The 72089-nt window shown below is 37.9% G+C and overlaps 1 protein-coding gene across 1 annotated transcript; it reads left to right on the forward strand.

Annotated features, from left to right (window-relative positions):
* Nucleotides 1-27577: 27577 nt before the first annotated feature.
* On the forward strand, nucleotides 27578-43398 carry LOC149266082 (disease resistance protein RML1B-like). Its single transcript, XM_089429973.1, has 4 exons — nucleotides 27578-28354; nucleotides 39849-40947; nucleotides 41057-41407; nucleotides 41515-43398. Exons 1-4 carry the CDS (start codon nucleotides 27804-27806, stop codon nucleotides 43228-43230), a joined length of 3717 nt encoding a protein of 1238 aa, XP_089286099.1. The 5' UTR covers nucleotides 27578-27803; the 3' UTR covers nucleotides 43231-43398.
* Nucleotides 43399-72089: the final 28691 nt, after the last annotated feature.

Genomic DNA, 72089 nt, shown 5'->3' on the forward strand with positions numbered 1-72089 from the left:
TAATAAAATACACTATTTAGACAATTATTAGCTATTGCATCTAGCATGCAGTATGCACAAGGGCTTCACTCAATGAAGCTCTGACATATCACATGTGTTCGTGGCATATTAAACAATACCCTTAATTTGACTACATATTGGAAAATACCTCTAAAAATCACATTATTTAACCCCCTACCAAGACGAACCCAATACACCTTCTCAATTTAAAAACCCCTACTTTCAATAGATATTGTAGGTATCCATTTTTTCATTAATATTTTTTACACCCCTTTATATTTTTTCATTAATTTTAAGCTACATTTGTTGTACCTGCTAATATAAAAACTCTTTACCACTTAATATATGCTCAATATATTATGTCATTTTTTGCTCAATATATATCCTCCAATGTGAATGCACGTGGTATGGTATTTCTCCCACAGTGAAGCCTCTGTGGAAGTATGGACCGCCTATTTTTAGTGTAAATACCCAAAGCTAAGTGTAATGTTTCCTTTGAGTCATAATGTATAGTTATTTGCAAAATCAAACTAAGACAAAAAAATGGAAGTCCAAAAGCTATAACCACCAATGCAAAGTAAATAAACAATTGTAACTCTTAGAAAACAATTTCAACTCATTAGTGATATATGTCCAAGAGTACCTGATTGAAGGAGTCTTTCTTATTGTAATTTGGAGGAACTATTTCCGAAAAATTAGTTGAGAAGAAACCCTTATGACCATTTTAGATGAGGATTAATTGGTGTTGTGTGATTTTCTTGGCATGGGTTGCTTCTAGTATTTCTATTATCACCTTCACAACAATAAGGTTGTATTATTCATGTCTTGACAATTCTTCTATGATTTTATGGTTTTGTAATTTTAATTGCTCATTCGTTAGTGTTACTTTAAGTTGGTAAATGGAGACTAATGAATGACATTTTGTTTTAAGCTAATTTGTTCACCTATGACATTAATCATTTATGAGTTTCCAATTTTATTTAATTGTTTTTGAATTTTTCTAATTTAACTTATATTAGAAACTCTTTGTGAACAACCTTGAAATCAATCCACTAATCTTAGCTAGGTTTTCTACACCACCTTACTCTTGAATTCACATGTCTCTCTCGTGGGGAGGTGGGGGAAACCCCTCCTTCAGTAATATTTTGGTGAGGAGAGCCCCTAGGAACATATCTCGTAGACTCAAACATCTCAGCTCAGTAACGAACAATCAGTGCTTCTCAACAACATCGAAATACCAAGCAGAACTAGGAAAGAACGAATTAGGGCAAGGGACCCCACAAACGAAAGGCTAAGGGAATACAAGCACTTGTCTCCCACTAACAACAAAAACTATGTTGTATGAAATCAAATAATAAAAAAAGATAACATATCAAGGACCATACACTAATTTGCAAATTTGTGGGAATTTTGCCCTTATATAAATTACTCGCAAGGTGGATTAGGAAATACCAATAGAAAAAGGAATTTATAAAATTTAAACTAGGCTCAAGCTCAAAAGATTTCTTCACAATCATCTTCAACAGCATAGAGGATAGGGACAAAATATTTCAGGGTGGGCCCTACATTCTAAAATCTACTAGAGTATACATGAAACCCTTGATTGAGATATTCAACTCAAATACAAAATATTTCAATTCAACCTCAATCTAAATTCTTCATGGAGCACCAAGATTCAAAATTCAAATTTGAAATGTGGGACTATGTTTTGGCGACTATGGAAGCGTATTGTTTCAATGTTTGATGTTAGTATGTGACACATGTATTGTGACAGTAAGATGGAGGAGAGTCATTTGAAGGGTGTAGGGGTTCAGAGGTCGAGGAACTGTCAGAAACTGAAAAATAAAAAAATTACTTTCACCAGATTCCCAATTCATAGAACAGATACACTCTCCTAAATAAATATATCTATTTCCCTAATTATAATTACATCTATAAACAAAAAAATTTAGAAATAAAAATATTGATTTCCTTATATATAATTACATGTATAACGCTGACTTTATAAGTATATTAAGTAACATAGGCAATATAGGTGACCAAGCATGTAGTTTAATTTTTTATGTGCTTATTTATTTTTGGCATTTAAATATAAATTTACATGTATAACGCTGACTTTATAAGTATATTAAGTAACATAGGCAATATAGGTGACCAAGCATGTAGTTTAATTTTTTATGTGCTTATTTATTTTTGGCATTTAAATATAAATTTGAAGAGATTGTAATTTTGAATTATTTAAATTATGTTTTTTAATAAAAAATAGATTTTAAAATTTTAAATATGCTTTAAATTATACAAATCAAATTTATAATTCTCATAATCTTATTATTCCAATGAATATCTATACAATTTCCCATAAAATTAATCAAAAAATATTAGAAAAATAAAATATGCAAAAAATTAGACTTTGTTCATTACAAATTAGAAATATCCACTTTAAATCCCACGAGGCATAAAATAGACAGTGGTGGGTGTACTATTAAAGTACTCGGTAATGTGAAAGCCATTGGTTCAAAACTTTGCGAGAAAAAATCCAACCATGTTAACCGCTGATGTGATCTAGGTTTGGTATGATCTTTGTATAATTTTGACGACTTAGATGCCCTTAAATTGCGGTTTCTCAAGAAAATTCCACTTTAAAAGGAAATCACAATATTTGTTTATAAATTTTCTATAAATATTATTGAAATATACAATTTGTGATCATTAAATATCTCACCCAATATTTAAATTTAATATTAGATTAATTCAGGATCCCTTAACAATCCTATCCCTTTCATTTTGAGAGCATGATAATTTTTTCCAAAATGATTTAATATATTATAATTTTGGATATAAATATAAAATTGATACGCGAATGTTTTTTGTTGAGGTGATAAGTGATTTTCCCACGTAAGAATCATACTTTTAAAATTTACAAAAATATATATTATATCCCTAAGGTCATTTAATTTGTTTTTTAAATATGAAATTATCAATAGTTTGAATTTAAATTAGTTATCTGTGTTTGTGTGTCATCGAGAATTTATATTAGTGTGAAAAAAAAAAAAATATTTACAATATTGATAGTTTTTGTTGGCTTTTTGCTAGGGAAACCAAACCAATAGCATAGACTCAAAATTTTAAGATTGTCTCTATTGTTTGTGATCTACTAAGCTGATAAAATAAAACAAGCAAAGAAAAAATGTCTACACAAAGAACACTACATAAACTGAAAGACGTTGCCAAATGGTTGGAAAATAAACTATGAGCTTCAGCATGAACCATATATTGTCTCACTCCACTGAATTGTGTGCCTAATCTAGTAGCCAAGGATCACTATTAGTATCTTATGTTGAGGGGTTTGTGCCTGTGATTCGCTTAGTCAAAATTTTCACCTTCATGTTAACGCATAGTCTAACGAGGCGGAGGAGTTGCCTGGAAAGTTATGGAAATTCCGGTCATATTTAGAGAAAATCCTGCAAGGATTTTTGTAAATCCAAGTTATAGTTGTTAAATTTCAAAATTTTAGGTGTCTTAGACATTTTTGATGGTGCTGAATCTATTTCCACCATCAAAAACACGATTCAAACACTGCATCTACAAGATTTTTTGAAATTTTTTTCCCGGATTCCGACCACTTTTAGCCGTCCGGGCAATTCCTCTGCCTCGTTAGACAACTCCTCATGTTAATGTTGTTTGTTTTTTCTATGAGCTCGACCATACAACGATACTTTCTTGTTGGGTGTCAACCCTGTTTCTAAGAACTCTTCCCATAAGAGTTTTTGTGTACCAATACAGGTTGATAGTCTGCATGTAAATAAATGCTATGGCTCTAATGGAATTTCCTACATCAAAGATCCAATTTCCGGTCTCTCGTTCCATGTGTGTGCTTAGCATGAACTTGTGATCTTGTCTGACTTGCTCCTCTACGTCAATATTACTCTCTGGACAACCTTAGGGATGATATCCTTGTACCTTTCCATGGATTCCTTTGCAAAGGATTGTGCATCAGTGCCTCACAAGGTTGGGGGACTAGAGACAAAAGAGGGGGGAGCCCCAAGTCTACCTCTTCAACCATGTCGGGAGGGTCTAACTAGATGATGCCTCACCATGTTAGTGAATGGAGGTGTGGCAAGAGAAATCGAGGTGGGAGGGACGAACCAAAATAGAAGGGAGACGTAATGATCCTTAATAGGAATACAAGTGATAACAAGCAAATAATACATGTAGCAAATTACAAAAATGAAATATTCAGCGAACACCCATATAAAAGCTGCAAATGGAGAACTTCTGAGCCATTTTATTAATTTTCTGAAGGCCAAATACAATGGATGACAAGGTGGTGCCCCTGGGCTTGTCTCAAGGACAAGCTGTACTAAACCCGAGTGATGGAATAGCTGAGATGATGGTCGTTCAGTTGCTGCACCACTTTGCACTGCATTGTCCCAACAAACTGCTGATCTACAATTTCGACCTGCTGGAATGTGTCAAAAAACTACCCAGAAATTTATATCCTTTTAGTATTAGACTCCTTGGACAAAACCCAGAAATGGGTTGGCTTGATTTTGACTTCCCAAAATCGACCGCCAAAGGCACTACTCAATTCCCAACAATTCTACATTCCCTGCTACAAAGATACAACTTAAAACCCCATCTCTGGTGCTCAGAAAATTATGAAACTTTAGAGTTGGGATCCTTGTCAAAAACCCAGGTAAACCTAGAAGGGAGTTTCTCTAGTTTTGACTTTGGATTTTGGGCCTCTTTGGAGCCTCTCCCGAGCTGCTACAGCCAAATTTGACTTGCAGGAAATAGCTTGTCAAGCCCTCTGAAAATAACCCTAGAACGTTGCGTCTTGTACTGACTAACTCCTTGCTTCCCAGATGACCCTTGGTCCGAATGACTACTCTCCCAGCACTACGAGTTTGTTGCTACAGTGGCCTCTGCGCTGGTCTAGCTGGTTGCTACTCCAACAAAGTTTCCCTTTCTACGCTGTCTCCTCAACTCTCGATTCTCCCAGCACGCTGTGAATCCCTTTGTTGGTCTATTCCCAACTCTCCCAGTAAGCTGTGAATCCCCCTCGCTGGTTTCTAACCCTTCCTGCGTGTTCTCTCGCTGCCCGGGAATACACAGTTCCTCCCTACACTGATGACTAAAGTGTGTGAATGTACCAGACTCCCTGGAAACCCCTGTGTAATAGCCTCCCTAGGGCGGAGATGGATGGTACCCCGAAGAAGTGGTTGAATCTTCCCTGTAGAAGACTTGTGGCTAAACAACCGGTAGACTCGCTGAACAGCAGAGCGTACAAAATGAGTTTGTTTGTCAAAATAATCAGAATGCTCGAAAATGAGAGCTCCATCCCCTTTTATCACCTTGGGCTCCCTTAGCCTCTTGTGGGCCCCTCCTTCCACTAACTCGAATTCCCTCCAACGTCCTCCTTGGCCAAATTCAAATTATGCATGGGTGGCCTCCACATTCCACTAGTTGCCAAAAATAATTCGAACTGCCTATAGTTCCTAAGTTTCTGCATGTGGGGTTCTCCTCTTAAACCAAAATCGCTGCCAAAATTGTGTAGCAGCACCCTGTTACAAATGTGTTTGAGAAGGGACATGACAGGAGCGAGCAGTGATAAATAATGGAGGACTGATTGAGGGATGAAGACCTAAGATCAGGGGATGAAAATAATAAGCGCTGGACCAAAACAAGAGGGGGAGCTAGAAATAGGACCAATTAATAATAGGGAAGAAACAATAGATAGGTAGGGAAACCATAGAGATACAAGTGAGAAGTAACCTCCTAGATACATAGGGTCGAGGAAAGGGATGGAGGTCTAGAAACCAAAAGAGCTCACAAAGGATGGAGAAGTAGACATAAAATGTTGTAGATTCGAAATAGAATTGCAGGGTAAGAGCAAGAAAAAGTTGAACCTGAGAGAGAAGGTCCCATGGAGAGGAGTGATGCACATGAGTGAGAAGAACTGGAACTATCGTGATGGATAGTGATAATTAGATCCTTTGCCTACATGCTCTCCTTGAAATGGTGTTAATAATCTAGAGTTGCAAACCCTGATTGTATCCTTCCATGGCTGGTGGATTATAAATATATTTAAACGCTTCCTCTTCACTGTGTTTTGGCCTTGTCCCCATTCCTCTATATAATGATCATGCTTTGACCTATATTCTTCCATAAAGGAAACATTGTGTCCTTGAAAGTGTAAACCATAACATTAGTGTCTCAGCTCAACTCTTTGCATGCTTCTTCACTATGTTGGTGCAACATACACTAACTTACCATCTTTTTTCGTCCTTTGCAGTAGCGGGATGGCCATGCAGGTTTCCATGTGGAGGTAGCCTACTCTCCCTTATAACTTTGTGTTATCATCATTTACTCTCTTTTTTTCAAGTTTATTGTAACTATTTTTTGTTATATATATATATATATATATATATATATATATATATATATATAATGTTAGTGTAGAAATATCATATATTCAAGCATTCATTTAAGTGTATAATTTAGATCTCCTATGTTAAACTATGACTTGAAAAGTAATTTCTATTGAATATTTTAGCTTTGCACATATTCAGTGTATTTCTTCACTATTTGCCACCTTTTTCTCCACCCAACCTCATTGCTTTAAAATTCTAACATAGTTTGGAATGTTGGCATTTTTTTGGATTGTGATGTGAGCAAGAGAAAGAGATAAAGTTTTGTTATGCTGGGCAAACATAAATTCTTGGTTTCCTCTGCAAGTGTTATATTATAAGTAATGAATCTTTACCTCATAAAAATATGGGAAGTGGTAGAATTTCTATCTTCACTCTTAATATGGTAGCTTTTCACTTTTTTCTCAAGTTTTGTTATGCTAAGAGAGTGACTTAGGATGTATGTTAGGTGACAATTGGTACTAGTAACACGAGGGATATACTCAAGAGGATGGTAAAGAATGAAGAGAGTGACTTAGGATGTATGTTAGGTGATAGTTTCTATTAGTAACACTAAGAGAGATACTTAAGAGGTTGGTAAAGAATGAGTAAAGACATTGATACACCATGAGGCTTTAGTGCTAGTCATTATTGAGTATATAATGTCTTTCACTATATTATTTTACATGGATAATTCACTTTGACATGCAATATAATTAACATGTCTTGGCCATAATCCTTTGTATGCTTATGTATGCCTATTGATCAACCTTAAGGTTTGTTCTATCTCTTGTAGGAGTACATGTTGAGTAGAGTAAGGAGACAAGGGAAATTATCTCTACATTTTGGAAACTTTTTGTGAGTTGATAATATTTTAATATACCTTCTGTTGTTGTCCTCTCTAGCCCATTGTTTGGAAAACAAACTACACAATAAGAGTTCACGGTTGCAAGCAAAAATCTATATGTTGGATAGAGAATAAAAATGATAAGGCTAGAAAATGTTATGGCTACCTTGTGTGTGGCTCTCTCACTAGTGGGATTGTTACATCAGTATAGCTTATTTGTGACTTGTTCTACTCCTCCTTCCTATGTCTTTATGTCTTCTCTTATATGGCTTTTGATTATGTTCCTATACCATGTTTCTCTCCCTAATTGTAATGCATTCTCTCTAATGACAAAGCATTAGTAAGAAATTTCTATGAACTACCCTCATTTTTGGAATAAAACTCAACTTGAAACTTATTCTAGTCACAAGCACGAAATGATCTCATATTCATTACAATGCTATATCTTGCATGTAGGATAAGTTAAAATGCTCTCTTAACCCCTTATTTGATCTATTTTCTCTCTTAATATTCTATTGATCCTAATCCACCATGGTCTTATTGTTATGACGACTACAAAAATAATAAATAGAAGTAACCATAACCCTAAAGAGGACCACCTATCACAAAACAAACAAAAAAAATAAGATTTAAAAAACTGAACATTCATTAATGGCATTTCTTTGTAATATTAGATTAAAATATCAAATAAAATTGAATAAATTATGTGAAAAAAAATATCCAACAATAAAAACCACGTATTATAAAACAAAAAATAATAACATTAAAAAAAAAAAAAAAACATACTACACCTATCATAAAACAAAAATAAATAAGATTACAAATAATTAACATCTATTAATAGCATTTTTTTGTGATTTCTTATAACTCTAGCAATTGCTTTTTATGCTATTGACTATATATTAAGAAATCAAGGATTATTGAGTATATGGTGAAAGATGAAATAAAATTCAAGCAATTGCTTTTCAGACTATTGATTATATGGTGAAAGATGAAATAAAATTCAATTTACAATTTATTAAGTGAAGGAAAATCACACAGCCATATAACCATATGCACAACTAATTAACACAGAGAACATTAACTGACAAAAAAGGCAGAGAGCCATAATGTGGTCTCTCATGCTCATGTAATTCTCTCTTATTCAAATAATTTAATAATACATTTAAATACATGAGCAAGTGGTCTTAAGATAGTGCATTTATCTTAGACTCACTTGGTTGAGACAATTTCTCAACTTAAACACTAATTTAGGAGAACTAGTTGGAGAGAATCTCTCATCCAAACTAGAATCCTTGGTTTGAAAAATTCTCGTGATTTTATTTATTTAATTTAATATTTGGATTTATTATTGATTTTTAAGAGAGTGAGGCTAACATTCCCCCCCTCAATGATAAATCTAAAACGAACAAGGAACCATCTTCCAAGTTTTCAAGTTGATCCTCAAAAAACATTTGCCTGAAAAAACCGCCAAAGCTAGATGTTGAAAAAACTCAAATCTGAAAAGAACATGAATCAATTGCATGTTTGATTCATCTCTGAATGTTGCTTGACAACTCCATCGTGCCACGCTGCAAAAGGATCCAACTGTCCACAACATCGGTGTCCCCTGACACAATTTGATGATGTGACGCTTTGTGCTTATGAACTTAATTGATGGCGATTGTACTTTGAAATGCTTGAGTGCGTAGCGTCCTTAACTTGATGACGTGATTTAGCTGTTGTGAAATATTGTAGTAGCATTTATCAAGTCGATGATGTGACGCTTTGTGCTTATGAACTTAATTGATTATGGGAGCTTTAATTTCAAGAACTTGATCGATGATTTGTATATGTAAACTTTTCTTATGTGCATGTAGTTGTTTTTTTGAAGCATAAGAAAAAGAGCATTTTACAAATTCGACACAAGTCATGCAAACACATCCACGACACAGAGTGTTCCTATGATCCCCTTATTCAATTTGGGGGGATCTAAGACACGATCACCACAAAAAGAGATGTTTTTATTAACCTTCAATATACATCATCATGACAATGTCTTCAGTGATGCGTCTCAAGCACAGACTAAGAACTGCTTGACGTCAAAATGTCTTCAAAATACTAAATGTGCACTCAATTGCTCTTAAAATCTCTCTCAAAACAAAATATTACTTTTGATAACTTTCTCCAAAAAAATCACTTATCACTTCAAATACAAAAAATATTTTCACCTTATTACTCCACAAAATCACACTTGATACCCTTATTACTCCATTACATAGAAAATAACATTTATCACTTTTCCCCATATATCTTAAATTTTTTTCATTAAATCTTCTATCACTCCAAACATAAAATTTATACTTATCACAATTTTATGTTTGGAGTGATGGAAGATTTAATGAAATTATTTAAATCTTCCATCAACTTAGTTTCTCCAAAAGTAACTACATAAAACAATAACTCAATGTTAATCACAATTAACTAAAATACTAAGAAATGCAAGACCATGTGCTCTGATCTTGATTAATTCACAAGTGGGGTCACTCTTGAATTAATCAAATGCAAGACCATGTGCTCAGATCCGGTCCACAATTTAAAAAACAGTGTTTTATTCCCTATACGCGACATTTCCCTGAGCTAAACGCATGTATACGCGGGTCTGTGTATACCCAACCCGCATATATGTCTTAAAACACTTAAAAAAAAATTAAATCTCCTTGGTCAATTAAATCTCCTTCCATCTGCCTGTAGTGACTCCTTTATCACTACAATTTTATGTTTGGAGTGATGGAAGATTTAATGAAATTATTTAAATCTTCCATCAACTTAGTTTCTCTGTGTATCGGATTGCTAGTTGAGCATCCAAAAATTGTACTCAGATTTACTACTACATAATAATAAAACCCTCAGATCTGTTGCACACAGAGAAACTAAGTTGATGGAAGATTTAAATAATTTCATTAAATCTTCCATCACTCCAAACATAAAATTTATGCACATTATGTCTCAAAAAACAAATATTTTGGTGTTCAATGCCTTTTAGACTCCCATTAAAACTTTTAGTGATGTTCCTTTTAAAAGGTGAATGAGTAACTTTTTCAAGTGAACATTTAAAAGTCAAAACACTTTAAAAAGTCAAAAGAGACTTTAAATTTTTCCTAAGGTATACATTTTCGTTGGAGAAAAAGTTGACTATGGCTGAAATTGAATTTTAAACCCATTTGTTTTTGAGAAAAGTTGGCTCTCTTCCACGCTAGCTCTCCTTTGTCTTCACATCTCAAATTTCTTCTTGATATTCACATTGCTGTGTTGAAGGAATTTCCGCCACGTAGAGTGTATTTTGGAGCTGAAATCTCACGCTAGGAATATTAGCACCAGAATGAATATTCAACATTACAGATATTACCATCAATCTGTGATAATGGCGTGGCATCTGGATTGAGGTAGCGAGTGAGGTTTTACAGACATGACAGAAGAGGTGGGGATGTACTCTGGGTGGGCAACGCCGTCGCCTGAGCACAAAGAGGAATTTGTTAAATTGATGAATGAGCTCAAGAGCGAATTCGGAGGGCCTTCATTTGAACCCCATGTGACTGTAGTAGGCGTCCAGAGGCTGACAAAATCCCAGGCCTGTGCAAATCTGGAAGTCGCATGCAGGGCCGTGGCACCTCACACTTGCCGCCTTAATCAAGTGGCCCGCGGCACCCACTTCTACCAGTGCGTTTATATTCTTGTCCAGCCAACACCGGAGGTTATGCAGGCGAATGTGCTGGCCAGATGCTGTAAAGATCGCTTCATTCAAGAAGATTTAGTGCATAGGTGTTTGACTCATGACAGTAATTCATCTACAAACAATAATTAAATAATCAAGGTTGTGTCCTTGCAACACACAAATACTCAGTCAGATCTCTGCTATGTATATATTCTGAAAATCCGCCGGATCGCATTCCTCAACTCTGCCAACGATCTAGCGATCATATATGCATCGTATTCATTCAAAATCTCTGACACCCACAGGTATATATGAACGCACAACCTTACAATCGGATGTGTCTTGGTGCAACCCCGTCCTATCTAACGCAGGGTGCATTTAACGTGTTCCCCGCGTGGATTATATCAACCAGCGAAAAGGAAAATCCGTCCCCTTCCAACAATGAATTCTGCTCAGGCACTCAATCAACCGGAACTGCCAGCGCAAATAATACAATGATGCAGGAGCATCTAGCTCTGTCTCGAAAAGAAAACAAGAACAAGTCGAAGACTACATGCATAGCTGGACAGGTTATTAGACTTGTCGTTTTTGGTTTTTTTTATTATTATTTGTTTCATTTTCCAAAAGGCCGTTAGAGACCGTAGGATTACAGTTGTGAATTGTTTTAGTTTAGGAAATAATTAGCAGTTAGTTATCATTTTTGTAAAAAGAAACTGGCTAACAGTTGGACAAATTTTGGTTGAACAGTTCAACCGAAAACAGAAGCAGTTATGCTTTCCAAGTATTAAAAACAAAGTGAAAATAGTTAGAGAGAGAGAACCTCCGGTACGAAGAAACAAATAGTGAAACAGTCCTCTGTAATAAAAAAAACAAATCATTTACCTTGCCAACTAATAATCCATTGTTAATTATTTCATACGTATTTCATATTTCCTTCTGTTGTGATTAAAATGCATTTGAAGCAATAAGACAACAAGCTGTAACAGGAGTCGAGAAGGGAAAAGTGTTGCTACAGGAAACCATTTCCAGCAAAGAAAGGAGAACCATTCAACAGTCACCGACGAACGACCAGGTAACAAAAATACAACGCCTTCATTCCATTTACAAGATAATACAAGTATAGAAAGCAAATGAGAAAAACAGTTTGACTTAATTAACCAGTTAACCACCGTCCATTACAAGCAAGAGCACACCACAAGATTTTCTGAGCAGATAACACTCGCCAAAAAGAAACTCTCTTACAAACGAAGCCTCTTAAGCTAAATACAACAGAACAGGGCTATACGAGCCACGAAGGACAGGGAGGAGCACAATCCATCTACAACTCAGGTGACTGCAACTATAACGGAACAAGAACCAAGAACATCAGAACCCTTCATAACTTAACAACCGAATCATGGTCGGAAAGACCCTACCCGTTATGTGAGACTGGGCGGGTTTCTAACTGCTACCCGGAGATTGCAAAGTGAGCAAACCCTCGGCGGCCAACCACCTTAACAACCTGCAAGCAGAGGTGGATGAGGGTTAGTGCAGAACCGGAACGAAAGACGAGCTAAACCAACAGACTAAACAAGCCATGAAACCCATCGATTCTTACCTGTAGTTGATAAGGCGACATTGCAAAACTGAACCCGACAACCAGAGCCTGAGACAAGGAGCGAGATTGTAAGAGTCTGAAACAGGCGTGAAGGCAGAGTAAAGCATAGAACAATTGCATACCTTGGAGGCAGGGACGAACGAATCGAGCCAGAAGCGCGGAACTGGAGGGTACCCTGTCACAGTTACAAACCAACAAGTTATCAGAGCCGAGAATCAACCCATGTGACAGAAATTGTCCAGAGGAACAGCAAACCTACCATTGGACAGGGCAGGGAATCGACGGGGTTGTCGCCTTCATAGAAGTTCAACGCACAGAACAGAGAAAGCCCGGGGGCACCACGAAGCTCAACGCACAGAACGGAGGAAGCTGGAGGCACCAACATACCTCGGCAGTATAGAGTTCAACGCGCAGAACAGGGGAGGCTTGCAGGCACCAGCAAACCACAACGGGGCAGAGCTCAGAGTCGAGCACAGAGAACAAACAAAAGTGACAATAAACGAGAATAGGGTTTGTCAAAAGGCGGGAGCGGCCAGACCGAGAAGACCGACAGGTGGCATCCCTTAACCGGTGAGGAGGGACAGCAATCAATACAAACAGATTGCAAACGAGTTAAAATCCACGGAGGAATAATGTCATCGCATATTAACATGACAGCTAACCTAACCATAGGTTAATCACTGAAGGGTCGAGAGGGGCCTGTAACTTTGACACTGTTACCAACTACTACACATTAAATTCCACACGATTGTAAACGTTGGGGGGCTGGGCCATCAAAAGTGGTATCAGAGCAGGTTTCCGAATAGGAGCAAATGGAGGTTGGCAGAAGAGGAAGAGGAAGAGGAAGAGCGGTCCGGAGGATAGCAGAAGAGGGACTCCGTGAGGAGATTCGCGTTTTGCGTGAAATATTGGCAGTAGTAGAAGCTGGGGGAAGGAGAGACCCAGCAGATGATAGTGATGAAGATGTGGCAGAACCAGAAGACGAGTTTGAAGGGGTGACACCGGAATTCTGGTTAGAAAGTCAGTTTTGCTGTCCAGTCATAAGCCAAAGCACGAGCTACCCACTTATGACGGAAGTTTGTTTGTAGATGTGTTACTGGATTGGTCGAGTGAAGTAAATAAATATTTTGAGTTTGAGGAAACCAGTGAGGACAAGCAAGTGAAGTTCGTCGCCACAAAGCTGAAAGGACATGCGTCCTTGTGGTGGGACAGCGTTCAGGCGGAAAGGAAAAGGCTACACAAACAGCCTATAAAGAAGTGGACCAGGATGGAAGCAAAACTGAAGGAGAAGTTTCTGCCGAAAGACTATCAGATCATGTTGTATAGGCAGGTGCAGAACTTGAAGCAAAGAGGGATCACTGTTAAGGAATTTACAGAAGAGTTCTATAAGTTGAATCTGCGAGCAGGGTATGTGGAGGATACCCTAGAAAAAACAGCGAGATTTGTGAATGGGTTGAGGGGGAAAATACTGGATGAAATCGGTATCCTCTCACCCAGAACTTTGGATGAAGCATACCAGTTTGCACTAAAGGCGGAGGAGAAAATTAACAGGAAACAGAATGCCAGGAGAGGAGGCGGAACTGGCAGGGGGAAAGGTAAGGTTTTTGGCAGAGGCAGAGGTGCAGGTTCAAGTGAAGAAGGCAGCAGTTCTAAGTCTGCAGGCACAGCAGAGAAGGACAATAGCACTAGAGGAGGACGACCGGCTCAGCGAGGGCGAGGAAATGGTCGGGGCAGGGGAACTGTCCAGTGCTATCGTTGCCACAAGTGGGGACACAAGTCGTATGACTGTCCTGAAGGTGAACCGGTAGGCGGAAGAGGAGCTTATGTTGCTCAGCCAGAGGATGCTGAGGCAACACCTCAGGAAGTGGAGAACGCACCAGAGACGGGTGAAGCTTTGGTGTTGAATAAGGTGCTGTTGAAACCAGCAAAAGAAATTGCAGAACCTGACCAGCGAAAGGCTTTATTCCGAACAGTTTACAAGTCAGAGGGTAAGTGCTGCAAGCTGATCATCGACAGTGGAAGTACCGACAATTTAGTGGCTGTAGAGATGGTGGAGAAACTGGGATTGAAAAAGTTGAAGCACCCCACTCCCTACAAAGTGTCATGGCTGCAGAAAGGACATCAACTGTTAGTTGATGAACAGTGTGAGGTGGAGTTTCAGATAGGCAGGTATAAGGATAAAATCATCTGCGATGTTATGCCAATGGATGTCTGTCATATACTGCTAGGACGACCCTGGCAGTTTGACAGAAGCGCAGTTCATGACGGGAAAACAAACTGTTATAAGTTTGTCAAAGATGGGATCAAGCACACGCTTGTACCCATCAAAGAGGAAAGTGCAGCTGAAACCAGTGGGGTAAAAGCATTGTTGATGGGCGGAAAAGAATTTATAAAACAAATTGAGGATAGTGATGTAAATTTCGATGTCATAAGAAGGCCAAAGGCAGTGATACTGCATAAACAGATTTCAGATTTGCCCGAGTAAATCCAAAATATGTTGCAGGAATTTGGAGACATCGTGGTGGATGACCTTCCGGATGAACTACCCCCCAGGAGAGGTATTAGTCACTGTATTGACTTTATACTAGGGCAAGTCTGCCAAATAAAGCAGCTTATTGTATGAGCCCTAAGGACCATGAAGAAATTAGAAAGTAGGTTCAGGAGTTGTTAGACAAAGGATTGATTAGGGAAAGCATGAGCCCCTGTGCAGTACCGACCGTTTTGGCTCCAAAGAAAGGAGGAGAGTGGCGAATGTGCACGGATTCTAGAGCCATTAACAAAATTACTGTTAGGTATAGGTTTCCCTTGCCAAGAATGGACGATATGATGGACTGTTTGAGTGGGGCGGCTTATTTCTCGAAGATTGACTTGAAGAGTGGATATCACCAGATCCGAATTCGGGAAGGAGATGAGTGGAAGACAGCTTTCAAGACGAATGAAGGCCTGTATGAGTGGCTGGTGATGCCATTTGGGTTGAGCAATGCTCCCAGTACGTTCATGCGCCTGATGAATGAGGTGTTGAAGGAATTTATTGGAAAGTTCGTAATAGTTTACCTGGATGACATTCTGATTTTTAGTAAAACTAAGGAAGAACATTTCAGGCATGTTCGAAGTGTGTTGAGGAAGCTGCAACAGAACAAGTTGCTGATCACTTTGAAAAAGTGTACTTTTTTCAGCAGGAGTTAGTGTACCTGGGTTTTGTAATTGCGGAAAATGAACTGAAGATGGACCCAGAAAAGGTGGCAGCTATAGTTAGCTGGCCTTCTCCAAGAAGTTTATTTGAAGTCCGAAGTTTTCACGGACTAGCAAGTTTTTACAAGAATTTCAGTGGGATTTGTGCACCTATGATAGATATGATCAAGAAGGCAAATCAGCCTTTTCACTGGACCGAAGCAGCGGAAAATGGTTTTCAGATTTTGAAAAGGAAGATTACCGAAAAGCCGATATTGAGGCTGCCTGACTTCAACAAACTCTTTCAAGTTCGTTGTGATGCCAGTGGTACAACCATTGGGGCAGTACTTACTCAGGAGGATAGGCCAGTCGCGTATTTCAGTGAAAAGCTGAACGAGAGTAGACAAAAATACTCAACCTATGACAAGGAGTTTTACACAATCATACAAGCGTTAAAGCATTGGAGACATTACCTGTTAGGTAATGAGTTTGTTTTATTTACGGATTACTCTGCATTACAGTACATCATGCAGCAACATAAATTGAACCATAAGCATGCAGCATGGGTTGAGTATCTACAGAATTTCACGTTTGTACTGAAACATATTAGTGGGCAAGCGAACAAGCTGGCAAATGCGCTGAGTAGGAGGGCCCTACTCTTACAGGAAAGTACAATGCAGGTTTTAGGCTTTGAGAACCTGAGGGAACTATATCAAACAGATGCAGATTTTAAGGAGGCCTATGAGGCCTGCCAAAACCCTCTGTTGAGAAATAGTAGCCTGTGGTTGGACTACAATTTACAGAAAGGGTTGCGGTTTAAGGGAGGACAGTTATGTATTCCCAACTGCTCTATGTGAGAGAAAATTATTCAGGAAAAACACAGTGGGGGTCTGGCTGGACACTTTGGTATAGACAAGACAATTTCACAGGTACGACATTTCTATTTTTGGCCAAAGTTGCAACGGGATGTACAAAGGTACGTAAGTAGGTGCAAGGTTTGTCAACTGGCAAAGGGTCACAGTCAGAATACAGGTCTTTACTTACCATTACCCATTCCGAGCAGACCGTGGGACTCCGTCAGCTTGGATTTTGTTCTGGGCTTGCCTAAGACAGAGCGGGGTTTCAATTCAGTAATGGTAGTGGTAGATCGATTTTCAAAGATGGCGCACTTTGTACCTTGCAAGAAAACCAGTGATGCTACTTATGTAGCACATTTTTTTTTTACTGAGATCGTTCGACTACATGGTCTCCCAAGGTCCATCATCTCCGACAGGGACGTAAAGTTCACCGGAAATTTTTGGAGAACCTTGTGGAAAAAGTTGAACACCCAGTTACAGTTCAGCTCTGCTTACCACCCGCAGACCGATGGACAAACTGAAGTGGTAAACAGGAGTCTGGGGAATTTGCTACGGAGCTTAATAGGTGAAAATTCACGGACGTGGGACCGTGTACTTGCTCAGGCGGAATTCGCATATAACGATTCACCTAATCGCAGCACCGGTTATAGTCCCTTCCAGATTTTATACGGCATGCATCCACGCGGAGTGCATGAATTACGAGATTTGGGAAAGCTCGAAAAACGAAGTGCTGATGGGGAAGATTTCGCCCAAGCAATGAGCAACTTACATGAGCAGGTAAAGCTGAAATTACAGGACAACAGTCAAAAGTATAAGCAGCGAGCTGATTCAAAGCGTCGGGAAGTTCAATTCAACGTTGGAGATGAAGTCCTTGCATATTTACGTAAGAAACGGTTTCCAAAACCGGAGTACAACAAGTTAAAGTATAAAAAGATCGGTCCCTGCAAAATCATTCGCAGGTTTTCTGCAAATGCCTATGAGCTACAGCTACCACCAGGGATCGGTATTTCTCCCATTTTTAACGTGGCAGATCTGTTCCCCTATGTCGCTGATTCGGAAGACAGTGCAGCAGCAAAGCCACCGCGGGACACCAGTTGTGAGGAAAGTTCATGGATGAGGCAGATGCCAATGGCACAACCCCTTGAGATCGAGAGGATCCTTGACACACAGGTAGCTAAGCGCACACGCAGGAAAGAATATCTGCGGTACTTGGTCAAGTGGAAGGACCGTCCGATAGAGGACAGTTCGTGGCTCAACGCAACGCAGATATAAAAAACAGGCTATTCTGTCGACGACCTCATGGAACGGAGCCATGACTTTTTGCCACCCCGGGAGCCTGATGCAGGAGCATCCAGCTCCGAGGAGACAGAAGGTGGTTGACTGTCTCGAAAAGAAAACAAGAACAAGTCGAAGACTACATGCATAGCTGGACAGGTTATTAGACTTGTCGTTTGTGGTTTTCTTTATTATTATTTGTTTCATTTTCCAAAAGGCCGTTAGAGACCGTAGGATTACAGTTGTGAATTGTTTTAGTTTAGGAAATAATTAACAGTTAGTTATCATTTTTGTAAAAAGAAACTGGCTAGCAGTTGGACAAATTCTGGTTGAACAGTTCAACTGAAAATAGAAGCAGTTATGCTTTCCAAGTATTAAAAACAAAGGGAAAATAGTTAGAGAGAGAGAACCTCCGGTACGAAGAAGCAAACAGTGAAACAGTCCTCTGTAATAAAAACAAACAAATCATTTACCTTGCCAACTAATAGTCCATTGTTAATTATTTCATACGTATTTCATATTTCCTTCTGTTGTGATTAAAATGCATTTGAAGCAATAAGACAACAAGCTGTAACAGGAGTCGAGAAGGGAAAAGTGTTGCTACAGGAAACCATTTCCAGCAAAGAAAGGAGAACCATTCAACAGTCATTGACGAACGACCAGGTAACAAAAATACAATTCCTTCATTCCATTTGCAAGATAATACAAGTATAGAAAGCAAATGAGAAAAACAGTTTGACTTAATTAACCAGTTAACCACCGTCCATTACAAGCAAGAGCACACCACAAGATTTTCTGAGCAGATAGCACTCGCCAAAAACAAACTCTCTTACAAACGAAGCCTCTTAAGCTAAATACAACAGAACAGGGCTATACGAGCCACGAAGGACAGGGAGGAGCACAATCCATCTACAACTCAGGTGACTGCAACTATAACGGAACAAGAACCAAGAACATCAGAACCCTTCATAACTTAACAACCGAATCATGGTCGGAAAGACCCTACCCGTTATGTGAGACTGGGCGGGTTTCGAACTGCTACCCAGAGATTGCAAAGTGAGCAAACCCTCGGCGGCCAGCCACCTTAACAACCTGCAAGCAGAGGTGGATGAGGGTTAGTGCAGAATCGGAACGAAAGACGAGCTAAACCAACAGACGAAACAAGCCATGAAACCCATCGGTTCTTACCTGTAGTTAATAAGGCGACATTGCAAAACCGAACCCGACAACCAGAGCCTGAGACAAGGAGTGAGACTGTAAGACTCTGAAACAGGCGTGAAGGCAGAGTAAAGCATAGAACAATTGCATACCTTGGAGGCAGGGACGAACGAATCGAGCCAGAAGCGCGGAACTGGAGGGTACCCTGTCACAGTTACAAACCAACAAGTTATCAGAGCCGAGAATCAACCCATGTGACAGAAATTGTCCAGAGGAACAGCAAACCTACCATTGGACAGGGCGGGGAATCGATGGGGTTGTCGCCTTCACAGAAGTTCAACGCACAGAACAGAGAAAGCCCGGGGGTACCACGAATCTCAACGCACAGAACGGAGGAAGCTGGAGGCACCAACATACCTCGGCAGTATGGAGTTCAACGCACAGAACAGGGGAGGCTCGCAGGCACCAGCAAACCACAACGGGGAAGAGCTCAGTGTCGAGCACAGAGAACAAACAAAAGTGACAATAAACGAGAATAGGGTTTGTCAAAAGGCGGGTGCGGCCAGACCGAGAAGACCGACAGGTGGCGTCCCTTAACCGGTGAGGAGGGACAGCAATCAATACAAACAGATTGCAAACGAGTTAAAATCCACGAAGGAATAATGTCATCGCATATTAACATGACAGCTAACCTAACCATAGGTTAATCACCGAAGGGTCGAGAGGGGCCTGTAACTTTGACACGGTTACCAACTACTACACATTAAATTCCACACGATTGTAAACGTTGGGGGGCTGGGCCATCAAAAGTGGTATCAGAGCAGGTTGCCGAATAGAAGCAAATGGAGGTTGGCAGAAGAGGAAGAGGAAGAGTAAGAGCGGTCCGGAGGATAGCAGAAGAGGGACTCCGTGAGGAGATTCGCGTTTTGCATGAAAGATTGGCAGTAGTAGAAGCTGGGGGAAGGAGAGACCCAGCAGATGATAGTGATGAAGATGTGGCAGAACCAGAAGACGAGTTTGAAGGGGTGACACCGTAATTCCGGTTATTAAAGTCAGTTTTGCTGTCCAGTCATAAGCCAAAGCACGAGCTACCCACTTATGACGGAAGTTTGTCTGCAGATGTGTTACTGGATTGGTTGAGTGAAGTAAATAAATATTTTGAGTTTGAGGAAACCAGTGAGGACAAGCAGGTGAAGTTCGCCGCCACAAAGCTGAAAGGACATGCGTCCTTGTGGTGGGACAGCGTTCAGGCGGAAAGGAAAAGGCTACACAAACAGCCTATAAAGAAGTGGACCAGGATGGAAGCAAAACTGAAGGAGAAGTTTCTGCCGAAAGACTATCAGATCATGTTGTATAGGCAGGTGCAGAACTTGAAGCAAAGAGGGATGACTGTTAAGGAATTTACAGAAGAGTTATATAAGTTGAATCTGCGAGCAGGGTATGTGGAAGATACCCCAGAAAAAACAGCGAGATTTGTGAATGGGTTGAGGGGGGAAATACTGGATGAAATCGGTATCCTCTCACCCAGAACTTTGGATGAAGCATACCAGTTTGCACTAAAGGTGGAGGAGAAAATTAACAGGAAACAGAATGCCAGGAGAGGAGGCGGAACTGGCAGGGGGAAAAGTAAGGTTTTTGGCAGAGGCAGAGGTGCAGGTTCAAGTGAAGAAGGCAACAGTTCTAAGTCTGCAGGCACAGTAGAGAAGGACAATAGCACTAGAGGAGGACGACCGGCTCAGCGAGGGCGAGGAAATGGTCGGGGCAGGGGAACTGTCCAGTGCTATCGTTGCCACAAGTGGGGACACAAGTCGTATGACTGTCCTGAAGGTGAACCGGTAGGCGTAAGAGGAGCTACAAAGTGTCATGGCTGCAGAAAGGACATCAACTGTTAGTTGATGAACAGTGTGAGGTGGAGTTTCAGATAGGCAGGTATAAGGATAAAATCATCTGCGATGTTATGCCAATGGATGTCTGTCATATACTGCTAGGACGACCCTGGCAGTTTGACAGAAGCGCAGTTCATGACGGGAAAACAAACTGTTATAAGTTTGTCAAAGATGGGATCAAGCACACGCTTGTACCCATCAAAGAGGAAAGTGCAGCTGAAACCAGTGGGGTAAAATCATTGTTGATGGGCGGAAAAGAATTTATAAAACAGATTGAGGATAGTGATGTAAATTTTGCTGTCATAAGAAGGCCAAAGGCAGTGATACTGCATACACAGATTTCAGATTTGCCCGAGGAAATCCAAAATATGTTGCAGGAATTTGGAGACATCGTGGTGGATGACCTTCCGGATGAACTACCCCCTAGGAGAGGTATTAGTCACTGTATTGACTTTATACGAGGGCAAGTCTGCCAAATAAAGCAGCTTATCGTATGAGCCCTAAGGACCATGAAGAAATTAGAAAGCAGGTTCAGGAGTTGTTAGACAAAGGATTGATTAGGGAAAGCATGAGCCCCTGTGCAGTACCGACCCTTTTGGCTCCAAGAAAGGAGGAGAGTGGTGAATGTGCACGGATTCTAGAGCCATTAACAAAATTACTGTTAGGTATAGGTTTCCCTTGCCAAGAATGGACGATATGATGGACTGTTTGAGTGGGGCGGCTTATTTCTCGAAGATTGACTTGAAGAGTGGATATCACCAGATCCGAATTCGGGAAGGAGACGAGTGGAAGACAGCTTTCAAGACGAATGAAGGCCTGTATGAGTGGCTGGTGATGCCATTTGGGTTGAGCAATGCTCCCAGTACGTTCATGCGCCTGATGAATGAGGTGCTGAAGGAATTTATTGGAAAGTTCGTAATAGTTTACCTGGATGACATTCTGATTTTTAGTAAAACTAAGGAAGAACATTTCAGGCATGTTCGAAGCGTGTTGAGGAAGCCGCAGCAGAACAAGTTGCTGATCAATCTGAAAAAGTGTACTTTTTTTCAGCGGGAGTTAGTGTACCTGGGTTTTGTAATTGCGGAAAATGAATTGAAGATGGACCCAGAAAAGGTGGCAGCTATAGTTAGCTGGCCTTCTCCAAGAAGTTTATTTGAAGTCCGAAGTTTTCACGGACTAGCAAGTTTTTACAGGAATTTCAGTGGGATCTGTGCACCTATGCTGGATACGATCAAGAAGGCAAATCAGCCTTTTCACTGGACCGAAGCAGCAGAAAATGGTTTTCAGATTTTGAAAAGGAAGATTACCGAAAAGCCGATATTGAGGCTGCCTGACTTCAACAAACTCTTTCAAGTTCGTTGTGATGCCAGTGGTACAACCATTGGGGCAGTACTTACTCAGGAGGATAGGCCAGTCGCGTATTTCAGTGAAAAGCTGAACGAGAGTAGACAGAAATACTCAACCTATGACAAGGAGTTTTACGCAATCATACAAGCGTTAAAGCATTGGAGACATTACTTGTTAGGTAATGAGTTTGTTTTATTTACGGATAACTCTGCATTACAGTACATCATGCAGCAACATAAATTGAACCATAAGCATGCAGCATGGGTTGAGTATCTACAGAATTTCACGTTTGTACTGAAACATATTAGTGGGCAAGTGAACAAGGTGGCAGATGCGCTGAGTAGGAGGACACTACTCTTACAGGAAAGTACAATGCAGGTTTTAGGCTTTGAGCACCTGAGGGAACTGTATCAAACAGATGCAGATTTTAAGGAGGCCTATGAGGCCTGTCAAAACCCTCTGTTGAGAAACAGTAGCCTGTGGTTGGACTACAATTTACAGGAAGGGTTGCTGTTTAAGGGAGGACAGTTATGTATTCCCAACTGCTCTATGCGAGAGAACATTATTCAGGAAAAACACAGTGGGGGTCTGGCTGGACACTTTGGTATAGACAAGACAATTTCACAGGTACGACATTTCTATTTTTGGCCAAAGTTGCAACGGGATGTACAAAGGTACGTAAGTAGGTGCAAGGTTTGTCAACTGGCAAAGGGTCACAGTCAAAATACAGGTCTTTACTTACCATTACCCATTCCGAGCAGACCGTGGGACTCCATCAGCTTGGATTTTGTTCTGGGCTTGCCTAAGACACAACGGGGTTTCGATTCAGTAATGGTAGTGGTAGATCGATTTTCAAAGATGGCGCACTTTGTACCTTGCAAGAAAACCAGTGATGCTACTTATGTAGCACATTTGTTTTTTACTGAGATCGTTCGACTACATGGTCTCCCAAGGTCCATCATCTCCGACAGGGACGTAAAGTTCACCGGACATTTTTGGCGAACCCTATGGAAAAAGTTGAACACCCAGTTACAGTTCACCTCCGCTTACCACCCGCATACCGATGGACAAACTGAAGTGGTAAACAGGAGTCTGGGGAATTTGCTACGGAGCTTAATAGGCGAAAATTCACGGACGTGGGACCGTGTACTTGCTCAGGCGGAATTCACATATAATGATTCACCTAATCGCAGCACCGGTTATAGTCCCTTCCAGATTTTATACGGCATGCATCCACGCGGAGTGCATGAATTACGAGATTTGGGAAAGCTCGAAAAACGAAGTGCTGATGGGGAAGATTTCGCCCAAGCAATGAGCAACTTACATGAGCAGGTAAAGCTGAAATTACAGGACAGCAGTCAAAAGTATAAGCAGCGAGCTGATTCAAAGCGTCGGGAAGTTCAATTCAACGTTGGAGATGAAGTCCTTGCGTATTTACGTAAGGAACGGTTTCCAAAACGGGAGTACAACAAGTTAAAGTATAAAAAGATCGGTCCCTGCAAAATCATTCGCAAGTTTTCTGCAAATGCCTATGAGCTACAGCTGCCACCAGGGATCGGTATTTCTCCCATTTTTAACGTGGCAGATCTGTTCCCCTATGTCGCTGATTCGGAAGACAGTGCAGCAGCAAAGCCACCGCGGGACACCAGTTGTGAGGAAAGTTCATGGATGAGGCAGATGCCAATGGCACAACCCCTTGAGATCGAGAGGATCCTTGACACACAGGTAGCTAGGCGCACACGCAGGAAAGAATATCTGCGGTACTTGGTCAAGTGGAAGGACCGTCCGATAGAGGACAGTTCGTGGCTCAACGCAACGCAGATATAGAAAACAGGCTATTCTGTCGACGACCTCATGGAACGGAGCCATGACTTTTTGCCACCCTGGGAGCCTGATGCAGGAGCATCCAGCTCCGAGGAGACAGAAGGTGGTTGACTGTCTCGAAAAGAAAACAAGAACAAGTCGAAGACTACATGCATAGTTGGACAGGTTATTAGACTTGTCGTTTTTGGTTTTCTTTATTATTATTTGTTTCATTTTCCAAAAGGCCGTTAGAGACCGTAGGATTACAGTTGTGAATTGTTTTAGTTTAGGAAATAATTAACAGTTAGTTATCATTTTTGTAAAAAGAAACTGGCTAGCAGTTCGACAAATTCTGGTTGAACAGTTCAACCGAAAATAGAAGCAGTTATGCTTTCCAAGTATTAAAAACAAAGGGAAAATAGTTAGAGAGAGAGAACCTCCGGTACGAAGAAGCAAACAGTGAAACAGTCCTCTGTAATAAAAACAAACAAGTCATTTACCTTGCCAACTAATAGTCCATTGTTAATTATTTCATACGTATTCCACATTTCCGTCTGTTGTGATTAAAATGCATTTGAAGCAATAAGACAGCAAGCTGTAACAGGAGTCGAGAAGGGAAAAGTGTTGCTACAGGAAACCATTTCCAGCAAAGAAAGGAGAACCATTCAACAGTCACCGACGAACGACCAGGTAACAAAAATACAACGCCTTCATTCCATTTACAAGATAATACAAGTATAGAAAGCAAATGAGAAAAACAGTTTGACTTAATTAACCAGTTAACCACCGTCCATTACAAGCAAGAGCACACCACAAGATTTTCTGAGCAGATAGCACTCGCCAAAAACAAACTCTCTTACAAACGAAGCCTCTTAAGCTAAATACAACAGAACAGGGCTATACGAGCCACGAAGGATAGGGAGGAGCACAATCCATCTACAACTCAGGTGACTGCAACTATAACGGAACAAGAACCAAGAACATCAGAACCCTTCATAACTTAACAACCGAATCATGGTCGGAAAGACCCTACCCGTTATGTGAGACTGGGCGGGTTTCAAACTGCTACCCAGAGATTGCAGAGTGAGCAAACCCTCGGCGGCCAGCCACCTTAACAACCTGCAAGCAGAGGTGGATGAGGGTTAGTGCAGAACCGGAACGAAAGACGAGCTAAACCAATAGACGAAACAAGCCATGAAACCCATCGGTTCTTACCTGTAGTTGATAAGGCGACATTGCAAAACCAAACCCGACAACCAGAGCCTGAGACAAGGAGCAAGACTGTAAGAGTCTGAAACAGGCGTGAAGGCAGAGTAAAGCATAGAACAATTGCATACCTTGGAGGCAAGGACGAATGAATCGAGCCAGAAGCGCGGAACTGGAGGGTACCCTGTCACAGTTACGAGCCAACAAGTTATCAGAGCCGAGAAACAACCCATGTGACAGAAATTGTCCAGAGAAACAGCAAACCTACCATTGCACAGGGCAGGGAATCGACGGGGTTGTCGCCTTCATAGAAGTTCAACGCACAGAACAGAGAAAGCCCGGAGGCACCAACGAAGCTCAACGCACAGAACGGAGGAAGCCGGAGGCACCAACATACCTCGGCAGTATAGAGTTCAACGCACAGAACAGGGGAGGCCCGCAGGCACCAACAAACCACAACGGAGCAGAGCTCAGAGTCGAGCACAGTGAACAAACAAAAGTGACAATAAACGAGAATAGGGTTTGTCAAAAGGCGGGAGCGGCCAGACCGAGAAGATCGACAGGTGGTGTCCCTTAACCGGTGAGGAGGGACAGCAATCAATACAAACAGATTGCAAACGAGTTAAAATCCACGGAGGAATAATGTCATCGCATATTAACATGACAGCTAACCTAACCATAGGTTAATCACCGAAGGGTCGAGAGGGGCCTGTAACTTTGACACGGTTACCAACTACTACACATTAAATTCCACACGATTGTAAATGTTGGGGGTTGGGCCATCATACAATCAGCCGAATGTTGCTGCTATCACTCCAAATGGCCCGAGCTAGTTAGAAGTAGACCAACAATTTGACTCGGCCATCTACAACACACCAATCAAATTCATCATACTCAGCGCAGAAAAACAACTGAACTGGTGAATGTGTATGGTATCTTGGTTGATTTCTTTGATCAAATCCTTGTAACGACCACAACAACTTGGCTTGGTCTCCATGTGAACGAACCCAATCTTGCTGTGGGCACTTAGACTACTCGTGGACTCTTTCAATCGCTCTACACGTGATCTTTTAATATGAAATCTCATTATGGCTCGTCCCAAATCTGGTGGTGCCCAGAACCACATGCAACATTTTCCTGGCACCATTACTCGGGTTGGTCAACAATCAATGCAAATGTATATCATGACAAATGCTCTTTCATGAGAAGTGGCGCCGATACCACATGAAGGAAAATCACCATATGCACAGCAAACTAACACACACAACATTAACCCGCGGAAAACGCAGTGAGCGATCATGTCTTGTTCAAATAATTTAATAATACATTTAAATACATGAGTAATTGGTTTTAAGATAGTGCGTCTATTTTAGACTCACTTGGTTGAGACAATTTTTCAACTTACACACTAATTTAAGAGAGCTAGTTGGAGAGAATCTCTCATCAAAACTAGATTCCCTTGTTTGAGAAATTCTCATGATTTTATTTATTTAATCAATATTTGGATTTGGATACTCGGTTTGAAGAATTCTCACGATTTTATTTATTTAATTTAATATTTAGATTTATTATTGATTTTTAAGAGAGTAAAACTAAAACTAAGTAAATAAACTAATAAAAAATAATAACAGATAAATCAACCACAAACCGTAGTAACAATGGAACCGTAGTAACAATGTTCCATTATGAACCAAGAAAAATCAACAATAAATAAATTTGTTTATAATAAAACCTCTAACACGTATCCACATTTTGTTTATAATAAAACAAAAATCAACCATAAACCGTAGTAACAATGGAACCGTAGTAACAATGTTCCGTTATGAACCAAGAAAAATCAACAATAAATTTGTTTATAATAAAACCTCTAACACGTATCCACATTTTGTTTATAATAAAACATCTAACACGTATCCACATTCTGTCGTTTCCCCTTCCATTATGAACCAAGAAAAGTCAACAATAAATTTGTTTATAATAATACCTCTAACACGTATCCACATTCTGTCGTTTCCCGTTCCATTATGATCCAAAGAAAAATCTAACAATAAATTTGTTTATAATAATACCTCTAACATGTATCCACATTTCGTCGTTTCCCTGACAAAAGTGAAAGGTAGATTTCGATAAAGAGTTGTCATGATGAACTTTTAATTATTTGGAATATTTCAAACAAGAAACCTCCAGGGATGTTCCAACCAAGAAACTTCTGGTTACATGTTTTGATTACGAGTGCTAATATCCACTCTACTAGTTTTTTTGGGGGTTATAAAATAACATTATAATACTGGTTGAGATACAGCACATCCTTCTCCCCACATTACAATACTGGTTGAGATACAGCACATCCTTTCCACCCATAGTGCGCTACGCGTTTGGCTGCAGCTTCTTGCAGTTTTCAGCACATCCTTTCCACCCATAGTGCGATACGCGTTTTGCTGCAGCTTCTTGCAGTTTTCAGCTATTCGTCTTATTCATTGTCTCAGCTGTTCATCTTATTTTCATTGACTCGGCCTATCAGTCCACCCATTCATCCCAATCCGCCTTCTGCAATGGCAAACCTACCCAACGCACCGCAACAGAAGCACGATGCTTCATCGTCTTCTGCGTCCACCTTTTATCCCCGATATGATGTTTTCATCAATCATCGGGGATCGGATGTTAAAAACACCTTCGCGTCCCATCTCTACCAGCGCCTTCGTGACCATGGATTGTGGGTGTTTCTTGACAAGCCTGAACTTGAGCCAGGACACGAATTCCAGTCTCAAATTGAAGCCGCTATTCGAGTGGCTTCTGTGCAAATAGCCATTTTCTCTCCGGCGTATGCGGAATCGAAATGGTGCCTCGATGAACTAGTTCTCATGGTCAAGTCCCGGGCACCTATTGTTCCGATATTTTATAATGTAGAGCCTTTCCAGGTCAGGTGGAACGACAAAAAAGGAGTATACGCTGAAGCCCTTAAGAAACTCGAACAGAAGACAATAATCGACCCTCAAACTAATAGAGAGAAGCCACGCCACGACTCCGCTACCATTCAAGGCTGGAGAGATGCTCTTTCTCATGTCGCCGACATAAGTGGTCTCGAGCTGAAGACCTTTAATGGGTAACGTTCTACTATCTCGCGTCCTTTTTCATTTTGGTGGATTGGTTGGTACACATTTTTTTAGGAGCAAAACTTTTTATTAAAAGAAAAAAGTAGTATATATATAGATTTGATCATTTTTCTGTCTTTCTTCTTTGGAAAATTGCATACAGGAGACGGTGAAAACTAATCAACATACTTGAGATTGTATTTCTTCGTTGAACAAAAATTCAAAGGTTTATTGCTGCCTATCTAGTGGAAGAGAAATTCTATTACATTAGTGCATCCAGTGATCAAAATGAGACCCTGGCATGTCTCTCCTTATGAGTAGTTGATGCTGACAGTGTTGGGCCATGACAACCTGTTCAAAAACTGAAAAGTAAAACTTACCTGTTTCTCGATGAATTTTTGAAAGTAAATTAGCAGACCAGTTTTGTTCTCTGTATATGTGGTCAAAGTTTACCTGCTGGAAAGTTCTTATTATGATTTTGATGCGCTTCATCCAGTTAATAAGAATAGGCAGTCTGAACTCGGTGCGCCCCTCAGACCACTCAACTCAATAATGCCTTTCGCATCCCCAAAGATTCAATCCAGTTAATAAGAATAAGCCGTCTCACCTCAATAATGCCTTTCGCATCCCCAAAGATTCAATCCAGTTAATAAGAATAGACCGTCTGAACTCGTGGCGCCCCTTAACCCACTCAATAATACCTTTCGCATCCCCAAAGATCTGAATCTCTTCAATTTCCGAATCATTTGGCAGCGATCAACATTCCCCACATGGCTATTATTTCTGCTCTTTGTTTGTGCCTTCTCCTCCTTCCACCCACCAGAAATGGTAGAACTTAGACGATGCTTTATATATAACCATTTCACAACCTATGTTACCAGAAACGAGAAACGGGAAACGGAACGGGAAACGAGAACGGTACGAGAAACGAGGTTTGGAGGTTTCGCATATAAGAAACGAGGAGAGAGAAAAACACCATATTAAAGATGAACAATATAAACAAAGCATTAATCATAAACCTGTAATGTTTCTGCTCATGAAATTGTAAAAAAACAATCGTAAATACTAATTTAGTTTTAAGAAGGAAGTGATAATTTTGTAGATTTCTGTAAGCAATATAATGCTCTTAATATAATGCTCTTCCAGAGGATCTGTCTCTTATATTTCACTTAAATTGGAAAAAATTTAAGCAGTTTTTTTTTTCAATGTATTGAACCTTCAAGCATTTTATCTAATTTATATAAATAAATTCGATTCTATAGAAATTTATGTGATTTTTCGGATCTTTTTGCATTTCGGTTTACAGAAAACCAATTGAGGAATGTTAACGATTAAATTTTCCAAGAAATTTCTCTGTATCAAGTTTCATTTTAACAGATGTTCTTTTGCATTTTAATTGTGAAGCAGCAGATTGACAATGTCAGGTGCTGCACTAAGGCATCCCTCTTTTGTTGTCTTAAAAACCAAAGATTCAAACATGTCCTTCATGTTGATTATGTCAAGTGACAAATCATCTACAGTATCAACAAGCCTACCAAAACCCTTCGACATCTAACTAGATGTTATTAGACCCTCCTTGGCAACTTATTTCAATAGAGCCAAGATATGTGGCTGTGCACTTCTTCGTTCCATGGATAAAATTAAAGCCCTGTTTACAACTTCATGATGAAAGAAAGGAACATTCAAGTCTTTTATACAACGACAACCATTTTCTTTATCACCACTCTCAACATACTCATTCAACAAGTCACTTATCTTCTTTTTTACTTAACTGGCACTAGTTTCGTTGGCTCTGTGGAGAGAGAAGTTGAAATCTCGTTGAGCTCATGAAGACATGTCCCCATTAAACTGCAGGATCAGAATTTGTGCCATAAGTGAACGATGACACAAGCCAACAATTCACTTTTGTGCGCTGGCATATAACATCATATTTTAGGTACAATTGTTGGGCATTCTTCAGTGGTAATGCTAGACCATGTAATGCATTGAATGCTACTTCAAATACTACGGTACAAAACCTTAATCCACAAAAGTACCTCAACAACTGGCATAAATCTGTTGGCTTACCTCCTTTGGGGTATATAATGTTGCGATGGTGGGTGCCAAATAAACAAATGAACATAATCTACACTTCCAAATAAACAACGCAACTCCATAACACTGGGTATCGAATTAAAATGATATCACTCATTGTATTATGAAGTTGCTCCATATATCGCTCCATATAATCCATAACCAAATAAACAATATTATAACAGTGCTTCCAAATAAGGGTTGTCCATGCTTGTCAGTATTGTGAGAAGGTTGCGTCCAAAACGTTTTACACTATTTCTGAATTCGAGGCGGATTTCTTCTATCTATATTTACACACAAAATCGACTTTCAACGCCAAAAGTGGCTTTGGAACAAATATAGATTTTGTATCCAATTCAAAAGAGACTCTTATCAGTATTTCGCCCAATACCTTTATATCCTAAAATCAAATGAGGAGCCATGCGATACAATTTCGTTTCAATATATGCTTGAAAAATGAATGATCTTTTCTCGAGATCCTTCAAAAACTATGCGAATCTTAAGGAGGATTCCAGAAAGGATTTAGAGGCGGGGTATGATGTGGAAATGGTAGGCATTAACGAAGAAAAAAACCTAGGACAATTCTTTGAGGAAGTTGAGGCCTAGTTACCAGAAACGGTAAGAGCATATTGTCGGTTTTGGCTTCATTAACAGAGGGGTGACCCGGCATAAACCGAGATACAGAGCATGACCCGGCGTATATTTAAGATCACGTATATTGCAAATAGTTTTAACATCACGCATGACATCTCATTAAAATAACCAGAGATTGAAGTTTTTAGGCAGTACCTTTTGACAATAGAATTGACAATGCTGTTGAAGATAACTCAACGGGGCCTGACGCTGCTTGGCTGCCTTGCTGGTCCCTGGCTTGCATCTGAGTAATGATGGGTTCGCTCTGGTCTTCTGCTTAAATCCTTGACAACTAGTGTTTTTCTTTGACAGCTCTCTCTGTTCTCTCAAAAATACAGCAGTTTTTTCTTCAGCTGTCGCTCACAATAAGCTGGAGTGCTTAGGCTTAATTTCCAGAAAACTAATAGTCCACTGCAGCAGACTAACAGTGAACTGGGAATTAAACTGAATTCAACCTCTGTATCCAAAAAAACTAACAATCAATTGCTAATTAAACTCCATTTAACTGACGGTTTGAAAAAATTACATTTAATCCTAGTTCAAGTCTATCTGGAAACGGTGAGAAGAAACGGTTTCGTTTCGCGGGAAACTGTTTCTTGCCCGTGGAAACGAAAACGGCCGTTGCAGACGGCGTTTCTAGCTGGGTTGCGTTTCGGTGAAGGTTTCGGCCAGAAACAGGGGATAACGTCCCGTTTCTGGTAACTAGGTTCACAACCACATTTTCTCGTGCCACTTGCTCCATCAAAAAAACCAACAAGATACGTTTGTCATAGATCCCTCACTTTTGGAATCATGTACATTTTACTTCCCTTCGTCAGCCCTATCTCATTGTAGTAGGTCACCATCTTGTTAATGTTCTCATGGAGCTCCAGGCTTTTCTGATCAAATAAGATTGCATTTCTTCTCTGCCATATAGTCCAAAAGACGTATAATGAAAGCTGTCTCATTGTAGTAGGTCACCATCTTGTTAATGTTCTCATGGAGCTCCAGGCTTTTCTGATCAAATAAGATTGCATTTCTTCTCTACCATATAGTCCAAAAGACGTATAATGGAAGCGCACGATAATCTTGCACTCGTGCGCTTTGCTCCAAGCAAACTTCAATACATCTGTACATTGTCTGGAATTGTATCCTAGATACTAGTTTGTAATGGTCCAACACCCCTTCCCATAGAGGGAGACCTTCCCATAGAGGGAGACTATAAGGGCAATGAAAGAAAAGATGGAAATTGTCTTCATCTCCCTTCATACACATAACACAGATACCTGGTCCTTGAAATCCTCGCTTCTATAGATTATGCCAAATCATGATTCGATTATGTATAGCCAACCAACTAAAAAAAATTGATTTTATTTGAAAGGATCCATTTCTAGATAACCTGTGGTCCTTTCCTGAGTGTGCCTCCCCAAAACATCTCTATGTATAGCCAACCAACTAAAAACTTTGATTTTATTTGAAAGGATCCATTTCTAGATAACCTGTGGTCCTTTGCTGAGTGTGCCTCCCCAAGACATCTCGTCCTCTTCATCATTTATTGAGATCCCTGCATTCCGGAGAACTGTAATACATTCTCCCATTCCTTAGAAAGTTCCTCCGGTAATTCCAATTCTTCTGCCTTATGCCATGCCTGAAGGTCCACATGATGAGGCCTATGGATTAAGATCTGATTAAGATAAAAGACCCCTTGAAATGAATATGATTTAGAATTTGAATACATAATGAGTGGTTACCTTTTATACCGCTGATAGCATCAAGGCCGATCTTAATCATGGAGCCATCTCCCACAGTCCACCGCACGTGGCACACGAGGAAATCCATCTTCAACGGCCGATCTTAATCATGGAGCCATCTCCCACAGTCCACCGCACGTGGCACACGAGGAAATCCATCTTCAACGGGTCTAGCAATAAGCGATCATCGCGTCATGTGAATTTTACCTTTCATCTCCCCATTATGGGCCCCTGTCCAGATGAAGCACCCCATAATAAAGTGGATCCTTTTAATAATTGTACAAGGCAACAGAAAAAGAGGCATCCAATAAATTGAAAAGTTATGCATAACCGAATTGAGCATAATCAAATTTCCGCCCATACACATATATTTGTGTTTCCAGCTATCCAATTTTTGGTTAATTTTTGCTACGAACCATTCCCAATCCTTATTTCTATATCCCATCGGTTTTAATCTGAAACTCAAGTAAGTGATTCCCTCTGCTACATAGTTAGAAGTCACCCCGGAAAGTCCACAGATCTCCTTCACCACTGTATCCTCACAACCATTATGTATTAATTTAGACTTAGACTCGTTCATATAAAGACCCGAAGCATCCCCAAAAGTCTTGATGATTCCAAAATTGTTTACCACCAACCATTCTCGATCCTTATTTCTATATCCCATCGGTTTTAATCTGAAACTCAAGTAAGTGATTCCCTCTGCTACATGGTTAGAAGTCACCCCGGGAAGTCCACAGATCTCCTTCACCATTGTATCCTCACGACCATTATTTATTAATTTAGACTTGGACTCGTTCATGTAAAGACACGAAGCATCCTCAAAAGTCTGGATGATTCTCTAATATTCCGACCAAACACTGGTGTTTTTCTGCCCTCCCAATAATAAATCATCCGCGAACATTAAATGAGTTACATGCAAGTGCCTGACAACTTTAACTCAGACTATCAATCACCAATAGGAAGAGCAATGGGGACATGGCACATCCCTGCCTCAAACCCCTGTACGCCGAGAAAAACTGGGAGGGAAAACCATTTATAATCAAAACGAAATTAGTGGATTTGATACACCCCATGATCTAGTGAACATTCATCCAATTCATCCCCATTTTGATAAGATCAACGTAAAAAATGCCCCATCAATGCAATTGTAGGTCTTTATCAGATCTACCTTTAAAATTCTCAATCAATGCAATCGTAGGCCTTTATCAGATCTACCTTGAGGAGATAATAATCCTGGAGTTGACGGAATGTAGCATCTCCTGGGCAATGCCTATTGCATCATGAATATGTCTACCCTCCATAAACCCTAATTGTTCATGTGAAATAAAGCTCGACAGAAAGGGTTTAATTCTACCGGCGATCAGGTTAGATATCATTTTGTAAACTTAGATATCATTTTTGTAAACTTAGATATCATTTTGTAAATCGAGTTACGAAGGGAGATATGCCTATAGTCCCTAAAAGTAGATGGATTCTTCTTTTTCGGAATCAGAGAAAGAAAAGTGGCATTTATTGCCCCCGAGATGAATCCCTTCAGACTAACTCCTTCTGCCACCGCCAGCAAATCTGGAAGAATCAGGTCCTTGAAATAGATAAAAAGCTCAACCCCTCAGCTGTCCGAATCCCCTCAAACTAACTTCTTCTGCCACCGCCAGCAAATCCCGAAGCATCAGGTCCTTGTAAGTAGATAAAAAGCTCAACCATTCAGCTGTCCGGGCCCGGGCTTTTTTCCTTCGCACAGTCCTTTAAGGTCGCTAATAGTTCTTCGCAAGTGAAGACTTGTCCCAAAATTGTCCTCCTAAGAAATCAGCGAAGAAACCAACTCGATAAATTCTGCTTGATCCCCATATTCCTGATTTTTTGCCATAAAGTGATCTCTGAAATGTGAAATGGCTGCTTGTTCCAAAGAGGATTGAGAATTCAAGATATTCCCATCAGAATCCCAAATCCTTCTGATAGAATTATGTTGCTTCCTCAGGTTAAATTGCCTATGGAAATATTTAGCACTTTTATTCCTAGCTTGGATCCAAATGGCCCTGACTTTTGTGCCTTATGTCCTCTTCCTGGGCCTGAAGAATGATGTTCCTATGACCCTCCAAAACTGCGGTCTTATCACGACATAAAGCCAAGAAATATAATGGGACCAGATTAAGGTATATCAGCTCCTTCTAACTCCACTAATAGAATCTGTTCCTCCCTCCTTTTCGCTTTGATCCATCTCCGAGATTCAAATTTCAGCAACCGAGGATTAAATTTGAATGCATATGCCCACCGGCCCTCCAACCCTTTCCACCTCAGCGCTATCGGAATATGGTGCGATATATCCATTGCGATGATATAAGACTCGACTTCCACCATGTTATTAAACAGGGTCTGACTTACCAGAAAATGATCAATCCGCTTGGAGATGCCCTCCCCTCCAATTCTCCCGTTCTTCCAAGTTGGAGCCATTGTATCTGGGATTGCATCAATCAAAGCATTGGCGTCCATCATTCCTTTAAAGAAAGCAGAAAGTGGATCTTCAGTGGCCTTCGTACCCCAGATTTCTGATGGGTCCAATGTGAAATTTAAATCCCCCGCCAGTATTAATGCGGTGAGACTTAAAATCCCAGAATTAGTGACTCTATTCCAAAAGCTTTTCCGCCCATGATACAGTGCATATGTGTTTAATATTCTGATCCTATTGCTCGAACCCTTCATGTAACCTGTTAAGAGAATACCTGCACAAGTATAGCATGCGTTCAGATCAAAATGACGTGGATTCCACATCACACCCAACCCACCTGAGATACCTATCGCATTTGTTGAGCAAACAACCCAGTCAGAACAAATCTTTAACATGACCTCCCAACCTCTGTCAACCCTCACCATCGTTTCCTGCAGTAGTATCATAGACGGCTGGTATAATCTAATAATACCCCTAATCGAGATGATTTTGGGGTAAGCTCCCAGCCCCAGGATGTTCAGAGAAATAATGGTCATGGGAACAACCCAAAGACGAGTATATCCCCTCTAAGTACCCGAGTACCATCAAAATCTGAGATAGAGACCGAACCAGCAGCGTAAGATGAATCGATGGAAAAACACGAATCACCAGGGATGAGAGCCGGATGAGAACTCGAAGCTGTCAATCTACAGTCTGTGACTTTCTTGTATCGAGGGTGACGTTTCTTCTGATGGGTCACGTTCTGGAAATTTGGCTTTTGTCCAGAAACCTCCGAGGGCACAAAGAAAGACCGTTTGATGACAAGTGGTTCCATTTCCTCGGCAGAGTCCAGAACACCGATTAGTTCCCGGTCTGGAGATAAAGACTCAACTTTCTCCACCTTTTCAAGGACAGACGAAGCAGGGTTTAATAATTCTCCAGAAGGTTCAGAACCCACCTTCAAGGTCGGGGCTAACCCACTTTCGCCAGGATGGGGAGTATGTTAACAGTGATCTAGCAACAGGGAGGAATCTAAAGACACAGCACCCGAGGATGGGGTGATCAAACCCCTGTCAACCCCAAGGGAAGAGGTAGAGACTACGACATCAACAGATGAAGCGGGACCGAGTCCATTAGACCGAGAATTTCCCCAAATATTTGTATGAGAAATATTTGATGCAAGATTGTCTAAAGGTGGCTCGCTCAGAGGAATAAGCCGAAATACCCGGAGAAGCCCTAGAGAGAGGACCTCACTTCCTTGAACTGCACATGCCGATGGACCGGAATATGAAGAGTCCCGAAGTCCATTATGCCTGCGCCTTGAAGACGAGACCCCATGCACCGGACATGTAGCCATCAAGTGACCCGTCTGGTATAGGAGGCACCGATATGGCAAAGCCCAATAATCACATTTTCAGCCGAATCTTATAACTGCTCCACTACACATCAATTTCTGCTAACTAACCTCGCCCCAGGTCGACTTCGACCAACACCCAAGCCAAGCGCTTATCCAGGCGACCAGCACAACTGTCATCCCAGAAATAAAATTTCCTAATCCTATTCCATAACTCCAGCGGTAAACCCGACAGTTTTGCCTAAATCAGATTACGTCTAGGGATCCCAGCTAGAGGGTCGAAACTGGTCTTCCACCACTGCATTAGGAGAAACCCTCTACCTTTGACCCAAGGATCCCTTAAAATCCTGTCAGCGTTCTCCAAACTCAGGGAGTGAAAGCATAAACATCCGTTCAAAAGTTGGCTTACCTTTGGTCAAGTTCACTTACCTTCGGTCAAGTTCACTTACCTTCGGTCTGTATCGGGAACCATCTATCTTCCACCCATTTCTAAGGTTTTTCACCCGACATTTTCAGAGGGTGCCACCGCCCTACCAGCGCCTTATTCCTGAGCCTTTCTGTACTCTCCCATAAATCATTTTCACCAAAACCAGAGGTGGTTGTGCTGTAATCGCCTCCAAAGGTTTATGTTTAGTTTTTGTCTCTCTAGTTCTCGTGAGAGGCCAAGCAAGGGCAGGGATATCACCCGCAACAGAACTCTCGGTAAATTGCAGTATTTCTGACTCCCAGACAGAATACTGCTGATGCTGCCCGCTCCGCCCAAATAGTGATTTCGATCAAGGCCTCGGCAGTTGGTGACATCCCATCATGCATGCCAGCCAACTGTACCCCATCGCAATCCATAACCGAGAGGCGAGGCCCCAATACCAACCAATACCAACCCACCTCCCAAGGAAAGTACCGAGTGTAACGGAGGTGTCAAAAAATAAATGGAGGCGACTCCTATTTCATAGACCATAGAAAAGTAAATGCTGTCTGACATGTCAGGTATTTATTTTTTGCTTTCCTATTTCATAGATCATAGAAAAGTAAATGCTGTCTGACATGCCAGGTATTTACCTTTGGCTTTCACTCTCTCTAGAGGCTGCTATCTCGATGGGCGTGCTGTCACTCAGAGGGCGAAAGGTAAATGCCTGGCATGTCAGGGAGCATTTACTTTTCTATGGTCTATGAAATAGGAGTTCCCTGTAACTGAGGTAAAGAGCTAACCAGCGATATATTGGGTATTTAGTTAGCTCCAGCCGTAACGGAGAGGCGAGACCCAGTACCAACCCACCTCCCAAGGAAAGTACCGAGGGAGGTGTAAAAAAATAAATGGAAGGCCTTACAACAGCTAGACACGCAAGCTTCAACTCCAATCGAGAAAAACGGACCACCTAGTGAAGAGAAGAGTGGGCAGCATACGTCTACGCCAGATACGTCGCCACAGCCCCAGTACAGAACCTATGAACTGACGACATGGGATCAAAAACCCCAAGAACGAAGAGGAGCAGATCCCAAGCCTAAAAAGGTCGCCCAGAAATCTCCTAGTGGATACGCCAACCTACTGCTAGCCACGCGATGGGTACAAATATCGAAATATATTTTCTGCCTAATTGAAAAGAGCCAGTTTAGCCCCACCAACTACTTTTGACCAAGAAATAGGTCAGAACCCCGGTCAAAGACCTTCAACGCACCACCCAAAGAGCGATCAGTCCCAATCGTCCAACCCCCAGAAACATGGAATTGTCTACAGAGGCAACAAAATAGCCTCGACGACCGCTTTGGTCGGAATCTCGTATTAAAATTTCAAAAAATCAGTTAGTTAGTTGGAGTGTTTGAATCGATTTATTTTAGGGCTGAAATAAATTCAGCATCATCAAAAATCTTGTCTGACACATTCAAAATTTTATCATTGGACAAAATTTTAAAATTGGACAATTATTACAAATGGCTAGATTATTTTATGGGATTTCTAGGTTATTTTATGGGATTTTAAGACTACGCGCAAAAACACATTACCGAAGAAAGTCCCCTGTCCATTCAGCCAATCCCCAACGGCTACGATCCAGCTATTGAAGCTTTATCTCTGCAAATGAAGGGAAGGCCAGCCGAAACGAAGGAGGAAAAACAGATATCATGACAAAATCGGCTTCTCACAAAGGATCCAGGAGAAGTCCTACCACATGATGAAACTTAACTCCACTATGACCACACAACACCAGAAAAACTAGTAATTGAAATCATCTCCTCCGTCGATCCCCTCAATTCAATGAGCTGATCACCCTAGACCAAGTTAATAACAAAATAATCCCATCTGTCTTTTCGTGCACTTCAGAAAGGCTGGGATCCTTTCGTATTATCCTGCTCGTTTATCTCCAAAAGTATAGTGTAATGTTGATCCTGTGATTGACGCCCTGCGACGTGCTATACGTGAGAATAAAAGCATTTAACTACAAACCTTCCAGTTCTCTCGGTCAGTTGAGGAAATCAGCAACTTGAAGGTGGCCTGAGAAATCTTGCCGAGCAAATGAATGTTGGGGATTGCTGTAAGAGATTTTTTTAAGTGATCCATTGGCTCCAATGAAAAGTCCATCTCAATAATTTGAATTGGACAAGCTGATTGGAAAGCGAGTCCATTTCCCTGCAGGGATTTTCTTAAATTGGGTTTCTCCCGGGTAAATATGGGTCTCTTGATGTATGTTCTTGTTTACTTTTTCCCTACTCTATCTCCTTTCCATTCTCTTGCTGTAGTTTGAATTCAATCCATTTGAATCAGGGGAATTGTGTGTTTCCTCCTTGATGTAGTTTGAATTCAATCAGGGGAATTGTGTGTTTCCTCCTTGATGTAGTTTGAATTCAATCCATTTGAATCGGGGGAATTGTGTGTTGCCTCTTATGTTTCAGCAATGGTTACAAGGGTAAGCAGAGACATTTTTGCATGTTGTTAGCATTGAGAACTAAGTTGAATGAAACCCAAAGTTCAATGTGGTCCTTCCAGTTTTGAATGAAATCTGGTATTCCTCATGTGAATAGATTATCAGATGCCCATAGCTTTGTCAAATTTTGTAGCTTTCTGAACTGTATGGAATCTCTCCACTTACTCCTGCACGATCGATGTACCTGTTTGGTAGATATAAAGAATAAAACTTCAAAAGGACCTCTGGAATGATTTGAAACGTTCATGATTTTGTTACTCGCCACTCACAAGCGGAAAATAGGAATTATCCCATATGGATACAGAAATTTAGAAGTGCTGCTTGGTACTTGACACTTACCTAGGCATTTCTCATTGGTTATTCATCCAGGAACGAGGCGGAGCTTCTGGACAAAGTTGTTCAAAGGCTATTGAAAAAATTTCCAAAAACACCGCTTTTTGTGGCTAAATATCCAACTGGATTGGATGATAAGCTACAACACTTTGAAAGTACAGTGCTAACGCAGCAGGGGCAGGAGCGTGACGTCCAGGCCAGGGTTGTGGGAATTATAGGTGTTAGTGGTATTGGGAAAACCACTTTGGCGAAACAGATCTTCAACCGTAGGTGCTCTGAGTACGATGGATCCTCTTTTTTATCTGATGTTGGCGAAACTGCAGTTAGAAAATCTCTGGTTGATTTGCAAATGAAGCTCATTAAGGACTTGACACACAGGCATATTAAAATTGAGATTGTGGACCAAGGTGTGATAATCCTTAAACGTTACCTAGCTTGTTGTAATGCAATGATAGTTTTAGATAATGTAGAGAAGGCCGATCAATTGGATGCATTCTTACCAATTAGGGATGTTCTTAGTTCCAATAGCTTGATAATAGTTACCTCTCGGGACAAGCATGCTCTCCTATGTTCAGAAATAGCAGATTCATCAATTTATAAGCTCAGCGGGATGAATAGAGCACACTCCCAAGAGTTGTTCTGCTCATATGCCTTCAATCGGCCACATCCACCACCAGGATTTGTAGATCTGGTGGAACGGTTTGTAAGGGCCTGTGATGGATTGCCGTTGTCATTGAAAGTTACTGGGGCTCTTCTTTGTGGAAGAGATGACACATATTGGAAAGAGCTATTGAATGATTTTCACAAGATACCACCCGCGGACATACGGGAAACGCTCAAAATTAGTTATAATTCACTCGACCAAGAGTACCAGCAAATATTCTTAGATATGGCCTGCTTTTCTATAGGAGAAGATATGGATACAGCAAAAAGGATATGGGGAGCGGTGGGGATTTCAAATTTAGAGAGCAAGTGTCTTCTGGAACTGGACAGCGGAAAGCGGATAAAAATGCATGATCAGGTTAGAGATATGGGAAGATACACTGCTGCGGAAAGATCAATGCCCTATCGTCTTTGGTGTCACGCCACCAACAATAACAATGTTGATAAGTTATTTGAAGAATCGTCGTGGTCTGTAAGTGATTCAAACATTCCTCTTTGGTTCAAAATTTTTAAAGTTGTTTTGTTCAACGCAAGATCTGTGCCCTGGATACTATTTATCTTTTATTTTTATGATTGAATAGGTCGCAACCGAAGTTCGCGGGATTTCGACGGTTCATCGTTTAGACGGTTTCGATCACCGATTCGGTGTCCGTTCAGAAATGTCATGGTACAGAAGGCGTAGTCAGGAGCTGTTGGAAAACTGTAAACGGGCACTGTTCAATACAGACCGTTATCATGGTTTGCGAATTCTTGCAAGTGAAGATTATTATGTAGAAGCTATATTGAGGAGGGTGCGGTCACCACATCTCATATGGCTCCGCTGGTATAAATGCCCCTATTCTTCCCTGCCTTCTTGGGTTCCCCTGGAAAATTTAAGAGTTTTAGAAGTGAGAGGAAGCAGATTGAAAACCTTGTGGCAACAGGAATCTCAGGTACGCAATTTTGCGTGTTTATACTTCTTTTATTTCAATTTCAATCTCAGTTTGTAGATGAGAATCATCTCGAAATCTTTCTTACAGTGGAAATGTGGACATTGCAGCCGCCTCTCGAGTTGCGAGAGTTAAACATCTACGCTCCCTTTTCAGATTTTCCAAAGTCGATTGGACAACTGAAGTACCTTGAAAAGATTGTTGTGAATTATGATGGGACTGTCCAAATCAAAACTTTGCCAGAGGAATTTTGTTATATGCACTCTTTGACATGCCTGGTCTTAAGACATTTCACAAGAATGAGATCGTTGCCTGATTCGCTGGGAAAGCTAACAAATCTTCAGCACATCGATTTGTCTTATGCTACCAGTTTGGAGATGCTGCCTGATTCCATCGGAAAGCTACCAAACCTCCAGTCCATTGATTTGTCTTATTGTTCCCGCCTGGCGATGCTGCCAAATTCGTTTGGGAATTTGACTCGACTCAAACGTTTCTCTTTGAAGGAATGTAGGAATGTGACCATTTCCAAAGAGACACTTGGAAATATTACCACGCTGGAATTCTTGGATCTTTCATGTTGTTCCGAGGTGAAAGAATTGCCTCCCCAGGTCGCACATCAACGATTCCTGGAAAAATTATATTTGTTGGATGCCGAGTTAAAAGAATTGCCAAGCGGTATTGGAGATCTATGCAACTTGGAGGTTCTGCATTTAGGGGACCATCTGTTGGAAGTGCTGCCATCTTGCCTCGGTTCCCTCAATAGCTTGAAGGATTTGCGGGTCAGCAATTGCCCGCGATTTAAATGCTTGCCGGATACTTTTGGACGGTTGACTCAACTGACACGGTTGAGTTTGGTTTCTTGTGGGATACAAAAGTTACCACAGGATGTTCTCCTGCTAAACAATCTCGAATACTTTCTCATAGAAGATTGTCCATTGGGCGAACTTCCATTTAAAACAGCAGAACGAGAAAGAGAAACAGTAGCAGCGTTGAATGAATTGGACGACTCCAATGGCAAATGTATCTTTGGTTTGGAGAGGCTCCGGGAATTTCAACTGGTTAGAGTACAGATAAGGGAGGTAACCTTTCCTGAAGGAGTTTGCCGCAACCTTAAAATACTTAGCTTGTCTGGCTGTAAGGAATTGAGGCAGATAGGAAGGCTTTGTGGTATCTATGATTGTGAAAATGTAAAGGAGCTCACCAGTCTTGAAACGTGGACATCATCTTTGGAGAACTTGTATGTGAGTGGATGTAGCAAACTCAAGAGCATAGAACACCTCCCAAACCTTGGACTACTAGATGTTAGTGATTGTGATGAGATAGAAGTGTTGCCATCTCTGGAACATCTTACAAATTTGTGGTGTTTGGACGTCTTTGGATGTAGTAAATTAAAGACCATACAAGGGTTGGAACACCTCACAAAGCTTGAATTCCTAAGTGTTGGTGATCTCGCCGAGATAGAAGAGTTGCCAGCTTTGGAAAATTTATGGTGGTTGAGGGTTATTCGATGCCCCAAGTTCAAGTGCATGCAAGGGTTGGAGCACTTCAGAAAGCTTAACAATTTATATGTTGCAGAATGCGGAGAGATAGAAGAGCTGCGAGGTGTGGAACATTTAATGTCCTTGGAAAGACTTATTGTAAGGTACTGTCCCAAACTGCAGTGGCGCGGGAGAGTACTGGAGCAGTTGCGCCAACGATTGGAGGAAGATTTCATGTATGTAGAAGAAAGCAAAATGAAGAGGCTGTGGTCCGCTATTTGTGGAGCGAGAGAGTGTGAGGGGGATAGAAAAACAAAAAGAATGAAGAGCATGGGAAAGTATATTTAAATATTTTTATGTTAAGGCTTATTGCATTTGTCTCTTTGTTTTGGTGACGTTGCTCTTGGTTGGTAGTAAGTGGGTTAGTATTGGGTTCATTTAATTTAGTTGTTAGATGGCGTGGAAGACACATTGTTGATATTAGATAGGTAGATGGCAAAACTTCAAAACTCCAACCATTCGAACACTTCGTGGTTGTCAAATTCTGTTTTGGTGAGAGGTGTTATTTTAAAAGAGAAACATATTTTAATAATCAAATCTTTACATAAAATTATTTTTATTTTAAAATTTTATTTTCTTTCTTGAAAAAACATTATATAAGTAAGCCGGTGCTCATGTTAAATTTAAAAAATGAAAATAGTTTATTTTTTAATTCAAAAATATTTATTTATTAATGATAATGTAAATGAGCATTAGTTTAAGCATAAGAAACTAGTTTATTTTTTAATTGAAAATTATTTTCTCATTAATAAGCTCATTAGTTTTAGACAAAAGTTTTATTAATATTATTAGTTAATCATTTAAGTTGGTTTGTAACTAATTTTATTATCAATGTGGAGCCATTTTTTAAGACATAAGTAAGTTATAAAACTCACTTTTTAAGAAATAAGCTATAAAACTCATAAAAATAGTATTTTGCAATTTAATGTTATCAAATGAAATAAGTTAATTTTTTTGTAATTTGGCAGGACTACATCTATGACTTCATATTAAGAAGTGTTTTAGCAAAACACTTGATCACCATCTATCCAAAACCCCATAGACATCAAATGAAAAAGTTAAAAATTATTAAAATAAATAAATTTTGATGAAAACTTTTAACTCAATTTTAATAAAAATTGCGATTTTTATTTTATTTTTTCTCCAATAATATTTCATTTATTTTCAAATCAATTCAAAATATTCAAAAATAATTCTTTCATTAAATTTTAATATCTCTTTTACTTTTTTTGTAACATTAAAAATTTTATATTAAACATAATTTTATTTACAATATATAAAATTTAATTAAAAATAAATAAATGAGTTATATTTCCATAATTTTATTTACAATATATATATAAAAAAAAGGGTTCTATTTCCATACAATTTCATGGCTAGAAACACAAATAGGATGTCTTTTGGAAATGAAAGCATTTGAAATAATCTTTGTTTGTGAAAAGTAATGATCATATTATGCATTGAATAAACAAGTTTTTCAGATTAATATTTTAATATGGAATTGAGCCTTATAACATGTCTATGTTATTTTAGATATAAATGTTAAGCTAAATTGGCAAATGTAATATATTGGTGTAGAAATCAAGAGCAGATGAAGTAAAGAAGTAAAATTATTGTTAAGATGGAATATTGATTTATAAATAGAGAGAGAGAGGGGGGGGCATGTTAGTGTAGTTCTTAGTTAAGTTAGAAAAAACATGATGAATATTCAATATGATTAATTACATTTTGTTTAAAGGTAATTATTCAATTATAATTATTAAAAAGAGGGATTAAATTGTGTATTTTTAAAATAAAAAGAGATTTAAATCCACTCAAAATCAAGTTCATGTGAATAGATAGTGTTGTTAATTTTTTTTTTTAATAATTAGCTTTAAAGAAAAAAACAATTGAAAAAGGAGTAGACACGGACGGAGATTTGAACATGGAGTGCCCTAACAATACACTCATTCACTCTCAATTCAAAGTTCTATGGGCATTGTTTTTCCTCTTTGAATTTTATTGTTTTTTATTTTTTGACTTTTATCCAATAAAAATTTGATATAAACATAAAATTTGAATATATTACAAAAATAAAAATAAAAATATATTTATCTGATATTATAAATTAACAAATAGGTAAATATTTATATAACTAACTCAAAATAATGATCAAATTGATTGGTATAGCCTTGGCCATTGATAGGGACTAATAATAATAGAGGAGACATAAAGATTGTGATTTCATATGTAAATTGATGAATTATTCAAAAATTTAATAATTTCTTTGTTTTTTAACCGTTTAAACTAATTATTTTTGTATTAGTTGATATCAAAGCTAGCTTCCTTTGCTGTCATAAGGGATATGTTCTCTATTTTTTAGGTTTCCAAATCTATTATATGGATACGTTTTGTTTTGTTTTGTTTTGTTCTCTCTTTTTTTTCTTCGAATTTATACTTCTATCACATGGGAACTATTGTCTTCAATTAAGGGAATTTTGAGGTCTAAAATGGGTCTCCCATTAAAAATAATAAAATAACAATTTAAATAATAAAATAAGAGATGAAATTTTAAAGAAAAAGAGAGTTTTTTTAAAATCATATTTTCAACATATCCCTTTATAAGTTTACTCAAATTTCAAGTGCATCCTTGAGTACCCACTTTGTATATTTTTGTAGTAGACCCACGTTTTTTTAAAATGCATGTAAAAAATGTGTTTTCACACACCATTTTGACCTCAAAATTCTCCTAATGCTTTTCCAAGCCTCCATAGCCATTATAGGGATCTCTTCTCTTCTTCTAGAGTTTATATACTTATCAGAAAGATTCATCATATTATTTTGATGAAGGGGAAACATAAAGAAGGGTTGACTAAACTTTTCTCAAGGATGGTATTCATGTCATAGGATATCCACTAGATGGGTTGATTGAGCCTTCCTCACGCATAATATTTCCATCAAGACAATGAATGGGGATATGTTAGCTAATAACCCTTTTTTAGGAATAATATTGTAATCTAAGGGCTCATAGGGAAGGGTTGTTTAGGGTATGAACCTCTTTTTAACCAATATCCTAGGTCCTTGACCATAATATTTTCACTATGTGGGGGTACTAAGGGTGTTCAACTAACTCTTCCTCAAATTCAGTATTGTCATTGAGGGAGACCCAAGGGAAGATTGCATTGACCATTAAGCATAATACTGATGTCATAGAAAATTTGAAGGAATGATCATCAAACCTTTTTTGATGCATAATATACACTAAAGGAGAACTCAAGGAAGGATCAACCAATTTTTTCTTGATCATAGTATTTACATCACGAGGGAGCACGAGAGAAAGGGTCAATTGGCCCTTTTTAAAGCCTTAGTCATTTCATTGGGGGAGATTGTAAGGAGGGGATGACCAACCCAACCTTGTGCATGGTATCATGTCATAAAGGATCCCAATGTAACTATCAACCAACTTCTTTTGAGGAATAGTATTCATTGTTGAAGGGGACTATGTTGAAGGTTTGATCAATCCTTCCACAAGCATAGATTTTCCCCTATGGGGAAGTATTGAGAATAGACATTTGAACCATCCTCAAGCATTGTATTCTCATCAAGGGAGTAATAAGGGAAGGGTCAGTCTATTAATCTCCTAATCCTAATGTTCTAGAAGTCTAAATTAATTGTTTTAGGATTTAGTTTATTCTAGCATATTTGTCAACTTGTTGAGAGCATCCCTTAGGGTCCTATAATTTAAAGGATCTCAAGGTATTTGAGTATTTTATCTGAGTCTTATACTATAAATAATTTTCAATCCTCCAATGATTTCCAAATAAAAGAAAAATAGAATAAAAAATGAAAAGAGGGTATAAGTAAAAAGAGGAAAAACAAAAATATTGAAAAAGAATGAAAAATTGAACCCCATTAAAACAATAACAAAAAGAAATAATATTGAAAGTGTTGCAAGTCTAAATGCCACTACTGATAGTTAGTTTTCTTCATCATTGCTAAATAAAGGTTGTGTGCAGCTTGTTCAAAATGCCACAATGACTAGCTATTTTTTTAATCATACAGTGTAATCATGGTTAAACTTGTTTAAATTTCTATAAATTAGGTTAGAGAATAAAGATTTTCCAAACAGTATAATCTTGGTAAATCAATAGTTAGGTATAAAATGACATTGATTCAATTGTTTAATATGAATCAATAGGAGAAATAAGTGATAGGATTTGGATAGTTTTTCTTTGTCTATAAAAGAAAATAATGTGGGTTTGCTAGTCCAAGTGCACCCCTTAGAAGAATAAAATGTTAGTTTAGTTAAGGGGAGGTAAAATAGTTGTTTTTATAAATATATGTCTATGCCATTTATATCCTAAGTTTTAATGATAATGAAAAAAGGCAAAGGAGTAGGATGGAATAAAGTGTTTTTTACATGTCTTTATTCCTAACGTTTATCCTAAGTCCAAAATATAAAATCAAAGGCACATGTCAACAAAGCCTTCTTTGTCGTATTTTTTTAAAGGACAACGCTTTCTAAGCGTCGAGATTCTCTCCCCCTCATGATCCACGGTCCATATAGTTCTTCGGTCCCCTCTCTCCATCTTGCCTTTACCGCCGAGGGGAGGTCCGAAAAAGTTGTTTCTCCCACTCGGCCCCATCCCTACGTGGCACCCTCTCCGCATTTCGCACCCCCCGGGCCGATACTTCTTACCACTTTATACCCCCTCCGAAACTGCCTTCCCCTCGCCCTCTTTACTGTGTCCCCACCACGACATTTCTGTCACTCACCTCCCGCCATGTCACCTAGCCCTTATCCACTTAAATGGTCTCCCGACAAAAATAATCGTTCAACATTAAATTCACAATTTGCGGGTAACTGTTCAAATTTAACGGTCCCCCGCCACCTCGTATACATTTCACTTCTCAGCCTTTACAAATCTTTCGAAGCATCTCCTCTCTCCCTTTCACTGCTTATTCTATTTTATTGACAACTTTTAAACAACGACCATTTTCAGAGTATTTCCTCGAACTGAACGTGATCCAAATTGTTAGCATTTTGTTTCTATTCCCCTAACAATTCATTCAACTTGAGCTGATTCTCGGTAAGCCATCCTTCCTCTTACTGTTATTAATGTTAAGATTATTACCAAAATTATTGTTATATTTATTACCCACATTTGAATAAAAGTAAAGTTTGTATTCAAAAAAATAAGAAAATTAATAAATTAGTTGTCCAATTATAATTAAATAAATAAATGGTTAGTAAATTATCATGGAAGTTACTTTTTTGTTATATTATTACCAAAAACTGTAATCACTAGATCAAACATTAACCATTAAGGCAAGGAATTTTGCCAAAAGGTATGTAGGACCATCATCTTTGTAATAGTGGAAGCTACAAGAAGCTCTCCAAGAATCCCTTCAAAAAGATCTGAAAGGATACCATATCAATACCATTGGTGGTCCTACATACCTTCTGGAAAAATTCCTTGCCTTAAAGCTTAGACCCCTGGTTGGCCTCACAGAGTCTTTTGTCAAAGACTCTTCGTCTTTCGTCGAAGAGCTTAAGGGCATAAAGCTTGACCTTGTGGACATGCTTATGAGTTTTGATGTGGTATCCATTTACACTTGCATCCCTATAAAAGAGGTCATCGATGTCATCAACCGCCTCACAGACCCTGATATCGCTCGTTTAGTAGAGATCTCTCTCACTTCCACTTTTTTCAGCTTTGAGGGTGAGTTCTTTGAGTAGACCTATGGTGTTGCCATGGGCTCCCCCCATCCCCGGTTGTTGTTAATCTTTTTATGAAAGATTTTGAATCCAAGGATTTGGCCTCTGCTCGGCTCCTTCCCAAGCTTTGGAAGAGATTTGTGGATGACACAAGTGTCATCTGGTCCCATGGCCAAGAAGAGTTGGATCTTTTCTTCAATCATCTCAACAATCAATCCTCCTCCATAAAGTTCACTATGGAGTAGGAAGTTGATGGGAACTTACCCTTCCTTGATGTTCTCATTTCAAGGAATGATGATGGTTCGGTCTCCCACCAAGTGTTTCAGAGAAAAACTCATACTGAGCAGTATCTTCATGCCAGTTCCCATCATTTCCCCGCTCAAAAGTTAGGTGTTCTCAACACACTAGCTACTCGTGCACTTAGGATCTCTCGTGAAAAGAGCATTGATAAAGAAACGCTCATCTCTTTAATGTTTTTGCCAACAATGGTTATAGTGGGCACCTCGGTGAGAAAGCTTTCGTCAAAGCCAGCAAGGATTCATTGGTCAAGAAAGACCCTAAAGAGCGAGTCTTAGGGGTTCATCTCCCTTTCATCCAAGTTACGACTGATAAGATTGCCAGAATTCTTAGGAAGCATAATGTTCCCTCTACCTTTAGACCCCTTAACACCATCCGTAGCTTCCTTAGATCGGTAAAAGACTCAGTTGACCCCAAGGACATGGAAGATGTGTATGTTATTCCTCGTTCCTGTGGGACCCCATATGTTGGTGAGACTAGTCACTCTATTAATCAAAGGATTAATGAGCACTCAGCCAACATAAAACATAGGAGAACCCGGTCTTTTGCCCTGGCCAAACATGTATGCATTGAGGAGGTCCGTGTTATTGCCAAGGTGGCGCATTTCCATCATCAGAAATTTAGAGAAGCCATAGAAATCGAAAAAAAGCCGAGAAACCTCAATAGAGATGACGGCTGGAAAATTAGTAGTTGCTGGATCCCCGCACTCTCCTCCTAGCCGCTTCCCCGTTTTTTCACTCCCTCCCCCCGTCCCCAGCCCGGTTTCCTTGTTTTCCCCCTCCTTTCCTTGTTTGATAGTTGTCCTTTTTTTTCCCCTTCTCGTCTCTCTATTTTCCTTCACTCCCTCCACACACACACACACACACACACACACACACACACACACACACACACATATATATATATCCATTCTTATAATTGGTTTTTGTTTTCATTCTGGATAGGTATATTAATAGATTAAGGTCATGTGAGTTAATTCTTACCAGAAACTAATTTGCATAATAACTAATTAGCTATTTATTTATATACTTATATTAAATTCGGAAGGTATATATTTACATATCTTTCCATATTATATTATTGATGTAATTTTTTTGATTTATAGTTATTTCATAATATACATATTCATTTAATTAGTATTCCATATTAGTAATTTTTATGTTATTAATGGTTAATGTTTGATTTAGCGATTACAGTTTTTGGTAATAATATAATAAAAAACTAACTTCCATGATAATTTACTAACCATTTATTTATTTAATTATAATTGGACAACTAATTTATTAATTTTCTTAATTTTTTGAATACAAACTTTACTTTTATTCAAATGTTGGTAATAAATATAATAATAATTTTGGTAATAATCTTAACATTAATAACTTGTATAGCTCTTTCCTAGTCAGATATAGCCATTGGAAGATCTGCTCTCCATATTTAACCATAGTCATGATCTGGTTCGTCAACTTGTCCTTGAACCACACTTGTTCGTTGGCGTCGACAAAAATATTATAATGTGATTTCCTCTCCATATTTAACTTATAGCCATGATTTGGTTCTTCACACTCGTTGGTTCGAAAAGCGTAGACAAAAATAATATTATAATGTAATTTTCGCCGAAAAATCTTCTCATTAAAGTTTAATTTTTAATTAATTATTTATTAATAATAATGTGAATAAACACTAGTTTAAGCACAAAGAAACTAGTTTATTTTTTAATTGAAAATTAGTTTCTTATTAATAGTTTGTTTTATGTTATAAAACAAAGAAGCTGATTAGTTTGAAACAAAGTTTTTATTATTCTCATTATTTAATCACTTAAGTTGGTTCATCAACGCGGAGCCACTTTTTGAGAAATAGGCAACTTATAAAACTTATAGAAATGGTATGTTGCAATTTAATGTTATCGAATCAAATAAGGTAAGAATTATAAAAGTAAATAATTTTTAATGAAAATTTTTAAATCAATTTTAATGAAAATTATGATGTTTATTTTTTTCTCTAATAATATTTCATTTATTTTGAAATCAATTCAAAATATTTAAAAATATTTTTTTCAATAGGTTTTTTTTCCTTGTTCTTTCTTTTTCTTTTTTTCTATCTTTTACTTTTTTAGAAATTAAAAAATTATGTTAAACATAATTTTATTTACCACATGTAAAATTTATTAAAAAAAATAGATGAGTTCTATTTTCATACAATTCCATGGCTAAAAACACAAATATCTTGCTATTTGGAAATGAAAGCATTTGAAATAGTCTTTTTTCCCTGAAATGTAATGATGATATTGTGGATTGAATAAACAATTTCTGAGATTGACATTCTAAACATGGAATTGAGCATTATAACATGTCTATGTTATTTTAGATATAAATGTTAAGATAAATTGACAAAAGTAATATATTGGTGTAAAAATCAAGAGAAGATGAATTAAAGAATTAAAATTATTGTTCATATTGAATGGTTATATCTATATATAAATAAATAAATAAAAGTAAGTTAAAAAAACATAATGAATAACCAATATGATTAAGTATATTTTGTTTAAAGGTATTTATTCATTTATAAAGAAGGATTAAATAGTGTATTGCCAAAATAAAAAGAGATTTAAATTTTCTCAAAATCAAGTTTATGTAAATAGATAATGTTGTAAAAAAAAATAGTTCATGTATATAATGTTGTTAAAAACTTTTCAAATAATTAGTTTTAAAGAAAACAATAATTGGAAAATGAGTAGACAACCAAGTGAGTTTAAAGTATGGAGTGCCTTAACAATACACCCATCTATCAATTCAAAGTTCTATGGGCCTTGTTTTTCCTCTTTAAGTTTTATTGTTTTTTTTTTATTTTTTTGACTTTTTTGTTTTATAATTTTTGTTTCCAATTTAGTAATCACCATTGTATCCAACAATAAATTGATATAAACATAAAATTTGAACATATTACGAAAATAAAAATAATGTTTTTTCTCTATAATATTATAAATTAGCAAATAGGTAAATATTTATATAACTAATGCAAAGTAATGATCAAAGTGATTGCTATAGTCTTTCCCATGGATAGGGACTAATAATAATAGAGGAGACATAAAGATTGTGATTTCATACATAAAGTGATGAATTATTTTTTTTTCTCTGTAAAACTAGTTCTATTACAAGGAAAGAAAAATATATTTACAATGAGGCAGTAGCCTCAGTCGAGAATATCTGAGTTCCTTCTGAATAACAAAACTGTCCCAGATTTGGGAAAACCAGTTAACCTTTGCAAAAAACCATGCCGAAGCTCGGGAGCACAACGATAAAACCAGAGAAAAGATTTGAGACAACATCATTTGAAGCAGATGAGCGACAAAACAGAAAAGTCGAACAAGTGTGAGAGAAACAAAACCACCGATTACAAAACCTAACCAGTCAGCAGCATAACTCTGAGGTGGCACTTGCAGGCCCACGTGGCATCACATAGGGATATCTTGGTCCATAGTCTCCTTGACGATGGGGCAAGCGTATCGTCCCAAAGCTCGCCCTCCTTCGCCACAACGTTGTCCTCCTTGTCACTTGGAGGTTCCAACACTTGGAGGGTGTCGCTCGAGCTGCCAGCGATTGCTCTTGAAGTTGTGGCTCCGTGAGAGCTGCCACCTGTTTGTCGAGTGTCCCCTGTGGTATCACCTTCTTCATGTTGGCCGCCACGCCGAGCTGCTCTGCCTTCTTCCGCTGGGGGCTGCTCAGAGCCCTAACTACCAACGATTTTGCGAGTGTCTTGAGGATGCTCTGCAAGGTTTCGCTCCGATGCCCTGTTCTGTTCTTCTTATTCAGAGAAAATGATGGTTATATTAGCAGTGATAATGGGCCGGTTCAAGTTGCTCTGGAACCTGAAATGAGTCGACTGGAAAGCGTTGTGAGGAAAGAGTCTGCGAGGAGGACTAGGAGGTGGAGAATTGACTTGAGACAGAGGCGGAGAGGCATAAGGAGGAGGTTGTTCAACGCTTTGCGCTGCCTGAGAGCGAGTGCTACCACCACAATTACCTCCATGGTGGCTTCTCATGCGGCGAAGCACCATGATTATGCAGCGGAAAAGAAGCTCAGGAGAATTGGGAACCTGGAAGGGTAGCAGATAATGTGTAGAGGGCTTGTGAATGGGATTCAACAGACAAAGCTGAGAGTGGGGGTAATGAAACCCAATACCATAGTCAAGATAGCTAGAAAGCCAACATCTTTTTCCTATAATCGTCCTATAGCATGGGTATCCAGCTTGAAGCAGGAAGAGGCTGAAGGAAGGAGGCCAGGCAAAGTCGCTGATGTGCGCCATGTTAAAACGAGCAGCATCCTTGTCTCGGCTGGAGCAACCATTTAAGATATCCTGCAGGCGAACCTGCTCTTGCCTTAGGTGAATCTACAGGTGCCATAACTGAGCATGGGTATGAGCGCTTGCAAGCAGCTGGCAGAGCCAGGCGCTGTCACTCCTCCGTAACTCTATTAATAACTATGAATTTCACCTGCATCCGGGTATAAAGTGATGAATTATTAAAAGTATAATAATAATTTATTTGTTTTTCAACCATTTAGGCTAATTATTTTTGTATTAATTGATATCAAAGCTGGTTTCCTTATAAGGGATATGTTCTATCATTTTTTAGGTTTCCAAATCTATTATATAGATATGTTCTCTTATTTTTCAAACTTATATTTCTAAAAATGGGGACCATTGTCTTCAATTAAGGGAATTTTGAGGTCTAAAATGGGTCTCCCAATAAAAATAATAAAACATGATTTATGAAATTTTAAATAAATATAGAGTTTTTTTTTTTAATCATATTTTCAACTTATCTCTTTATAAGTTTACTCAAATGTGAATCGCATCCTATGAGTGCCAAATTTGCAATTTTTTAGTGGACCCATAATTTTTTTTTGAAAATGCAAGTAAAAAACGTGTTTTCAGACAATTTTTTGACCTCAAAATTCTCCTAATTCTTTTTCAAGCTTCCATAACCATTATAGGGATATGTTGTCGTTCTTCTAGAGTTTCTATACTTATCACAAAGATTTGTCGTATTATTTTGACGAAGGGAAAACATAAATAGGGTTGACTAAACTTTTCTCAAGGATGGTATCCATGTCATAGAATATCGACTGGATAGGTTGATCGACCCTTCCTCACACATAGTATTTCTATCAAGATGATGAATGGGGATATGTTAACCAATAACCCTTCGTTAGGCATAATATTGTAATCTAAGGGGTCATGGGGAAGGGTTATTTAGGGGATGATTTTATTTTTAACCAATATCCTAGGTCCTTGACCAAAATATTTTCATTATGTGGGTGCACTAAGAGTGTTCAACTACCTCTTATTCAATTTTAGTATTTTCATTAAGGGAGGCCCAAGGGAAGATTTCATTGACCATTAAACATAATATTGATGTCATAGAAAATTTGAAGGAATGATCATCAAACCATTTTTATGCATAATATAAACTAAAGGGGAACTCAAGGAAGGATCAAACAACTTTTCTTGATCATCGTATTTACATCATGAAGGAGCACGAGAGAAAGGGCCAATTGGCCCTTTTTAAATACTTAGTCATTTCATTAGGGGAGATTGTAAGGAGGGGTTGACCAACCCACCCTTGTGTATGGTATTGTGTCATAGAGGATCCCAAGGTAACCATCAGCCAACCCTTTTTGAGGAATGGTATTCATTGTTGAGGAGGACTATGTTGAAGGTTTGATTAATCCTTCCACAAGCTTAGATTTTTCCTTGTGGGGAAGTATCAAGAATGGACGGTTGAACCATCCTTAAGCATTATATTCTCATCAAGGGAGTACTAAGGGAAGGGTCAGTCTATTAATCTCCTAATCCTAATGTTCTCGAAATCTAAATTAATTATTTTAGGATTTAGTTTATTCTAAGATATTTGTCAATTTGTTGAGAGGATCTATAGCTTAATATGTAAATGAGACTTATCACCCTCACTGGAGTATAAGATCGGTTGCTCTCCAAGAATTTAATTTAGAGTTAAGAAATATCAATTATTTATATTTCCATGTGTCGTTCATAGGCTTTTAGCCTTCTATTTTCTTTGCAACTATTTTTTTCCTTATTTTATAAAATTTTGCATGAAGGAAAATTTTCAACATGATATCAATTTCAAAGCCATCCAATAACATGGGAAGGATTAGTGATGTATTGAGGAAGCAGGAAAATATCCACAACATCATCCTACATCTCTCCAAATTCAAAAGTAGTATTGAAATGATAAAGAAGGATAATATTTTTTAGTAGTTAAAAGTATCGTATCAAATATATTTTGATCTTGAATCTTAATAGATAGTGTTTTTTTATTAGATTTACCTTGTTTGACAAGTAAATTAGTTGTAATATAATTTTTATTTGTGAAATATATGATTTTTATATTGTAGATTTCATTGAAAGTGTCTATTGCAATTGTCATAATTAATGATAGGGTTGGCTACTATCATTCCCATTCCATCTATCTCATAACTCTATTTATTCATTCCAATGAGATCTGTCCTACACACTTATTGATCTATCCTAATGATGAGCCATGGTGGATGGTTCAAAACGTCGATACAAACAATTATGGATGCGATAACTCTGGAAGATAACTCTACACAAAGTACAAATCGCAGAAGTCTCAAAACAATAATATCAATATGTTGTCAAGATTGAGCAAAAGTTTAAACAGAAGAAGCGAGACTTTGGATCTGTGAATCTGAAGCAAGGGAAGGGCACTCCAAAACCGTAGAACAAAGGACAAAGTCAAGGTAGGACGACCCAGAACAACCCGTCGAAGTTGCAAGCAAAGAACAACACCACGAAGACAAAGAAGGACACAAGAAAGTGGTTTGAGTTCCATAAGAGCCTTACTCACAACATGAGTGAGTGTCAAGCCAAGCAGTCATTGGTGGCCAAGCTGAAGGCTTCCAAATCAGATGCATGTTCTAATTATGAGTCAAAACCTGATAAGGGGAAGAAAATTATTGATGTGGAGCCCAGTGCCACCATTACCACCACCAAGATACAAAAGATTGAGGCCAAAGATCCAGAGGAGTGGGGGCTCCTCTTCCACTCACAAATGTGGGTGAAGGGTTCCCCACTACAGTTCACTATTGATAGCAAGAGGCAAAAGAACCTCATTTCAGCAAAGGTCCTGAAGTGGTTGTGCCTACCGACCACACCACACAGGTGGCTTCACCAAGGACGAGATTGTTGTGTAAGCCAGTAGTGTCGCCTCCCCTACAACGTCAAACCCTTTACATGTGAGGTACTATGTAATGTTGCTCCTCTTGAAGTTTGTGATGTATTATTAGGCCAACCGTACTTCTGGAAGTGTTATGTTGTGTATGAGTCTAGGCCTCACACTATTATTATTAGTTTGGGAAATAAGTTGTACTAAATACCAGAGGTAGTGTAACCTACTGCTATCTCTTTGATCTTTGCAAAGAAATGTAGTAATATCATTTCTTAGCAAATGAAATATGTCTTCCTCATGTTTTTCCCTTAAGGCAAGAAAAAAATTATGGCCACCTCCATAGCCTCCAAACAGGGCTCCACTGCACAACAACAAAAAATGGACAAGGTCATTGAGGAATACAGGGACATCTTGACCTCACCTACAGGGGTACCCCTACACTGTCAAGTCAAGCACTCCATCAACCTCACCCCGAGTGCGTCGCTACCCAATGGAACAATCTATCAACGCTCTGTTATGGAGAACAATGAGATTAGAAGACAGGTTTAGGAGTTGTTGCAAAAAGGGCACATCAAGTCGAGTTCATCAGCCAGTGGAAGCTCGATCGTGTTGGTATAGAAGAAAGATGGAGTGTGGAGGCTCTGTATTAACTATCCGAAGCTGAATAAGATCACTTTCCAAAATAGGTATCCAATCCCACGGATTGATGACCTTCAGGACCAGCTCAAGGGTTTCAAATACTTCAGCAAGATTGACCTGAATTCCAGTTTTCACCATGTACCTTTTGAACCCTCTAATGTATTGAAGACCACCTTCAAATCCAAGGAGGGCCTTTTTTATGGTTGGTCATGCCTTTTAGGTAGGTGAATGCCCCTTAAACCTTTATGCAGATGATGGACGACATCTTGCGACCCTTCACCAACTTGTTCGTAGTAGTGTACGAATGACATCCTGGTCTTTAGCCGGAGCTAGGAAGAGCACATACACCATATCTGACAGGTCCTCCAAACCCTGCAACATAACACACTATGTGCCAATTTGGAGAAATGAACTTTTGGTATGACCCAGGTTCAATATCTGGGGTACATTATTGATGAGCGAGGTGTGCATGTGGACCCAGTCAAGATACAAGTTATTCAGGATTGGCCAGCCCCAACCATTCTAACAGAGATCCGCAGCTTCTTGGGTCTTGCCAATTTCTATCGCAAGTTTGTGTTGGGATTCTCTCATATCACTTGGCCATTGAGTAAAGTCACCAAGGGTAGAGCAAACACAAAGTTATTTTGGCCCAATAAAATGTGTTTTTCGTGTTGAAGCATCACCTCTGTTCTGCACTAGTGGTCAAATTGCTAGACTTGTAACAACCATTTGAAATTGAGATAGATGCCTTCGACTATGCTACTGATGCAGTTCTTACCCAGCAAGGGCATCTGATGGCATATCAAAATGAGACACTTTCGGATATAGTCTGAAAGTATCGCACTTATGAAAAAGAGATGTATCCCATTGTCTATGCCTATTGAAAATGGAAGAATTACATTTTTGGAAAGGAAACAGTCATCCACACAGACCACTGACCCCTGTAGTTCATACAGACACAAGGAAAGTTGTAGAACAATCGCCATAAAAAATGGTCCACATATCTGTAATAGTTCCATTTGAACATCAAGTACAAGAAGGGTAGCACCAATAATGTCACAGATCATCTCAGTCGACCGTCGATTATGATGTCGGCCATTGTGCTCGACTCTTGTGGGCACGAGACTTCGGGATGGCTGCATCTTTACAAGAAAGATCCAGAATTCGGCAACACATACTAGATGCTCCTTGAAGGAATGAAAGTTCCATATTTTCACCACTAGGGCACATTGTTATGCCATTTGGGATGCCTATGTGTTCCTTCAAGCAAGCATGCCAAGATGATTTGGGAGGTGCACTACAGTTGAGTCTCTGAATGTTTTAGAGTCGAGAAAATAGTGGCAATTTTACAGAAGTATTTTTATTGGTTGAACCTTCGATGGGATGTCGGGGAGTACTTCATATCCTGCATTGTCTACTCCATTGCTAAATCAACGATCAAGAAGCAATACCTATTTACTCCTCTACCTACTACCAGTCGTCCTTGGGAATCCATATCCATGGATTACATTTAGGTCCTTCCTTCTACTAAGCATGGCAATGACTATGTTTTCGTGGTCATCGACAGATTCTCTAAGATGGCCATTCTAGCGACCTACAAAAAGAGTATCACTGCAAAATCCACCACTAATCTCTTCTTTGAATGAGTGTGGGTACACTTTGTGATACCACGATCCATTATCTCAGATTGGGACAACAGGTTTCTAAGTACATTTTGGTCAAGCTTCTGGTCAATGTTGGATACCAAGCTCATTAAGTCTTGACCTTCCACCCCCAAATTGATGTCCAGCCAGAGGTCATCAACAGGATGATCGCGCATATTCTACCCATGTACAACTCGAAGCATCCTTTCACATGGGATGAAAGCCTCCCCTATGTCCAACATAACTACAACAAAGCTCTCCATAGCTCAACTAGTCACAACCCCTTTCAAGTGGGGTTTGGATTCCAATCATTATGTCCCATTGATGTAGCCATATCATTTGTAACTACTTAGGTAGATTCGACTCATGTCCAGTCTAAATTTGATAGGGCTAATAGCTTCATTGAGCTCATTTAGCACATCCACTAGTAGGTCCATGACATATTGGGCAAAGCTAATGCTATGTACAAGCAGTGTCATGATCAACATTAGGTGCCACACAATTTCTAGGTGGGTGACAAAGTTTGGTTACATTTGGAGAAGGAGCGCCTCAATGGGCCCAACCGCAAGCTTCGTCTGCTCCGATATGAGCCATACACCATCACCAAGGTTGTAGGATACAATGTCTTCGAGCTCAACATCCCACCATTCCTTGTCCTACACCCAGTGTTCAATGTGTACCACGTTTAGCCATACTTTCCACCAATACTAGACACATTAGACATTGTATAACATCTCACACCAACTGAGCTAAACCTAGACTACATGGAACATGCCATAACTAATCAGATCATGGACATGCAAAGTAAGTGTTGGCTTATATGGGCCTAACCTAGGTTCGGAAGAATTACTTAGCCAAACAAATCTTGTAGCTACCGGCCCTTTTGGCAACAGCCTACGGAGCATGGACTGAGGTCTCACCCGAGGTAGCAGGGAAGGGTGCTGGAACCAGGTTTCCGTACCCTTGGAATGTCTATATGTGGTTTAGAGGGTTCGCACACTGTGCTTACAGCTTCGCGCTGCTCTATGTTCGTGCAGATCCAGACTATCTTTTACACTCTATTAGCGCACCGGTTACAGATCTAGTCTATTGGGTGAACTATTGTAATTTAATTCTATTTAGCAGAGTATTTAAGCAAAGATTTAACACACTTAACCAGTTTGCATATTTAACTCAGGTTCACATGCATTAATCTTGGAAGCCAGTGCGCATAAATTAAACAGTCATAACATCCATATAACAAGCGATAATCCAGATAGAACACAAAATTACATAAACAACTTATCTTTATTTACTTTCTTCACCAATACATCCAACTCCACCCTGCGCACTCAGCTGCAAGGGTCCGCGCACATAGCTACGGACTCTTCCAGGCCCCTGCACAAGTAGCTGCAGAGCCTCTATCCACTACCCAACCCCTTGACTCGGACTTATAGACACTTTCTTCCTTTTCTCCTAAAAAACCCATTACATTTCAGATCCAAAATCATATCCCAAAAAGAACTTAGCTACCCTACACATAGAGTCTCGCTCTATTTATACCTTTCTATGGACCGCGATCCATGGGCGAGCTGACTCCTCTTACATTTCATTACATTATTTTTGGGTGGACTACCCTTTTAACTTTGAATTATTACAAATCGCGCTCTGTGCATCTCGTGGAGTCTGCCCCCAGCTTTCATCCCAAAATTGCGAGCTTCAAGCCCCATACTTGTTGCGCGGGCCTTTTGCTATCCAATAGTAAGAACACTTGCCAATAGAAGATCCAACTGTATCGAGTTGTTAGAGTTGATGAACTCCTGTACCAAGTCAAGTGGCTCACGAGGGACCAAGTTCAACAAAAATTTCCCCATCTCATGGAGGCACTCAACACAATGGGCACCATTGCTTCCTAAGGGGGGAAGACTAATCCAAGTGGATATTGGTGGCCACTTGCCTATTCCACTTTTACATCACTAGTGTTTCTTTTAGTTTCCTTAATTATAACACAATTTTAGTTTCCTTAATTGTAGGACAATTTACTATTTTTGGCAAATTTTGGGTCCTAAAATTCTAGAGTCGTTTTGAGGCCCTAAACGATGTTTTTTAGGAAAATGGGAAAATATGAGTCACTAACTGATAGTTGAAGTCCAGCGTTGTCATCCTCAGATAGATATTTCTAACAAGGTATCATACACATCAAGCAGAGATTGTATGCCAAAGTTATGACCCCGGGAAGTTGATGTACCAATTTACCCCAATGGGGCCCATAGTTTTGGTGCTTCAACTCCTAGGGTTATGTTTTTGGATGTTTAGGGTTTTCCATTATTTCTGGATGATAAACAGGCCTTTGAGCCTCATTGTAACACAATTCAGAGGCATGTAGCCGACACATCTCTTCTCAAAGAGAAGCTACCATCACCCGAGCTAGTTTATTTTCATTCGGTATGTAAGCATATTTCAGTTCTTTGATATTTAATGAAACAAAGTTTTATTTCTGATGCATCTCTATGTTTATGTTTATATCTGTATTTTTTTGTGCTCCTGCATAAGTCTGGATCAACATTACAATCGACGCGATGACATATTCGGTGGTGATCACATTGATAACATATCTAAATGAGAACCTAAATATAGCCATGGAAAAATATAGAGGGCTTCAATAATACTGCTTTAGCCATGAGCGTGCTTTGTAGTTATCCAAATCCATAATTGCACCATTTTCAGCACACAGAGATGAGATATTGGCTTCAATGACTAGCTAGTTATCTCTTCTTTTAAATAGCTTTTACTTTTTATATTATTCTCTGTAATATCATTAACAATAGGAATGGTCAGATTGTGGCATATCATTCTTTATTAAGCATCTAACAGATTTATTTGGTTATTCTCATAACCAAATCAAAAAAATCTGATGGTGCCACACATGAAAAACAATAATGGTGTCACAATATTGCAATCATGTCCAGTTTGGCGTGCAAGGCTCTGCAAGGATTTTTCTAGTATAGATTGCATGTACTTATCTTTTGCTTCTATTTAGATCTCCAAATGTCTCTGAACCACATTTGGTGTACCTTTTGTGGCATTTGGATCTCAATCAAATTTTGACGAAATTAAGTATATCTATTACTAATTTGCATCCCTGAAACCCAATATTCAATTATTCAACTAGTTTGCAACCACAACCTAAATCTACTTTGGGTTTTAATTCACGGTCACATGGACAGACAAGAAATCCCAAATGTGTGTCATCTATATGCAATTTCTTTGTTTGATTTTGTTGATGCAAGCTTAAACCCTCTAATATTGAACATTTAATTCAAAATAAGGGTATTTATACCAAGTGCATTTATATTTATGCATAGAAAATGGAGGTTGAGATCTGATGATTAAATTTTCAGGGATAAAGATACTAGATTTGTTGTGTTCGTTATCTTTGCAGGAGCTAAAAGAAAAAGATCTCAAGCCTGTGCCATAGAAGGAACTTTGAAACATCAAAATGCATCAAACCCTAACCTTCGCTGTCAAGCATGCCTAATTAAATTAAATTCATTACACTATAAGTATACATTAAGAAAAAAAACATATAGTTTTGGAAACAATGTTATCAGGACCAGACCGAACCGATTTTACCATTTTGAGGCAAAATCAGTTTGGACCGGTGATTTGAATCGTTTTTGGCCGATTTGGTACTAAACCAACCAATTCCATTACATAATCAGCTAATTTAATATTGGTTCAATATAACAGCTTAGAATGCATCAAATGGGGCTTGTTTTCGTATTTTTTCTTTTAATTTTTGTCTTGGTTGGGCACTAGCCTACAATAGGTGCACAATACTCAAGCCTATGACCCTACTATTGCTATGCAATGTCATGGTAATGTTAAATTCTTTAAGTAAAAGTGACATTCTCCATTTAGACTTTAAGCTTTTGTGGTAGTTTTTTGGAGTAGCGTGATCTCGATTATCCAGAGTATTATGTTCATTATGTCGATGTTTCAAACCCCAAAGGGAGTCCATCATCAAGACCAAAATTGATAGAATATGAATGATAGTTTTTGAGAGAAGAATCTTCCAACCAAAGTATATATAAACCTAGAAAATGATAATTTGTTATGTAGAAGCCGACCCTTACATATATGAATTCTTTAATTTTAATTATTCTAGCTTTAATTATTTTAATTATTTGATTTTAATTATATGTTAAATAAATTAATTATTAATCCCTAATAAATACAATTTATTAAAATAATGAGATACTAATTGTAATAAGTTTATTTTTATAATGTAATCCGATTCCTTTTATTATTTTTATTTTAATTTATTTTATTTTAATTAAAATTAATTTTTATTTATTACTAAATTAATTAATTAATTAATCACTCAATTAAGCTATGAACCCTAAGTATTTAATTAATAAATGTAAATTTTAATCCTATTTATTCCATTGATTATAAATTAGTTTTATTGTTTAATTAATTTTATTATTTCTATTTAACCTAAGTATCTAAGAAGAAAATAATTTAATTAATATAATTAATTAATAAATTAGTTTAATTAATTAATCTATAATTCTTTGTTTTAATAATTTATCTTTTTTCTTAAAATGTTCATTTTATTTTAGTTAATTAAATCGTAAGTATCTAATTAATAAAGAAGTATTATTTAATTATTTAATTAATTAATTTAAGTTTAATTGATTAATTAATTAATTTATCATTTCTTTTAATAATTTTTTATTTCTATTTTTTTTTTTTATATTTATTTCCCAATGTTAATTTTATTTAACCCTAAGTATCTAATTGATAAATAAGTAAATTATTTAATTTATTTGATTAATTTAATTAATTAATTAAATAAAATAAATTATCTTTCATTTTCACCATTTTACTTAAATTTTTAAGACTACCATGAAATAACTCAAGATGTTTGAGAGTGGTTCCAACCTCAATGGATTTCATATGGAGAAAATAGAATTTTAGATATGAGTCAAAATCCAACAGACTTCACAGTTTTTCATGATTTCAAGATTGGGGCGATTGCAATGCATTTTGTCATGTATGAGGATCGAACTAATATTTAATCAAGAGCACTAATCCCTCTATGTACCTTGATGTTAGTGGCAATGTTTATTAAACTCCTCTATCTTGATCCTACTAAAAATGTACTCATCACTCAAACAAAATATTGAATTGACATGTTAATATTTGTTTATCTTATTTTAATGCTTATAGGGTGATATTGATCACAAAGATGTCAATATAGGCAAAGATTTTGATGATATGTAGATATTTGTTGTAGCATGATTTTTTTTGTATACTAGAGACCATCTAGGTCTTTTTTTTATATGTATTTTTGGTTCAAGTATGAATTGCACTTCATGTTATTTTGGTTATGTGCACACCTTTACATGTTCTTATAAATGAGAACTTTTGCTTATTTATGTATAAATGGTTTGGATTGATATGGATGCACATGTATATATCTAAGTCACCGGATTCGTCCTAAACCCCCTACGAATCTCGAATCCAGCGAATCCGACACGATTCGGTCCGGATTCGTGTCCAAATCATATGACACGCCGTGTCCGTTTCCGACACGTCGAATCCGAGGTCGTGTCACGATTTTCAAAAGCGTGTTGCGATTTTGGGACACGTGTCCTATTTCCAGGACTCGCTAAGCTCAGTGCCGGAAAGAAAATGGCGTGTTTGCTCATTAATATTTTCATTTGGCAAGTGATTTGTGCTGTTGGTAAGTGATTTGTGCTATTGCAGCAAGGAGTAGAGCATTTTGGCAGCTTCATGATCAAGTCTAGGCCCTAGTATTGATATGCTATTCATGGTAATGTTAAATTCTTAAAGTAAAAGTGACATTCTCCTTAATCTTCATTTTCATCCTTTTACTTAAATTTTTAACATTACCATGAAATGACTCAGGATGTTTGAGAGTGGTTTCGGCCTCATTGGATTTCATATGGAGAAAGTAGAATTTTAGATTTCATTCAAAATCCAGCAGACTTATCAGTTTTTCAGGATTTTAGGATTAGGGGATTGCAATGTTTCCATTGACTTTTGTCATGTATTAGGGTATGGTACTCGTATTTAATCAAGAGCACCAAACCAAGAGCTTCTGAATATGTCGCTCCCGCTCCCGTTTTCGCTCCCGCTCCCCGCTTTCGCTCCCGCTCCCAAGTAACACTGTTCCTGATGATATGGGTCTGGACACCATTGTTGAGTTGGCATTGGCCAACATGGATCTCAATGATCCAGTGCTAGAGCCTGTTAGATTTGAGGACTTAATGAGAAAACTACAATTGTCAGTGTGTTTATCTTACTATCTTGTAGTTGTACGTTGTCTTTCAGTTATGAATTATGAATCATGATTTAAATTTTTAATAGATTTATCATTTATGTGACCAGTACCACTGACATTTATTTGAATTTTGTATGTCCTATGCATGCTAATAGCTATAGATGAAGATCTATGTTTGAAATCAATAAATTTGTATCATTAATTAAAATTTGTGTTAGAAATATGATAATATCTAATATATATATATATATATATTTTAATAAAATAATATATAACGTGTCCTAACGTGTCCTGTTGCGGGGGGTCAGCGTGTCCGAATCCGACACCACGAATCTCGAATCCTACGTGTCCCGAATCCCCGTGTTGGTTTTCTTTAAAAAAATATGCTACATGTTTTTCATAAACCAGTTTTTTGGTATTGGTTTTTTTACCATTTTGCATCTGGTGCTGATGGATTCCCGATCCGAGAAGTCTACTAATTCCATAACTAGTCCACTTCTGATAACATTGTTTGAAAATAAGACAAGGTCCCACATTACTCTGTTCAACATTTTACAATTTTGATTATATCATATGTAACTAAATACAATATTTTCAATTATTCATTTTCTCAACATTATCAGATATGTCCCCATCTATCAACCATTGTATCTCCATGAAATGCTTCGGACTTAGGTTCAGATTGCTTTGTAATTTTGGTATGATGATTGTTGCGAAGAACAACAGGTCTAACATGTTGAATGATTAAATTTATACTATTCTAACGAATTAAAATATGATAATGATGCAAATATATTTTGTGCTACATGGATTCTAAGATAATGCAAAGATGTTAGGGTTTAGTGATTTAACCATAGAACCATCAAAGATATATGCATGCTAGACTAATTTATTTATGGAGGAGAAAGAGCTATGGATTTTCGCTCGTATTTACTGTAATCTGCACAAATGTTAAAGGGATACAAAGACCAAGTAAATGGATATTGGGATGGCGTGGTGATGAATACATTTTGTGCCTCGAATATTAACACCCAAAAATTTAACGTACTATTAACAACATATTATTAAACTACTTTCACCTGGACAGGATTTTCCTGTCGATCATCTAGCGTGTTGAGAATATTCTCGATGAAAAATTAACGAGTTTGGAACAAACTGTTCTTTGAACCATATTTAACAGAAGAACAAAAATATGGTTAAATGGAATACTATTTGCCTTTTGTCTTATGGTTAAATCACTGAAAACATCATCATTTGTTAAATGGGTGGGATCATGTTATAGATATCACAGCACTGAAGCATTTATAATCGACAACTGCTTTCGAAATAGAGATCTTTTCGCTGTACAAATTTGCATGCTCTGCTTTCTATATAGAGGTCTATTTGCTGTACAAATTTTCCATGCTTTGGAACATTGATTTCCCAATAAAACTTCGAACGGTTAGAAATTGTAGTTATTCCAGAATGTTAGAATTGTCTAAATTTAGAAGAGTCATTTAATTGACTCAAGTTGAGTGAGTTTGAGTTAAGTTATATTTTGGGAAAAATCAAATTTAGAATGTATGTATGTTGAGTTATTTTGGGCGAGTAACTAGTCCAAAGAGTATAAATAGGTCTTACCTAGTTCATTGTAATCAAGTTGAATCAAGCATTGTAACAATCAAGTTTGTGTGATCAATAAAGAAAAGCCACAGCTCATATTATTTATGTGTCTCAATTATTGTGTTTCTTCTATATTTATTTTCAACAACGAGGGTTTTGTAGACGAATAGGAACCAAATTGCCTTGGCTCTGTCACTAAGAAGCAGGATGGAATTTGATGGACAGATTGTTAATCACCAAGTGATTTTCTGGTCAAATACAATTAAAAATTTACTATTATTTTTTTTTGTTGAAATTGCCAAAATAAGTTTGTGAGGTGAGTGTTTTGAAATTCCAACTATGTATAGGAGCTTGAGTTGATCATGAGCTTGGCCTGGCTGACAGAAATAAATTGAGAAGGAAGAGCAGAAAGGATGGAGAAGATAAGAAGCAGTTCCACTTTCAACTGTTTTCAGAATTCAATAATTATTTTTTATAAAAAAATAAAATAATTTTTTATTTTTTAGAAAGTTATATATTAATCAATTAAAACTAAAGTTTTTAAAAATTTATATTAATCAATCAAAAGCTAAACTGGGAAATCATTATATTTTTTTTTTATAAAAAAATTAAACAAATTTTTATTTTTAAAAATTTATATTAATCAATCAAAAGCTAAACTGGGTGACAACAGATGTAACTAAAACGCGCCACGTAAGGGTCGAACCTACGACTTTCTGCTTGGGAAGGAGACGCTCTCACAACTGGGCTACAAGCGCTAACTGCAAAGAAATCGCTTCGTTTAGTTAGTTACTTTATCCAGATAGATGATTGAATATGTTATCGGCCACTAATTAGAAAACACGTACGCTTTACCCTCACAGTTTGCATTCCTGTTGTGCAGGTTTAAATGTTCTTCGTAATCAGATTTTCCTTAAATAGAAGTTGTTATGTGGTTTTTCTCTGAATCGGATTTGGTTAAATAGAACTCGTTTTATAGATTTTCTCACATCAGACAACATGCCTTTTATGCTTCTTCCTTTCAGATCATCTGATCATGTTGCTAATATTCAGAAAATTTCCCAACCCCTGGTGTGTTGCATCGGTTGCTTTCATAATAAGAAAGAAGAATATCTCATATTAATAAAAATTAAACTAACTATTGTTTATTGGGTTTGCCACATCATAATGTAATTTATTTTTATCATGTTGTGATTATGAACCTTGTTTATTGTTTATGACATTATAATGTAATTTATTATTTATCAGGTTGTGATTATGTTTTTAGTTACTCAAATTTTTAATTTTTTTTTTGTTAGATATATGGTGATATAGTTGATTATGGTTGACTAATGTATATATAATTTGCAAAACACAATGTCCATGTTAACTATAGTTGATTATTATGGTTAACTTTTATTCTCTATGGTTGATTTTTTTAACTATTTTTTATTCATGCACATTTAATTTCCAAAACATGATGCCCATCTTGACTATAGTTGAGTCTATTGATTATAGTTGACATTTGTTGAACTCATGCTGACTTTTATTCACTACAATTGACTTTTCTTTACTATGGTTGATGTCCATATTAATTTTAGTTAACTACAATTGATTTTTTTAGCACTATTTGTTGACTATGGTTTATGTACATATAATTTACAAAAGCATGATTCCTATCTTAACCATAATTGACTACTATAGTTCATTTTTGTTTTATATGGTTTAGTATGGTTAATTTTTTTTAACTTTGCTTACATATAATTTCCAAAACAAGATGTTCATGTTGACTATAATCGACAATGGTTGAAACTTGTTAACTATGGTTGACTTTTGTTGACTTTTGTTGACTACAGTTGATTTATGCTAACTTGTGTTCCTCGATTGACTTTTGTTTACTATGGTTGATGCCCATGTGACTTTTGTGACTATAGTTCACTTCTTTAGCACTATGGTTGACTTTTGTTGAGTGATGTACGTATAATGTACAAAGCATGATTCACATGTTAACTTCAGTTTTTTTTGTTGAGTGTGATTGATTTTGTTTGACAATGGTTCAGGATGGTTGACTATGACTATGTTGACTATTGTTGACTGTGGTTGACTAATGTACATAAAATTTCCAAAACATGATGCCTATGCTGACTATTGTTGACTGTGGTTGACTAATGTACATAAAATTTCCAAAACATGATGCCTATGCGGAATATAGTTGGCTATGGTTCTAAACTTTTTTTAAAATTCATGTCCATATTGACTATAGTTGATTATATATATAATTTCCAAAACATGATGTCCATATTGACTATAGTTAACTATGGTTATATAATTTCTAGAACATGATAGTTATATTGATTATAGTTTACTGTAATTGATTTTTATTAATTATGATTAATTAAATTCACAAACCTACTAATTCAATATACAATTAAAAAAAACATAAATTAAACAATATATTTTTTTAAATATATATTATTGAGAATGTCTTTAGATAAATCACATCATTAGTTTTTGGTGGAGGTTTCCATATACTTTGTTTCTATAAATCTAATACAATTTTTGTTTATAAATAGGAATAAATATTAGTATTGTCTTTCGGATTAATCACATTCTTGATTATATCTCAAGAATGTGATTAATCTGAAAGACAATACTATTATCAATATGGATCACAAAAGTCTAAGATCTAACAGGAATAAATATTTTTTAATAATATTATATTTAAATTAAGTAAAAAAAAAGATATTTATAATAATAATTTCACATTAAATATAAATATAATATTGAGTATTTTTATAATGATGGAATATTTATGATTAATATATAACCAACCTAGATCCATCTTAACTCCGGCTCTACCAAGAACCTAGAGAGATCAAATCACTTTCCACTTTAAAAGAGGTTTGCATCTCAAGAATTGTGATTTTTTTTATTTTATTAATTTTATTTTTATTTATTTTGACATAGTCAAATTTTTAAACATTATAACATCTCTACCATATTGAGATCAAATATTTACATAGGAGTTGGGTTTACTTATAAACCTCAAATATAAAGAAAAAATTTAATAAAAAGTGGATTGGGTGAGAGGAAATCTTGGATATAATATAATATTATACTACTGTATTTTTCTCAATATTTATTACTGCTCCCACCCAGTAAAAATCCACGGGTGGGGAATCACTAATTAAAATGTAATATTATTACATTTTACCTAATATTTCCCGTCACCCCCAACTTAAATATTACATTTTAATCAATATTTCCCCTCACCCTTGCTAATTTTATAGTTGAGTTTGTTTACTTTTAAACTTCAAATATAAAGAAAAATTACTATAAAAAGTGGACGAGCTGAGGGGGAAATATTGGGTAAAATATAATATTATAGTATTAGATAAAATTTAATAATTACATTTTACCTAATATTTCTCCCAACTCCTCTCCTCGCCCCAACTCGGTTTCATAGTTAAGCTTATTCATTTCTAAACTTACCATCCTCGATTTATCATAGCTCTATTTCTATGGCACATTATTACACTTAAATTAAAAGAATATATTACAAGTATTATATTAAAGTGATTATTAAAGAAGTCATTAGAACCAAGAAGCCCTATTGTTTGGTAATTTTTACAATCTTGTTTAACCTTACACTTTAAAAACACCTTCTTGAATCACCCAATAGCCTCAAGGAAGATCTAAAGCTTCTACACATACATACACATTATGTATTCATCCATTCAACGATAACAACAAAATATACAAATGGAAAGTGCAATTGCATATCCATAAAAATGTTTTATCTTTACAGGCTACATGGATTCAACCCCATCATTTTCTACAACTAATTATGTATCTAAATATAACATCAAACTAAGATGGATCTAGGCTAGTTTAATTTCCCCTTTAAATAGGTTATATTCCACATGAATACTATGGGTCATTTTTTTTTTACTATTAATTTGTATAGGGTTATTTTTACGCCGTAAGACGTTTCCCTTTGAAATGAATTGCCCCAGCCGCCGCCGTGTCCTATTGTTCACCGTTGATTTGTGGTGTTAGACGATTGAACAAAGTTTGATCGTTGATCCAAAACTGAAATAAAACTGAATAACAGAAAAACGGTTAATGAAGAAGCGTGTTCCGTCCATGAAGAAGCTTCTCGGTTCTCTTGCAACCATGGAGAAGCTTCTCGGTTCTCCTGCAACCATGGAGAAGCTTCTCGGTTCCTACGACTCAAAGATTGTTCTCATTTTGAAATCTCAGCTACTTGTGGAAATCGCATTGGAGCGCCCATATTTTCCCAAATCCTTCTGTGAAGAACCCAATGGAAATGGCTGATACAAACAGACAGCACAGGATACTCATTTTACTTGTCTTTGTCATTCTATTTCTCAATACTGCTAGCGCGATTCGATCCCTCGCTGAATTGAATGTGTTTCTTTATAGATTGTCATCATCGGGGAAGATTAAGAACAATCACCGCGGTCAATCTTGGCCTCTCGTTGTCGCTCTCTCCTGCATGTCAGAATAACCAGGTCATGACCACTTTCACTGCGGTCAATCTTGGCCTCTCGTTGCTGCTCTCTCCTGCACGTCAGAGTAACCAAGTCATGACCACTTTCACCGCAGTCAATCTTGGCCTCTCGCTGCCGCTCTCTCCTGCGCGTCAGAATAACCAGGTCATGAACACCGCGGTCAATCTTGGCCTCTCGTTGCCACTCTGTCCTGCACCAACTAGTTTTTTTTTTTTGTCAAGCCAAATTTTTTAGCTTACATCTAACTTATACTATGGTGAATTTGTAAAGATAACCTGCAGGTATACAAGGTATTAAGGGAACAATAATCAAACTCAGTGTTGTGCTCCCTTTTTTTTATAAGGATATATTTATTTTTGGATGGCCAACATGAAATATGTGAGACTAAAATCAACCAGTATCTTGGATTTGTTTCTTGAATTTTAAGATTATATAAACACCTTAATCTGAAATTTCCATGTTCCCTTGTTAATTATATAGAAAAAAATTATTTGTTTAAAGGCCTTTTTAAGTGTAGTTTTATTATGTTCAAAAATCCTTTTTAAGGCTAATATTTCATTATTGTGATTAAGTTTGTTTTTATATATAAATTTCCATGAGGAACATTGTTAAGTGACAAAGCCTGTATGTAAGAAGATTTGAGTGCTCTGGAATACAAGTAAGTAGAACTTATGGTAATCTCTGTTTTAAGTTAATTTATTGCTGTACTGGAAATGCTAAAAATAGAGTTCTATTCATTAGAAAAATCTGGATGGTTCTGTTAGTGTTTTTGCTTTTCCAAATATGTAAACCACAGTATATGTCAGTGGCCTTAATTGGTGGGAAACAGTCTACTGCTAAATATACTATGGGTGACTTGTCGTACCTGTAGAGATACTCGAGTCAGTGTAGACAAGGAGGGAATTCTATAAACATAATAACAGCGCAGGTGAAAAAATAAATAAAACCGCAAAAGGAAAAAGAGAACGACCAGATTATTTACAAATTTCACCTAGCAAGAGGGCGAGCAGACTAAGCCCCCATGGGAGAGAATCATTAGACCTTCCTTGCATCATGCGATGGGAGGAAAACCTTAAGGTTGCAAATCGGGCAGCTTTCCACAAGAACAGAGGTATCCCAAGAGAACACAGAAACCTTGAGTAGCAAATGAGTTCCAAACCCTTGCATCAAACCTGAAAAGTTCCTTGGAGCAATGACCACCGTGCGATGGTAAGGCTTAGATCATCACCGTTGATGCGTCTACTGAGTTCGAGAC

The sequence above is a fragment of the Pinus tabuliformis genome, chromosome 6 (assembly GCF_031772625.1).
Source record: "Pinus tabuliformis cultivar Carrire ecotype Pingquan chromosome 6, CPIR1, whole genome shotgun sequence".
Classification (NCBI taxonomy): Eukaryota; Viridiplantae; Streptophyta; class Pinopsida; order Pinales; family Pinaceae; genus Pinus; species Pinus tabuliformis.

Coding starts and splice junctions, on each gene's coding strand:
- LOC149266082 (XM_089429973.1), top strand. CDS start 27,804: ATGGCAAACCTACCCAACGCACCGCAACAGAAGCACGATGCTTCATCG. Junction 40,948..41,056: donor TTGAAGAATCGTCGTGGTCT/GTAAGTGATTCA, acceptor ATGATTGAATAG/GTCGCAACCGAAGTTCGCGG. Junction 41,408..41,514: donor TGTGGCAACAGGAATCTCAG/GTACGCAATTTT, acceptor TGGACATTGCAG/CCGCCTCTCGAGTTGCGAGA.